The sequence below is a fragment of the Cyprinus carpio genome, unplaced genomic scaffold, assembly GCF_018340385.1.
Source record: "Cyprinus carpio isolate SPL01 unplaced genomic scaffold, ASM1834038v1 S000006476, whole genome shotgun sequence".
Classification (NCBI taxonomy): Eukaryota; Metazoa; Chordata; class Actinopteri; order Cypriniformes; family Cyprinidae; genus Cyprinus; species Cyprinus carpio.
This window is the reverse complement of record NW_024879151.1, coordinates 14,507-86,595: the sequence shown is the minus strand read 5'-3', so window position 1 is coordinate 86,595 and position 72,089 is coordinate 14,507. Positions and strand designations below refer to the sequence as shown.

At 38.9% G+C, this 72,089-nt stretch overlaps 2 long non-coding RNA genes and 2 pseudogenes across 2 annotated transcripts; 2 read left to right on the top strand and 2 right to left on the bottom strand.

Moving 5' to 3' along the window:
- Positions 1-25,608: 25,608 nt before the first annotated feature.
- Positions 25,609-27,206, top strand: LOC122143638. The gene is made up of 3 exons (XR_006159293.1): positions 25,609-25,661; positions 25,862-25,905; positions 27,094-27,206. It is a non-coding gene; the product is annotated as an uncharacterized LOC122143638 (long non-coding RNA).
- Positions 27,207-33,419: 6,213 nt separating this feature from the next.
- Positions 33,420-33,950, bottom strand: LOC122143637. Its single transcript, XR_006159292.1, has 3 exons — positions 33,832-33,950; positions 33,620-33,711; positions 33,420-33,511 (listed from the first exon to the last, which is right to left on the bottom strand). It is a non-coding gene; the product is annotated as an uncharacterized LOC122143637 (long non-coding RNA).
- Positions 33,951-42,397: 8,447 nt separating this feature from the next.
- On the top strand, positions 42,398-53,662 carry LOC109077992 (annotated as a pseudogene).
- A 14,008-nt stretch (positions 53,663-67,670) lies between these two features.
- Positions 67,671-71,678, bottom strand: LOC122143636 (annotated as a pseudogene).
- Between the last annotated feature and the right edge of the window lie 411 nt (positions 71,679-72,089).

Here is a 72,089-nt window from a genome sequence, read left to right as displayed (position 1 = left end):
GCTATATGAAGTTTGCACAAAACTAAATAATGATCTGAGATATCATCGCTTGGCTGCATAATTTCAACACTATCAACATCAATTCCATGTGACAGTATTAAATCTAGAGTATGATTTCGACAATGAGTAGGTCCTGAGACGTGTTGTCTAATCCCAATAGAGTTCAGAATGTCTATAAATGCTGATCCTAATGCATCTTTTTCATTATCAACGTGGATATTAAAATGACAACAATTAAAACTTTATCTGCAGCCAGCACTAACTTGGATGTAAAATCAGCAAACTCTTTAGTAAAGTCTGTATGGTGCCCTGGTGGCCTGTATACAGTAGCCAGCACAAACATCACAGGGGATTTATCATTAACATTTGTTTCTCTGGATAATGTTATATTAAGCACCAATACTTTCAAACGAGTTATACTTGAAGCCTGCCCTCTGAGAAATCCTGAAAACATTTTTATAAATTGAAGCAACACCTCCCCCTTTACCTTTTGGATGTGGCTCATGTTTATAACCGTAATCTTGGGGTGTAGACTCATTTAAAATTATGTAATCATCAGGTTTTAGCCAGGTTTCGGTCAAACAGAATGCATCTAGATTATGATCAGTGATCATATTATTTACAAAAAGTGCTTTCGTAGAAAGGGACCTGATATTCAATAAGCCAAGCTTTATCATTTGTTTATCCGTATTACATCTGTTTTTGCTCTTAAATTGTTGCTCTTAAATTGGTTTGGACATTTTTAGTATTTTCTAGCCCGGGGAACAGACACAGTCTCTATAGTGTGATATCTAGGTGAAAGAGTCTCTATGTGCTGAGAATTAACTGACTTCTGTGACATTGTCGTTTTTTGTATTTTCTACCTTGTTTCAGTTTCTAGTAACATACTGCTAGTTTTCAATTGGCGATGCAGATGCCGGGACACACTGTCCGTAATCGTTGGGCTGTTGAGCAGCTGACATGAATTGACAGCACCATTGACTTTCGTCACTACTATTTCTTTGAAATTGGCTTGGTGTGTCCCATCCTTAACCAGTCTGAGCGGGATTTGAACCGGCGTTTCCATCATGCTAATAAGGACTGCTAACGACTGCAGCCTTTGGTGTCAATCAATAGTGAGCCTCTTGAGATCAGGGCAGTGATGTGTACCTACAAAAAAATCACTAGTTGGCCTCTGTTACAAAGACAGTGGTGAGTGTGATTAGTATGCACAACTAGAGCTTATTTGTTGACCTTGCAACATTTCAAAGGGGAAATAAGGCTGTTCTACAATTGGAATTATTATTATTATTACCAAACTGATAGCTTTCAAAACAACACCCAGGTTCTTAATTGTAGAAAACAATGTAATAGTACATTCATCCACCAAGATCAAGGTTATTCTGTTTGTGAAAATATAAAACAGAGTATCAGTAGCTGCGTTTACATGAACCCTACTAAGTTTATCATAATAGGACTGGAATCACAAGCGGAATAAAAAATGCATGTCAATCAGATTGAATTTGCCAGATCCGATTAAGATTTTGATCGGTTTGTTAGGTGTTGGTTTTGTTTTTTTCCTTTTGTTATCCAAATGTAGGACATGTAAACACTCGATCAGATTGAAAACACAAACTGTAAAGTACTGCCCATGTGCAGTGACGTAAATAGCGTAATGACGTAAGACGTGCGCAATGAGCTGTCCTTCCTGGTGAATAAAATGTCATAAATGAGTGTCCAGTCATTATAAAAGTCCTCTTTCGCGCTTGTTACTTGGACGACACGAGCCACTTGTTTCAATGACGGCGTGTACGTTTTACCAAAATCCTCGTAAGGCCCGGTAATGGGCCACAGTCCCCATACGGACACCTCTGGGGGTGCCCACGCACCACGAGGGAGGCCTTAGGACCCCCGGACCCCCCTGTTCGTCTTTGTAGTCATCCTCAATCCCACAGACAGCCTATTTGTACCCCTAACCGACTAAACTCCACTGTAGCCTTCCTCTTGCCTGCAGAGCACCTACTGTGACCACTAAACACCTAAACTCCACCGTAGTCTTCCTCATCATCCACGGAGTGGCTGTTCCTACCCCTAACCACCTAAACTTCACCGTAGTCTTCCTCAAGCCCACCGAGAGCCTATTTCGACCCCAACCACCTAAACTCCACCATAGTCTTCCTCGAGCCCGCGGAGTGCCTGTTTGCCCCCTAAACACCTAAAAAAAATTTAAGACACCGTACTCGCCCCAGACTTCACCGCACTGTTCCCCATCACTGGGGGAAACTGCAACTGCACCTTCTGCGAAGGCTCGTTTTCCAGGAGTGCTACGGATGGGAGAGAAGCAACCTCAAGGCTAGAGTCAATGGCAGGTAAGTGCGAAGTTAAGACTGCTCACTCAATAGTTCGGGGATGGCCTGCGCCACCAGGGTCCGGCACTTAAGGAGAGTGGCCTTAGAGATGACCCGGCCCTCCTTCTGGGCCTTCACCGACGTCTGGTGGATGGCCATTGCGCCTCTTCACTGACTTGCGCAGGTTCACCACCTTGAGCCGAAACCTGACCAGCCCGGTTTTTGACAGGCGGCATGACGGTGGGGGGGTTCTGATGGCTATCTGCTATGTATTTAATGAATCCGCCGATGTTACTCATTTGTAGTCTTTGTAGTCGCTTCGCGATGACCTCTTTCCTCTTGCAGAGATGAAGCGCTTCGTCCTGCACCACCAGAGAGAGCTCAGAGTGCGTCCAAACGTGCTGGTCAAGTCTGTTGGAAAACTTGTCGCACCCCGCAATTGGGCATTTGCCCATCCGGGGGTTGATTCGGCCCAACTCGATGGCCAACAGCAGCTTCTTTTCCTCCATGTTTTCCACCTTGTGATAGAGCACTAGGTGCTGGCTGAGGCGGGCGTACATCCGCAGACACAGCAGACATGTCTCCACAGGCATCTTGCTGTTGCTTTCGTCACAAAAGATGAGCAGCGTTAAACGAGATGGTACCTGGATGGGGGACTGGTGGGGAATGAGCAGGTTGCTGACACTCCATAGGGTTTTATATAAGCCTTGGTTCGGTATACACTTACCTGGAAATGGAGTGCATTTCAAAGCAATTTGCTGCTGACTTAACCTGAAAATCCAGTGCATTTTAGAGTCATTTGCTGTCGACTTACCTGAAAATGCGGTGCGTGTTAGAATCATTTGCTGTCGACTTACCTGAAGATGCAGTGCATTTTAAAGTCATTTGCTCTACACTTACCTGTAAATGGACTGCAATCTAAATTAAGTCACATGCACTGTATGCACTGTGACAAAGGTAACTTGTACGATGAGGCCTACACAGTTTTCCGTGGCCAGGCCTTTATTTCAGCTAACAGTAAATGCCAATTAGTTTTAATATACATTGGCCTGTTGTTACACGCTTACCATACACTGTCCCGTAAGTCTTATTCGGTAAAACCATTTTAATCGATAAAATATGACTGGTTCCTGAATTGTCCATGGGAAAAACTGTGGAGGTCCCGTCAAATGTGTTACAGGTGGGCAAGGGACCTACACAGTCTTTCCGTGGCCAGACCTTCTTTAAGCTAAGGAATGTGGATGAGTTGATATGTACATTAACTTAAAGGTGGTTTAGTATCAAATAGAATATATTTTCAAGTTTTAAAAATGTTAATTATTTTGAAAGTTGTGTATGTTTGTAGAAGTTCAAAGCTAACTAAGTTTATTTGCATTTCTATTCTATTTTAAAGATGGAGGTTCAGTGCCCAATGTGTGCTGCAAAGGTGTTGCACCTCAGGCACCAGGCAGATCACGCTGCGGCTGGCCAGAGGAAGGGTCTCACTGCGGGACTTGAGGTGTTCTGCATGCGGGATCAATTACAGCTGCATCGACTGCCACCTCCAGTCGAGCCATCCGGAACTCACGGTACGTCTTATCTCAACCCGGCCTGCTTGTTTTTATGGATTTATTTTTTTGATTGATCCATTAAAAAAAAATCTGTATCTGTTTCTTTAGACAAAAAGATGAAAGCTGTGGTACAGGGGCTACAGCTTGAGGTCAGTGTGGACCAGCTGAAAAAATTAAGGGCCAAAAACCCTACAGTAAGGCTGGTCTCACACATGGATGACCTTGAAGCAGGGGTGGGCGAGTCAGCTGGCACTCCCCCAGCCGCAGCCTCCGGAGAAACAGGCGATGCTCCCCCAGCCTGCAGAGGAATGTCTGCAGTTTCTGGGTAGGCCTTGAATATTTCATGTAATAAGACAATAGTATTTTTTCTACAAGTTGGCGAAAAATTGATTGCTTTTTTTTGGTTTGTTTTCATTGTAGGAGAATTCGAAAGCACACTGGACCACCAGATGACCGTGAGCCTGCAAGGTATGTATATTGGTTTTCTTGAATCACTGAGCGTATACGCGTTTTGGGGTATTTTCTCCTGATAACCCCGAAAAGAACTTAAATTAAACTTTCAGTTTTGATCGTACAGATAAGAGCAATACATCAATCGAATCTGTAAAGGGTCTACTTTTTTTGTATACAGACATAATAACAACAAAACTTTGTGCACTTAGAAAATAAAGATAACAAACAAGGAGTGCTGTCTGCAGCCTTTGTCTGCGCTGAGCTTTATTTACAAACGCGTCATTAAAATGAACTGTAACTCAGTGAATACTCAACACAGAGACATGAGAGAGATGTCTATAGAAAGCCTGACATGTCTACTTTTAAATAAAAAAAGTGCTACCGAAAACAAATATTCTGTGATAAAGTAATCCATATGAAAACAACGCGATGTCCGTTTTTCACGTCTCCCTTCATTATCTTCTAATGTGACCACGCCCCCGCGCTGAACGCGCTTTTGAGATTCTAATGTTTCACTGAAGCGCGTGGCTTGAATACGCCCACACAACAGAAGACAACGCAGCGATACTGTTCTTCAAGTTTTTTTATTTTACTGTTTGCTTCGCGATGAGAGGAATAAGACATAATTCACCCCAAAAAGATTTGATGTGGTTGAGGATTTAAGATTTGGATTTCCTCAGAAAAAAAAAGAATGAAGCACTTTATTCAGCAGAGATCATAAACATGAGTAAGTTTCTTTTTATTTATTTATATACTTGTACTAGTTTTCACATAACGTGTAAACATTTTACTAGTTAGACTTTTTCCAAAGACTTTTTCCAAACTATAATTCCTGACTAAATGTATAATCAAGTGAAATATTATGAAGTTTCAATAACAATATACACTACTATACCATTCAAAAGCTTGATGTAAATAATATAAATGTACCAATAAATGTAACTGTAACAAATGTATAAAACAATGCTGTTCTTTCAATTTATCCCCCCTAAAAAACCTGAAAAAAATATTCTCAGCTCTTTTCAACATTAATAATAATAATAATAATGATAAGATAATAATAATGATAATAATGATTGTAGAAAATCAGATTGTTAAAAGGATTTCTGAAGGATTGTGTGACTGGAGTAATGATGCAAAAAATTCAGTTTTGAAAGTCAGCTTTGATTGTTCCTAATAAACTTTTTAACTGCACTCGCAAGTGAATATTAAAATTATGTTGTGGGATAATTAAATATATTCTAAATAAACTACAAACATAAAATTATATACATTTATTTAAATTATATCTTGATCATTTTCTGAGATTTTATCGATATATTAAATATATATCGATAATTAAATAATATTTTGCTAAAGAGTGTGTTATTGTGCTGATATCTTATCTCTAATTGTGCTAACAGCTGGCTCCTGAATTTTTTGATATTCTTCATCTTCTGTGTGGTACGTTCACAGCAATAATAGAAATGAATCATTTCCAACTAGTTTTATGGCCATTTTTACCTTTAAGCCCATTTTTTCTAAAAGTGTGTACCATCTTTTGAGTCAAATTCTTGCATTTTGGGCTGTTACCAAGCAAATTAAATCATCATCATCTTTGCAATGCAGAGGAAACACTGAAGTGGCATTTAGATGCATTTACACACTGTTTAATGCAGCTCTGAGTTACATGGAATACTTTAACTTTTAATACATAAATAATGCTTTGATATTTTAAACATAAAACATTGAAAACTGACATTTGAAATTAATTAAAAAATGAAAAGGTACCTTAAATGTGGAAATTAATCAATTAGTCAATTAGTCACTGAGTCATTGCGTTTGAACTGAATCATTTACATGGGCAATTTATTCATAAACGAAACACGTTGTGTTGTTCAGACACGCAAAACAGCACTATGGCTGTGTTTGGAATTATTTTTGTTGAAGAAATAGAGCAAAAACAGGAAATAAGGTGTCTAAAAACTTAAGTATTTTAACATTAACTCCTTGTTTACTGAACTGTTGTATAATCAATATTACATTTGTAATCATGCTGACTTTTGGAGAAAAAAAACGTCACTCTTCATGTGATATTAACTATATGAAATATATACATTTTCTGAAAAAAAAAATTCCTCTTGAAATCATAATTAAGGCTTTCATGTACAATTTAAGACCTTTCTAAGGCCTTAAATTTGATACAACTAAATTTAAGACTTTTTAAGACCCGTGGATACCTTGTTATATTCAAGTTTACAATATGGCTAGCATAAGCATCATCAAGCGCGAGCGGCAGGCAGTCAAACAAACTAATTAACATTACTACGGTTAAAATTTAAAGAATTAGAAAGTGAATGCTGTATAGTTTATCGTGTTAAATTTTAAATAATTTAATAAAGTATTAGATTTTAACAGTTAACGTTACCTTTGACTGCCTCTGTGACTGCTAGTGAGCTAATTAACCAAACAGAGCATTTATTTATTAAATTAAATAAAAATAAAAAAACGACAAAAATACAAAAACACTACTCCTCTTTGATGACATCTAACATTATATCAGTAAAAAACTATGAATAAAGGCAGATTTTTAGCGCTCCGTCCGCTGGAAGTTGATCGTTACAGAACAAAATGATGGGCACGCGCAGTCGCACACTTAACTCTTAAAGTGACGAGTGCTGCTAGTTTAAATGTTAACTTGTCCTGTGCCCTCTTTCAATAAATCTGTCACTGACAAACATTATCACTATTTGCTTAGCAAACTATTTGTTATTTGTTTGACAAATTTGATGACAAATATTTTCTATATATATTGAAAATAATTCATGCCATCTTTTAAAATGCTTTATGAATTTAGTATATTTCTCAATAAAAGGCTATCCAAATGGTATCTTAACAATAATAATAATGTAGTGCAATAATATGCAAAGTTATCTGGAGACTAGCTGACCACATCGCTACAACATTCTCCATGGGGCTAACTAGTGACGTCTTTTGAGGACGTGCCCACGACGTTTCTGGGACATTAGCCGATATTCGAAAAAAAAATGGAACTTTACTACGACATCCTCAGAACGTCGCCATAAAGTAATGTCGCGCTGACCAAATGACGACGAACTGGTGACGTCCTCACAACCTTCTGTGTTTGCTGGGTTACAATGTATAAAAGCAAGTAAAGGCGGCTCCCTTTAAAATCACTTAAGTTGTCAATTAATGAAGCTCTTTTTACATCGTGTGCACTTTGTTATTTATAATGACAGAAATTGAGTTTAAATGTGAGGACATTATATTAATCTGTCCATTCTTTTCAGTTTCAGTGATTAAGTTAAATCATGACCAGGTTTAATTCATTCTTTCTTGTTTTAGTTAGTTCTAAATAATGGGAGCGAAAATTATACAGTGCCTCACTTTACTAAAATAAAAAAAAAAAATATTTAAAAAACATGCAACAATTTCTTAATCAGTGTACAAACAGATATCTTTTTCCCAAGTAGTTATCTGTCAAAATAAAGGAAAGGTAACGAATAACAAAGTATGTGCGTGTCAAAAATGCATGCTATTTTATTAAAGATTAAAAATATAATTTACGTGTGACAAATATAGGCCTAATAGATGCATATTGATCCATGTATGTAGCCTAGCTCACTAAAATAGGCTACCCACTTTTAATGCTCCGATGAAAAGTAAACCACCATTTCTTTAGGGTAATATAACAATGTTAAAAGTTGAATGTTTTATATCTAAAATGTGGTGGGCTCTCACTAAACAGATCAGTGTGGCCTTTGTAAACATGTTCTCTGCGCAGAGCATTGTTTGCCAAATCTTCCAGCAAAGCGAGATCAGCCATGACACTATAGCTACATTTCAAATGACTTCCCAGTGGTCTTTTATAGCTTTTCACACAAATTACGCAAATATCTAGCTTGAACTATGTTGTGAAAAATAATCAAAAAAATACATAATTTCCCTTCCCCGATCAATTCTCAGTTGGAAACTGTGATAATGAACCAGGTAAACTAGGAATTAATTTTGATGATCGGAAAGTCAAAAAGCAACAGGATGGAGCCTTAATGAATGGAGCAGCAGGAAATTATTTTTAGAAAGAGGAGAATAATTCGATTTCTGTGGAAACAGGAAAGATTTGAATAAGAAAATTATGAGAATGCTGAAGGAAATGATTGATTTGGTGAATTTTAATTTGGAGTTGCAATCTCTAGCAAATGTTATTAAAGCTTTGAGATTGCAGTCGTCTGCCATAAAATCTGAAAAGCCTTAAAAGTCTGTAATGGGATATACATTCTGTTAGAGTGTTTGCTCAACAATTAAGACTGCCACTTATGTATACTTTTTGATAACTGTGCAACGATTCTGCAAGGGAGTGCATTTTGCAATAACGTTGCAGAATATACCTTCTTTCTTAAAGTGTTGTGTTTTGATATGTTTTGTCTTATCTTAAAATAAATGTTGCGATATAGTTTAGAAACGACTACTTGCCTAGCCTACGCCTTTAAGATGTTGTAATTGTTTAGAGTAAAATAGAGATAGATTAGCTTGCTTAACTGGGAAAGATGCCGCAATTACTTTATCTGAACTTCTGCTAATGTGAGGTTGCTAACTGAGTGAAAGGTCATACTTCCTGTATCCATGGCAACTTGTGTATGTTTGTGTGCGTTTGTGTTCACTGAAAATGGAAATGCAGAAAGAGAAGACGTATTGTTTTCATGACTATAAAATGCTATGTTTGGGAACACACCCAGGCCGCAATTCGGGGGGAAAACTTCTCACTGTTTACTTTTTATTGTTATTTGCTTAAGAGTTATTGTTTTAATAATGTGAAACCATTTCCTATGGTGATGTGTTAAACTTATTTTAAACAAGTCTCTGAGTAATGAAATTTATTAAAAGTAACCTATTATCTTAATTTATACCTAAATCTCCATTACAAGTCCCATAGCGGCAAAGACCTCAGCTGAGCAGGTCAGGACACCGGTCAGAAGAGTATTGAAGCTTCTATTACATCTCCTAATACAAGAGGTAAGGGTGGTATTTATTTATTGCAACTGCTTGTGGGAAACAAAGATGTGAATAGAGAATTTATATATATTCTTTAATCAGTATAACAAACACAACAGCTATGAAAATAGTAATTGAATATTTGCAATTAAAGGACACAGGACACACACGGCATGTCTTTTTGTAGTATCACCATTCTACCACTACAGTCTCTGTATAAGCATGCTCAGAGGTGTGCTTATATTTACACACATTCCTACATATAAGTACAAGTTGGTAGATCCCATACTTTTTGTGAAACTGTTCTTATGTACTCATTACGCACAAATCTGTGCGTGAGCACTGTTTATAAATGAGGCCCCTGGAGATTTGGTGTGGTGCTCACACAGAACATAGTGTGACTCATTAAATATAACTATAAAAATAGTGATAATAGTATTATTGCACTTAATTTATTTTGTATTTTTAAAGAAAACAATAAACAACATTAGAGTGTGATGATATTATTATATATTAAATAAAAATACAATAATTTTATATTACCCTTAAAAATCCAATGACAATATATATATTTTTTTCTTTTTTATATGAATTTTCATATTTTCCAAAGCTTTTATTTTGGCGGGTTACCAGCAAGTAAATGTGTATTGTTGCTGAAGAAGAGTTATCAGATCAGTGGGCGAGGAAAAAACGGGGCTTTTTCGTTACCTGATTGGCTGATGTCGTAGTGACAGTGGGTCTAGGGGTGGGGTTAGGTAAGGGGGATTATTTTCATTGCATCATCTAGAAACACCTATCAGGGGCGGGTTGCATAAACATAGCCATTGTCTTAAGACTGCGTCTAAGAATTACCCTGACCAACTAAATCCAGTGGGGAAAGATTGTTGCATGAAATAAGTCCATGGTTGTCTTTAGTAAGACGGTCTAATTTGCACTGCATTGTGCGAAAAGTAAGACGTTGAACTGCTTAAACAAAATGTCCGACATTGGGTGCTCGTTGCAGTTTTCTTTGCTGAAAACATTTGCATATTGGAGGAATACAATGCTGCCAAATTGATTTTAATCAACAAATTTAACAATTACAATACAAACAATAGAAATCAAAAAGTTTGGGCCACAATAATGATAAAGTTAATAGTGTAAACCCCTTGGTCCCGCAAACCGCCAAAGATGTACAGAAACGGTTTATAAACATGGTACAGGAAGCAAAGAAGGAAATATTCAAACGAAAAAACCCAGCAACCAGAGTTGGACCAAGTCCTAAATTAAAAATTACAATGGAAATGATAATTGAAATATATGGAGATGATTTGCCGATGTTTTGGGGAATCCCCGGAGGGATGGAGAGCGGAGTTTCCTGCACGACGTTACACACTGCAGGGGAAAATACATTACCTCATACAACCGTTACATCAGCTCCACTTGTCTCACAAGTAGTAGTTTTTCTGGTGATGTTTCTGTTGTTAACCCTCTAAGTGGCAAAGTCACAAAATTGTGACAAGACATCATACTTAATAAAATAGACTTTAGTTCCTAATATGGTGTAATATCTCATTTGTATTCCATAAGGCTAGATGGCAGACATGTAATACTTCGATTCTAGACCAACATTACGTCATGTTCCTATTCAAAGTGTTCGAGGAAATAGCAGAGAAAGTGAGCTCTCCTTTCATTGACTACGTTTACCATGCAACCAAATAATTTGTTTGTAATCGATTTGATGGCTCAATCGGACTGAAAAACCTTCATCTAAACACCTTAATCGATCCGATTGAGCTCGATCGGAATGAAATTTCTATCAGATTGAAGGGGGTGGTTTATTCCTTTACTAATATGATTGAGAGTGCATGTAAACACTCGATCGGATTGAATGCCGAAAATTAAAGGACTGCGCATGTGCAATGATACAGAAATAGCATAATGACGTATGACGCTCGGAACAAGTGATCTTCCTTTTTAATAGATTGTTGCATAAAATGCGTGTCCTGTCATTTATAAAACTCTCCTTTCACTCTGCAACTGTGAAGTGGAGCAGGACAACCTCCCACCAGTCCTTGTTTTGGATACAAATCCACAGGCAACCCGTTTTGGTCATTGGAGGGGGCATTTTACTGTGTGATAAATATGAGCAGCACGGCACAGCGGTTTATATGTATATTTATCCATAAATTGATACTTATGTAAGGGAAACAGGTCAATTTAGCTCAAAGGGAATCATTTAAGGATTTTAAAGGGAATTTGAACAGAATCACTGTTTCATGGCTGATCACTGAGACGGCCAGCGATTCATTGAACGAGCCGTTTAACATCAAATCTGCGCTGGATATTAATATCCAAAGTATAGTGAAAAACACTATTAATTAGCACAGTAATAAGATCGGCAGTTTAAGGACATTAACTTGTAAGCACAAAACACAAGATACTTATCTTTTAAATATGAATATTATTAGATAAATCATATAAAGACATAAACTAATCTAACACATAAGCACACGCACTCACACATTCACACAAGTTGCAGCAGGATAGAAAGTTAGGAAAGAATGGGTTTAAGAGAATGAAAATGTGAAATTCCAAGTTTACAGCAATACATGAAATTACATAGACATGAACAACCATCAATCACTTAATTAACCCTCGCACTGAGTTCCTCAATGAGGTTAAAATTATATTAGATAGCTACACCAGTTTAGATCAGAGTCTGGAAGTAAGTTTCTTGCGTTGCCTGTGTAAAGGGGGTTCCCTTTGTTGTCGCTGAAAATGGGGTTTCCCGAGGTTGCTGATTGGCTGGAAGTTCAGTAGTCGTTGAAGTGACGTCTTGGGAAGCCCGTGGTTGGGCGTTGGCTGAAGATGCGGAGTTGTGGGCTGGTTGAAGTTGAACGGGAACTCGAGGTCAGACTCGGAGAACACGGTGTGTTACAAAACTTAACTCAGAACACGAAATTCTCAAACGGAAAAGAAAAGAAACTAAAGTAAAAAATAGAAGTAAAGTTTGACAAGACTAGGTGGTGTTTCTTCTCATCGTGGCTAAGTAGCAACAGGCGTGCAGGTCGAAGCACGCTGGAACGGCGCTCAAAGAACTCTAAATGTGATGACTAAAAGCATGGCTAGAAGCTAAAACTAAAAGCAAAAGCTAAAAGCTAAAAGCCAAATTTGACACCTCAAATGTTGTCTTGACCAATTAGATATTGTCTTTTGCTCGGGGTGTTGCGATGTTTGTCCTACCCATTCATAAATCATTTGTTATCTTATCAATCACGTGGTCTGAATTTGTAAAGTGCATTAGTATCTTTTTGTCTGCTGAGTGGTGTTTTAACCCCAAGTTATCAAAACAAGCACATCAAAGCACATTTTTGCAAATAGCGTCAGGTTTGCCTCGACCGATGTGTTCCATTTGACAGCTGCAGTCCGGGGTAAATAAAGGTAAAAACCCTGTAGTTAAAATATTAATAATTCACAGATGAAAGTTTATTATTTATGAAGTTATGTGCATTTCTTAGAACAAATTCCAGCAGGATACATATCAAGCCTATGAGACTGTGCTTATATTTTCTAGAGGTACGATAAACAAAAACAGAAAAAAATCTTACAGTATTAACCATATTTTAGATTTGAAACATTTAATAGGTTGTGCAGTAATTATTTATATATACTATAGGATATTTATAAATATGAATAAAAAGAAAACAATTAACGTATGCTCGCTCAACACTCATCCGGGAGTGGTGAGTTTTCACGCATTGCCATTTTCTGATCCTTCTCTCTTGAAGTTACTGGTTGACTTGCCTCTTCGGCTGGATATTATCAACACACCCATAAATTACCAAAGTGTAAAGATGGGAGGGTTCTGCAGCGAATCATTTTTTCCCTGATGATGTTTTACAAACCAAGGTTAGGGATCGCATAGTACTGACATTATCAGCTGTGCCTATGGTGTTTCCTTCCCATCCAGCGGGGGTATGTGAACAACGTCTTTGTAATGTGTCTTTTTCTATTTGTAAAGCTGGCATTACATGAAATGAGCAATAAAATGTAGTTTTGATTTAAGTTAGTAAAACCAATTTTTGGGGAGGGTACTTGCATTCTATAACTACTACTTTTTTATATGGGCACCATATATTTGGTATGAATGGTTTTACATGAAGAGATATCTAGTCAAACCAATGTGAAAACTATGTGTACTACTCATAAGGGTGCAGTCAATGATAATCTACTACTACTACTACTACAACACTAATAGTAATAATAATAATACACAGTGTGTATATAATGTTCGTGGTAGCTCTACTTAGTGTTTGACTTTTGTGAAAGGTAACACTTCCGAAATCTCTGCGTAAACAATGAGTGATGTACAAGCACGAGAGATCACTTCCGACGCTTGCGCAGACTAAGCCAGAACGTGTGCACACGTCACACACCAGGAAGCGCCCGCGCCCTCAGATCACTTGGATGTGGTTGTGTACAAGAGTAAAACCTATAAAACGGTTCTTTTCTCACAAAACTGCTTCGGTAGTTTTTCTTAAAAGGGGCTTTTTTTTCCCCATTTTTTTTTGGGGGGTAATTTAAAATGGGGAACGTTTAAAAAATTTAAAATTTCCCCCCTCTTTGGGTCCCCTGGGGTCCCTTTAATTTTAAAACCCCAATCGACCCTTCCCCCCCATAAATTTTGCCCTTGGCCCGGGGACAAGGGGGAACCGTTTAAAACCTTTTTTAAAAATTTTTAAATTTCAAAAAAATTTGAAAATTTTACTGGGGAAACCCCCCAAAGGGGACCCCCCCCCCTCCCCATTTTGGACCCTGAGGGAAACCAAAAATTTTAGTGACCCCCCCCCCCCAGGGCCGGTCGAAAATAAAACCCCCAGTGAATTCCCTTTTCTGTGATCCAAAAGGGAGCCTCGGTTTCTGAAAGCCGGGGGTGCGGCCCCCCAGTTTGGGAAGGGTTTTACACAAAGCAAGGCAAGGGGTTCCCCCCAAAGGGGGGTTTTTCCCAGGCCCCAAACCCGGTCGGAAGAGAGGGTGGGAACCTTGGGCCCCCTCCTGGGGGCCTACAAGGGGACTGGCCCTGAAACCAGGCATCCACTACCGGAATCTTGGATCCCGACCCTCTGATGGAATTTTGCCCAGGAGCGCTTTCGGGACGGGAATCGGATGGCGGGGCCCCAAAAGGGGCCCTCAAAAATCCACCAGGCAAGAGGGTAGGGTTTGGGTTTGTCCTAGGGGGGTTAACCCGGAATGGGAAATCTAACCAAATCTCCCCAGGAACCCCCGCTCAGATATGAGGGGTTGAAAAAGGAGCCCAACATTTTAAAGGGGGGAGCAACCCCAACCTTCTTCGCAAAAAAGGGGCAAATCTGACCGGACTCCGGGCCCTTCAGGGAAAGAACACCCCCCAGCCAGCTCCACCAAAGATGGCCCCAAAGGGGCCTACTGGTGGAGTGCCAAAACCCCGGGGGCAGGAAAAAAGGGTCTGCCGGTACCGCCAGAAGCAAACTTGGGGGTTCCAAAGAAGCTGCGGGGGGTTCCCAATATGTCCCGCCCCGGGAAGAGGAGGTCCCTTGGGGGGGGAGGGTCCGGGGAGGGGCTTCCGGGGGACCTAGTTTCCAAAAAACAGGTGGGGGGGCCAGAAAGGGGCAACCAACAGGACTGTTCCTGCCCCCCCTGCCCTTTGCCAGTTCGTGCTAGCAGACCACGGGGGAAACGATACTTGCGTAACCCCGAGCCACTGTGGGTGCACCGGGGCCCGGGGGGCCGGGACAGGGAATAGTAAGTTTCGGGAGGGTCGTGGGAAGAAACGGGCCCGCTTTGAATCAATCCAGATCGTGGACGTCTGGGGAGGGTGGCCATCCCGCATTTTTTATTATAAATAAAGAAAAAAAAAGAATCTAAATTAGCCCTTATTTTCCATTTCTGAAGTTTCCATTTCTCTGACAGTGGAATCATGATAAAATAAAATTTTATAGACCTAATTTTGCAAAAAAACCCCTTTTTATACAGATTCAACTTGAATTTCAATATATTAAACAAAATTTTTAAAATTAAAGGGGTTAAGTTTAAACGGTAAAATTCAAAGTGCGTTAAATAGCCTAAATGAACTTGTTTCATAACCAAAACCCTTATTGCATGTTAGAAAAAAACTAACAATATAATTAATTTTTTTAAAAGAACAATTCTGTAAAAATGGGCAGCAAACCCTTTTCAAACATTTTCAAATCATCAAGCTGAGCAAGGGAAAAATAAAAAAAGAAAAAAAAAAAGGAAAAACAATAACGAAACTTTTAAATAGTTAAAAACATAGCCTAGATTAGGCCCCGACTTGTTCCAAGTTACATTTTAATTTTTTTTACCCACATAACAAATTTTAAAAAACCCTTAATCACCATTTTTTTATGAACCGAAATGAAAAAATTTGCTTTTTAAACCCTGATTTTTAATGGCTATAGGTCTATTAGTTTTGAGGTTTAAAAACAATAGCACAGAGGCCTTTGTGTAAAGGTCTTCTTTAATTTTTGATGCGTAAGCCTGTAGCCTACGCTACCCCGTTTTTGAATGAACTCCCTGAATCTTTTCTAATTGGTTTTAAGGATTTTACAATGTTATATATACTGTTGTTGTTGTTTTACTTTGTCCCTTTCATCTCCCCTTTTACAACCACATTTTACATTACTTCAGTTCGCAAGCGCGTTCCGCTTTTGCGCCCCTGGCGGCAGTTTTGCGAATTGATTTTTTACCAACGACTGACTTGCCCGGTTAACGCCACGGCCCTGCGGCGGTATTACCACTTATGGTGTCCACCTAATGTAGATACCTGAATGGACAGATAGATGGCCAACTGATCTAAATATCGGCACCTGCATTTGACTATGGCACAGATATAGTAACAATTTACTACTTTGCTCCTGTTTTTTTTTCTTTTTTTTCCTGATCAGTTGGAATGAGAATCAAAAGAAAAAAAAAACATGCAAATAATTTCAACCATCCATTAATATCTATTAAATTCCTGAATATTACTGATGAACTGAATCAAAAGTTACTGTTCAAAATCGCATTTTTAACTACTATATAGTATAGTAATTCTAGTAACAATTTTTGCACTTTCTCCTGTTTTATTGTTGGCTTCCTCTTCGTCCTCCCCCCTTCCCCCCTTCTTATCATTTGGAATGAGGATAAAACACACACAGGACCACACACACCACACAAAAAAAAAAAAAACATGCAAATAATTTCAAACCTCCCATTCAGTATCTACTGTTTCCTGCATTTATGAAATTTTAGATGGCTGCCCCTGATGACGTCATATATGCAAATTAGATGAATACATCTACACCCCACATAATATTTCGGTCATGCCTAAGAGTTTTTTAATTTACAGTAGAATCTCTATCTTTCATGCCCTTTCAAACTCACAAGCTTTTTTGAAATCCCCTGATGTCAAAAACACAAAAACAGCATTTCCCCCACAAACCCTGGCCCTTGAAGGTCCTAAAAACAAAACATCAATTTTTCGCTCTAAAATTTACGTGAAGACTACCAGGAGGCTATTGGCAACAACCTTCAGATGCAAAGAAATGTTGTTACAACAAAGAGATGTTCCTGTCCAACACAGTCTCAACTCGTACTAAGTCAAAATGTCCTGACGCATGGTCAAGGGATCTGGCGTCACTTTTTTTGGCGCACTGGGTATACCTTTGGGACGTCTTTTTTTCAACGTGGGGGGTCGTCGATAGACTTATGGAACTAAACAAGCGTTGAAATTTGACGTCGTGTTTCAGCAACACCACAACCCATTGCTGCCCTCGTATGGATCTAGACTAACAATAAATAAAAATAAAAAGGAACAGGTTACAAAAAATGATCTATTGCCAAGGGTGAGTCACAATGGCGGCCCCCAAATGGCGGTTTTTGATGTTTAAAAAGCTCTCAATCCTTATTATCAAAGCGCCCGCAAAGGTTTGGCGCGTTCAATCAGCGGTGAGTTTTAACAACGCTAACCTCAAGGTGAAACGGCATTCAGAGATGAGGGTTAACAACGCTTCACCTGCAGGGAAAACGGCATTCAGAGGTGAGTTTTGCCAAAGCAACGCTCGATCTGCAGGTAAAACAGCATTAAAAGGTGAGGTTTAACAACGCTCAAGGCGCGTGCACGTAAGCAGTTTACGCGTTTTCTTATCATTGGATAGGAACACCGCGTTAACTATAGCATGCGGATCACGTTTTTTATCAGAGAGTTTGTGATTTTAATAAATGCATCAAATGCCTACGATTTTGTGTTCAATTAATCTTTTTATTATTATTATTATATTATTATTAAATCATCTAAATTAATCAACGCTGACGTCACCGCTCATTCCCAAGGTCCATTGCGATTTTCCACTCGGTAAGAAAAGTACTGTTAGAAGGCTTTAATTAATAAAGCGATTATTCTACTTTACACCTCAAAACTGTGAATAGGACAAGAAGTGTGTTTAGGAACTGTACATTTTAAGGTGGCCATGTCTTATGACGACAAATATGGACACATTCTAAAAAAAAAAAAAAGCTTTCAGTACCAAATGTGCAGGTACAACAGTTAGCTATGACAATTCAAGGTATTTTTTTGTGCATATAATATGTAAGGTACAATCATAATGGAATGAGATTTTCAGATACATTATGACAGGATTACAACTATCCCACATTCTAAATGTTTAAACATGAAGGACGTTCGTTGCCAGATTTGTTTGTGTTTATACTAGCCAAATTGATTAAAAATTCCACAACAAAAATCTACATACTCCCCACCACAACTAAATCCATAATTAACAATACAATTAATTCATAACTACTCCATTGGGGCTCCATCACACATTTTCCAAATATGGAACTAAAGAACTATTAATAGTGTATCAATAATGTCACATAAGTAATGCGCTCCATTACAACTAATTGACTGATTCATATATTCATATCTATATCTATATATATATATACTAATATATATAGTACCTATAGATATCACCATTAGTGAGTTCGAGCTATTCCCCATAATAGGTTAAATTTTAGAAAAATATTAACAAAGGGACACGTATGAAAAATTATCGACATACGCAACTATTAAGTTGTTTCCTGTTTTGACGACAATGCTCCTAAAGTGTACTCTACAACATGGGTGTTTGTGTTCGGTATGTTGCAGTAGTTTGCAACAATGTCTCCGATCGAATGTCGAAGTTTCAAGCCTTGGCCCCTCCTGTGCCAATGCCCCGTACCACGTGAAGGAAAATAGATATCATTATGTGTAATACTTCAACATATGTGGGTTTTTAATATCTAACATTCTCATGTTAGGTCCTGGGACACTAAAAGTATGCTCCTACTAAATGACCCGTATGATACTGTACTGTGTTTACAAAACGGAGAATGTAAGTGGCGTCTGGTTGATATAATTTTAGAAATTGACTTGTGTTTTGTGCACCAAACACCATGGTCACACCCGGGCTGGCGTGCTGAGTAGAGTGCTCGGAAGAGGAAGGTATAACAGGGTAATTTTTATAATCCAGGGACAGCAACACTCAATAAATCACATCACATGAACACAATACCAGTCGCGGCCAAGTCCCGGTGATGAGGAGGAACTAAACATAACACATTCGGGGCTTTTAGAACACCAGCCCAGGAAAGTAAGCCACAGGAGGAAGTGGAACAGCATGTGTGTGGGACGTAATTCAACTTAACAAATACGATGGAACTGTGGGAACGCGAGACATGGGACCAAAGTAGGGATAACAGAAAAGGAACAGAAATGCCATGACTGTGAAAAGTTTCTGCTAGGCCCACCCCCTCGCCGGACTGCGTGCTGCGTCGCACCGAAAGAGATCGTCCAGCGCAGGGAGCTGGGGGTTCGGAAGTGGGCGTGGGGCAGGCTTGGCAGGCCATGGAGGGAGCATGGAGCAGGTACCAGGTGGAGTGGATGGCTGGAGGAGCCATGAAGGAGCCCGGAGCAGTAGGAGCCCGATGAGAATCCAGAGGCCATCCAGGAAAGCGGCCCATGGTGGAGTCCCGACGGTGGGAAGAGCCATGGTGGAGGAGAGGCCCGACAATCACCAGGCGCGCTGAATCTGACCGGAGACTGAGCCGATGGTCAGAGCTGTAGTCCAAGCCGGAGCCGAGCACCGCACAGGCCAGGGTGACCCCGAGGAATCCGCAGGTTCCAAGGCGGTAGCATAAGTCTCCGGCGACCAAGCGGCAGGCGGGCTCACCGGAAGACCGATGTGGAGAGCCGTAGTGACTGAGGATTTGATGTGGATCCGATGTAATGCTGATCATGACAGAGCCGGAGGGATGGAGCGATCGAGGCGAAGCCAAGGGAATTGAGTCCCGAGTGCGGCGGATGGTCGCCGACTGACCAAGGTTGAGCCGGAGTGGACGAGGGAGCCCTGTGGAGCATGTTGGAATGCCGGGCCACTGTGGTAGACGAGTAGCTAGGAGCCAAGGCGGAGCGCGCGTTGGTTCGAAGGACCGCGGAGTGTGCAGTCCAGGACTCGTAGCCTGGAGGCCCGGAGGCATGGAGATCCCACTTCCCCCAGGTGGAGGTGGTGACTTGAACGTCCTGCGGCGAAACTCCGCGCCCAGATGGCGCGGACTGAGGGTGATCTGCGGAGCTGACTTGGCACCATCCGGGGTGAGGACGAGGAACTGACGGGTCGAGGACGTATATTAGAGAGGGAGGAGGGGAGGAAAGCAGAAGGAATCTGGACTGGTCGGACTCAGTGGAGAAACAGAAGGTTCGAGGCTGTGGCGTGAAACCAGCGGAAGATGAGCAGAGGTACCTGACATGTCGAATATGATTCGGGAGAGGGAGGATGGGAGGGAACACAGAAGGATCAGGGCTGGACGGAAAACCGCGGAAAAACAGGAGAATTCAGGGCTTGGCAGGAACCAGCGGAGAAACAGGAGGGTCAGATGCTTGGACGGAACCAGCGGAGAAACAGAAGGGTCGAGGCTGGGCGGACCAGCGGTAAGAGGAGCAGAGGAACTGACAGGTCGAAGATGGAGGTGGGAGAGGGAGGTTGGGAGGGAACACAGGAGGGATCAGGGCTGGACAGAACCAGCGAAGGATAGAAGTGATCAGGAATAACCTCCCCAAAACCAGTCTATTAGATCCTAAGTTCTTCTGTATACTTCCCGAAAACCGCATGCAGCTCCCCCTCAGTCGCAGGAGTGTGGGCGGGGCGCTCCTCCACCACGCCCTCGATCTCCACCATATCGTCCCACGACGCACGGGGTTGGCCGGCTCACACACCTGGTCAGTCGCACTCTCGAGTTCCTCCTCCCTGTCGGCGATAGGCTCGGCTCTGCGGCTGCGGCGGTCTCTAGCTCCGTGCAGCGGGGTGATGGCTGGCTGTCTCTGGGTCGGGAGTGGGCTGGGGATCTCCTCCTCAGTCGGGGCATGACGGTGAAAGGAGATCGTTTTGCTCCAGCACCCACTCCACGAACGCGGGCGAAATCCTACTCTGGGACCGTTCGCTGGGAGGCGTGCCTTACACCGCTCGCTCATGGCCCCAGCATAGTAAAACGCACAGAGCGAGCGGTCCGGGAAGATTTGTAAGGCACGCCAGAGATCGAAAAAGTCCCTGGATGGTCCTCCAGCGAACGGTCCAGTTGCTCCAGGCATAGGATTCGGACGCCTGGGATCTCCATTCCGAGAGGGGGCACAACAAAAAAAAAAAAAACACGAAAAGAAAAAACACACGACGCCGCTAATGGTCCGCTATTCTGTCACAACAACCGGGCTGGCGTGCTGAGTAAAGTGCTCGAAGAGGAAGGTATAAAACAGGTATTTTTAATAATCCAGGTAAATCAAACACTCCCTAATCAACAATCAACATGAACAATAGCGGACGAGGAGGAACTAAACAAACAGGGGCTTTTAAACACCAGGAAAGTAATCAGAGGAGTGAAACAGGGGGGAGTAATCAATTAACAAAACGATGAATGGAACGGGAACATGACCAAATAGGGATAACAGAAAAGGAACAGAAAGTCCATGACTGTGAACAACCATAGACAATATTAATTAGAGTAGCCTGGGTGTCTCCTACATCTGCCACTTTCACTGTATGATTATAATAAGAAAAGAAAGAATCATGTGTCAATCTAGAGACGCAATATTCTGAATTGCATTGTGCTTTGTGTGTTTCCTCTCTTTCCTGTATACAGCGCCAATTAAACTCTATCTTGATTTTTGTACTTTTCTCTCTGTGCTCTTCCCTACTGTGGATCTGATGTCTCGCTTTGGTATACTTTTTACCAACACAGGTGAGTCCCTCAAAACCTGCAGCTCTTGTTTTGCAGCCATCACCCAAAAAAAAAAAGTAGCAGCCAAAAAAGTGACCCTGGACAGGAAGTGGGGGGAAAGGGTCCTAAAAAATAGAAAATGCTGGAAGAGTGGTGGACTCTGCCCATATTGCAGTAAGTAGAAATGCTCATATTTCATTAGCAATATAATTTGTTTCACTTTCATTAATATTGTATGGTAGGGCAAGGGCCTCGTTTTTACAAAAATAAGTTTAATCTGTCAGTGATGAATTTGAGGTTGTCATAGATTGCATTCGTGTAACATATTATTTTAATTAATTGGTAATTTTGCTTGACACGCATGGAATAGACTTTCTTTTTTGACCAGGCGCTCATGTACATTTGTTTACATATACACCGCCTACATTGTAAAATATAACTTTGCTTTAGTAATACACAGGTACTTCAGTATGCGTGTTATGAAGTCTCTGTCTCTGCTAAAGGCATTCAAAGATTCAAAGACCCAGAGTCACTATTAAAGACAGTCTTGCATGATTATGTAAGTAGATAACATGCTCCTACCTTGCACTACCACCCCTACCGTGTGAATATTTCATCTCACCCTTATAGTGTCTTCACTGCGTTAATTTTAGAGAAAGTGCGTGATGATGTGGCAAAATACATGCGTGTAAGCCATACTGTGTGCAACATATGTTGTTGTTAAAAGCAAGGCCATATTCCAGGTGTCCTATTTCAAAGCCACAACTTAAAAACATTTTAATTACTACAGGGGAGATAGTAATGTCACATTAAAAGTGGAGAGGATTCAACCATACCTACTGGAGTAGGACCGCTGTCTATTTTATGTCCGTTGGTGGCTTCCCAAATGAGTGTTTCTGTTTGTCCCCCAATCTACATTTGCAGTGGGCAGAGACAGGTAGACCGACTGGGGGGTTTGGGGGGAGAGTGTTTGGATCTGGTGGATAGGTGGCCATAAAGAAGGAGTCCAGTCAAAATGTATTTTTGTTATCATATTTTCATTTTGTGTGTGTCCAATCAATACAATTATTATTGAAGGGTGTCAGGACTTTTAGTGTTCCCTTTAGAAACCCAGATTGCTAAGTACTAAACCATCAGCATCCAGCACAACATTACATGAATATGGGTTGTATAAATCAGGGTTTCACAAACGGTTTTGTTCCAAGGACCCTTTGTGTGGGAGAAACATTTCCAAGGACCCCCACATAATCAAAACGATTAAGCCATATGTTTGCTACCGTTTATATATTTTGATGACATTTCTATTCTCTGAAGTTGTGTCCGAGTTCACTATTCCGTGTTTTCTAGCTGGTGTGTACTAACTTGGTCTTCAAACTTACATCAATTAAACAGAGTATAAAGATTATGAGTATTTGGTGTGCTGTCCGGGGAGGGCATCCAAGTTCGGATTTTTGCTAGAACCCAGAGTACTTCCCCCCGTTGTTTAAAAGTATTTAGGACTAGAAGTGAGGAGATGGGGGTGGTGGAGGGATGCTGTCAAACTGTCAACGGACAGAGGTATGCTTGTTGTTATATATACACCTCTTAACTCGTTCATTGGATTGATTAGCAGAGGTTTGCTCCATTCATGTCTAATAAGGTTTGATTATTTGGAAATGCTCTTCCAAAACTTTGTTAATAAAACATCATGTAATGTTGTTTCTAAGGGGAAAAGCTGGTAAGGTTGATAATGTTAATTGTGTTCCTGTATATTAGAAACAGTAGCACTAATGTATTTAATGCAGTTGTTTTCAATAGGGTGGAAAATAATGCAGTGGGAATAACTAATGTTTGCTGTCTGCATTTATTTATTACAGGTGAAAAAACCCCTAAGTGCATTGGGGTATGTCCCAATTTCTATTTTTCGCCAAGAAAGATAAGGCCTCTGGGAAAGTGGGTGGCTGATGTTGTGACCCATCTGAACAACCACTGAGGATAACCTAAAAATTGTGGCCACCATGAGAAAGGCCTACAATTTTTTTTATTGATCAAAGAAGGTAGGTCATGATAGTTTTTTAAACTTTTTTTTTTTTTTTATGATGGGGAATATCAAAAATTAACATACACATACAATATTGTAGGGAACTCCACAACGACATTGCCAGAGCCCCAGCATCAGACTCACCCCGAGCCCCAGGATCAGGCTCGAGCCCCCGAGCCCCAGCATCAGGCTCAGCCCAAGCCCCAGCATCAGGCCCAGCTCAAGCACCAGCATCAGGCCCAGCATCAGGCCCAGCCCAAGCCCCAGCATCAGGCTCAGCCCAAGCCCCAGCATCAGGCCCAGCCCAAGCCCCAGCATCAGGCTCAGCCCAAGCCCCAGCATCAGGTCCAGCCCAAGCCCCAGCATCAGGTCCAGCCCCCAAGCCCCAGCCAAAAAAAAAAACCATCAGGTCCAGCCCAAGCACCAGCATCAGGCACAGAGCCAGCCCAAGCCCCAAGCATCAACCATCACTGCTCAGAGCCCGAGCCAGCATCACCAGCATCCATCAGGTTCCACTGCCAAGCACCGCATCAGCCAGCCCGAGCCCAGCATCAGGTCCAGCCCAAGCACCAGCATCAGGCTCAGCCCGCCCAGCCCCAGCATCAGGCTCCAGCCCAGCCCGAGCCCCCAGCAATCATCATCCAGGTCCAGCCCAAGCACCAGCATCAGGCTCAGCCCGAGCCCCAAGGCAGCCATCAGGTCCAGCCCCAAGCACCAGCATCAGGCTCAGCCCGAGCCCCAGCATCAGGCCCAGCAAGCACGCCCAGCCAGCCCGAGCCCCAGCATCAGGCTCAGCCCGAGCCACAGCCTCAGTTCTTGGCCCTGGCAGGGTCCCAGTCTCAGGCCCAGGACAAATGAGACCTTTTATCTTTTAGATTTATACCCTGTCTCTGCCCCCCACCCCCAACAAAAAAAAGAAAGTGTAATTGAACTGTGGTCTTCAGTAGCTCCTCACTGCAGAACACAAGATCCAGGGGCGTGGTTGGATCCACATCTAGGGGGTGGATCTTTTGATAGGTTTAGGGTGGAGCTCTGGCAGATGGGTAGGTTTAGGGGTGGAACTGGGCGGGTTTAGGACCTCAGGGGGTGGAGACGGGTAGGTTTCGGTAGATGTAAGGAGGGAGGAGTTGGATCTGGATCCAAACACTCCCCCTGGATCTTGTGTCCTGTAGTGAGGACCATCTCATGGTCTTAGCACACTATGTATGAATTTCCCTTTTTTGTAATCATTATTCATTAAAATACAGAATTCTTCAAGTGAATTTAAGTGCAGTCAATTAGTTAATAGTGAGTATTTTTCAGTGGCCAGTCTGATACGCAAAGAAGTTTGTCCTTGCATACAACACCTTTCAGTACTGAACACGCACTCTAGGAGTCAAGCAATTGGCAATACACACTTGAGTAGAGATGAATACACACACACAAATCAGTGGGCAGCCCAGGTAGCTTATCCCCTCCCCCCCCCCCCCCCACCACTGTTCTCAAGTCTGCTTCAATAACCTTTAGGCTAGGCTATATGATAATAAGTCTACATTTCGGCTATGAAATCACTGATTTTGATGACTAAAGAGCAGTTCATTCCAGGAACGATAACTATTACCATAAAACCATAACGTTAAAAGCATCCAGACTGACCAACGATAAGCAAAGTCTCACCTTGTGTTAATAAATGTGATGGCTAAAATGTGATGGGTTCTTACTGGCTGTTAGCTTTTTTATTGTTCTCAAAATCGATTTAAAAGCGATCCCCAACGATATTGTTCTCCATGTAGTTATCGTTATAGTTTATCTTATTAACAAGAACAATATCTTTTTTTATAGTTATCGTTCTTGGTGTGAGTGGCCCTTAATATAATATTCAAAGTTCAAGGACAATGGTTAATGTTGTTCCCCAGGTTTTATGAATCTTAGTTAGAAAGTTTTTTTTTTAAATGTTTTTGACACTCATGGTTAATTAATATATTTATTTTTTGTCATTTAAGGTTGCCAGAAATGCGTAGGCAAAAAGTTTTCAAATACGACTCCATAACAGGAAGAAGGATAAATGAGGTAAGAAATATAGTTTTCATTGGGCTGTCTCAACATCTCTCCATTGTCTGTTGCTCATCTGGCATTTCACAGATCACAAAATACTAAACATTTAAGCAAGTGGTAATTTGAGTCCATTTAAGTTCAAATGAAAGCCAAGTGGCCTTGCCCCAAAAATTATGAAATTCAAAACCTGATTATATGTTTGTGTCTTTCTGCAGGGGCAAGCAGAAGTAAGGGTGAAATGGTTACCTTGCTCTGCATGGTATGTACTGCTTTATATTGGTTTATATTGCCTTCATACATATCCTTTCTGTTTCCACTTTTAACCATCTCATAGGTGGTGGATAAAGGTTGGAACATAAGGTCGGAATGTATATTATAGCACAACCTGTGTAAATGTACAGGTGGGTCTCAAAGTTTTGCAACCAACAAGCAGGGTTGAGAGAAATGTCAAGTCCACTATATTTTAAGTCCAGAGTCAATGCAGCCTTCTACCTGGAGATTTTAGAGCATGGTTCCATCTACTGACGAGCTTTATGTATATGCTGATTTCCTTTTCCAGTAGGACTCTGCCCCTGCCACAGTGCCAAAACTTCTAGTAACTGATTTGCTTAGTATGGTATTGCTGTGCTTAACTCGTCTCACCTGAACCCCATAGGGAGGACAATGATATAAAACCAAACCCAACATTAAAGACAACCTCAAAGTCACTATCAAAGCAACATGGGCTTCCATAACACCTCAGCAATGCCATACACTGATGGCGTCCACACCACATTGATGCAGTCATTTGTGCAAAAGCAGCCAGAACAAGTAGAATGTAGCATTAAAATTTTTGATAAGTCAGATTTGTAAATTTATTTTCAAAAGGTCGACATTTCTGTATTCCTCTTTATTATAATATAGTGATTTGATGATTTTTGGTTTTCATGAGCTGTCAGCTGTCATCAAGATTAAAACAACAAAAATTGCTTGAAATATTGCACAATATTGTAATTTTTGGAGACCCACATGTTTATTAATTACACTGTTTGTTACACTGTTGGTATAGGATGGATTAAATGCAGTGTCAAATATTGTCTACAGGATTTAGCCACTTGCTCTTTTCAGTACCATGCATAATAGCCCCTGTGTGATTATATGTAGGAAGTAGACATTCACCAATATACTGGCAAAAATCTGTATCAGCCAAGATCATCCTTGCTGACTGATATAGGCTATTGGCTAGTTAACTTTCTATGACTTCATAGATCGGAGTGGCTGATGTTTATCTGTTACATTGCATCAAGCATTACAGTATATATGTATAGGTTTGTATAAAAACAAATACAAGGCCGTACAATAATTTTTTACAACTATTTATGCTGTGAAACTATTATGTTAAAATGGCCCCTCTGTTTTTCACTGTTCTAATGTTGTTATTATTATTTTTTTTTACTGATACTTACAGTGGAAAAATCTGGGAGGAGACATGGGAGCCGGCCTGCCAGTTCTCACCAGGTGTCAAGCATGTGTGACGTCACCCATTCATCTACAATTCAGTATGAGTTGAATACCTGCGATGAGTTGTCGAGTTCGCTGTTACGGCACAGCCATCCTGTTTGCGCATGTGATGATTTTAGATAAGAAGGAGGAGCCACGTTACACACTTTCAGTGGTTTCCACCCTAACATGCTGTCATGCTGTTTTTTTTTCTTTATTACTGATTCTTGCTAAAAGCTGTGTTCAAATAAATCAAAGTGTTACTATATTTCTGTTTATGTCTTTCCATTCACCTTGTGGGGTTAGCCAATTAACTGAAATATTCTTCAACAACATCAAATTATATATTGCAATATGATGCACCAAAATATGTAGGAAGGTGGGGACATGTTTTCAATCATATTAACTGACACCATGAAGAGACAGTTGATTCCACCAGCTAAATCATACATTTTCTGTATAAAGGGTAGCTGAGGTAGGCAGGGGTGGATAAATGCACAGGCTTACCAAGACCAGATGTCAAGAGGGTCCAGAAGCCTCTAAAAATGTGAAAGCATGGTTTTTTTTTATTCAGGAAAGTTTCTAAAGGCTTTTTAAAAAAATGCTTCTAAAGGCAAGGCACTTGAAACCCTGGCTTCTGCACTAGTGGCCTTTTCCATTTACTTTGACACACTGAATGTGTGTGTGCAAGTCTACCCCCCGATGGGTAGTAAAAAGCAGAAGACAATAAATTTTTTTTACACTTTTAATGTTATTATTTCAATCTATATGGGCCAGGGAAGCTGGGTTTTTTTGTTGTTTATTTATATATTTTTAAACTATAACTATCAATATTTATTTAGATGTTATCATGGTATTAATTTTCTTTATTTGCATATTATTTTGGTCTAATTACCGGAGAAATATTACAGTATGCTGTAATACAGAATATTATTATATGATCCGAGCTAGACGTATTCAAAGCCTATATTTCCACAATGCAATGCGGGCATTCATTCACAGAATCGGACAGCGATCAGCTGGTCTTTAACGCCAGTATCGCTTCAAATGTACACACACACACACTACACACACACACACACACCACACACACACACACACACACACCACAAAACACCACACACACACATATATATAGATATATATATATATATAATCATTGGTTTTGTCACCAGCCACACAACACTCCAGAAGTGACGTAAATATATATATATATATATATATATTAGCAAATTGACTTCATTTGTTTTAATATATGCTTTTTGGGAAATGTTCTAGCTTTCTAAGAAATGTGTGTTTGCACTATTGTAAAACATTTCTTGAATTAAAAAAACAACAACAATAACCATACAACACAAACAACATAATATTCGTTATATTAATGTTTTTGTCTAACGTAGTATTTGAAGATTTAAAACAATACAGATAACAATAATAATAAAATACAGTTCATGTATTTGTCTCATGTATTGTGTGCTCGTCGGCCGGCGGCAATTTGAAATGGAATGAAGACCATTCACGGCCATAGTGATTCACGGCAGAATCCAAATATAGGTCTCTGCAGGAAAGTAATGGGAGTTACTAGATCAAGGGTGTTTTTACACCATGATACATGATTGGTTTATGTAATAGTGACGTTAGGTTTAGGGGTGGGGTTGGGTAAGGGGGATCACTTAGATTGCATGATTCAGAAACACCCAGCAGTTTGAAAATACCCACATGGTGATAAACGCCCACTTTTGCTCTGCAGAGACCTAAGTTTCGCAGAATCACAGGATTCGAACATGTCCCCCACCCCCCCACCCTCCCCCCGCTATAAGCACTGTTGACAGTTTATGTGGCGCTACTACAACATGGGAGTTTTAGTTTCATGTGTTGGCAGATTGATCAGTAATTTGGGCGATAGTGTCCTTTTTTTGTACACCCTGGGATCTGCCTTGATTTCAATGCGTCAACATAACACTTGACATATTGTTTTATCATACAGCTGTCTATCGTTACAATAAAAAAAAACATAAACTTACTACCAATTTGACATGTAGTCAGACTAACAGCCAGGGTTAAACTTGGTGACACACTTATCTACAATGACAGTTCTGAGTGGCACCCAGAGCTTTCTATACGCTTGCTGGTCTTATGTGTGTGTCACTTCAGTGTGCTGAATGACAACCCTATCTGAGATGGAACTCACTTCAAGGTTCAGAGGTCATATTTTCAAAGCAGGGCTAGTAATGTATCCTCGTTCAGAATGCAAAATATTGTTAATCCCCATGTGAGACCTATTCCAATGATGTGTTTGCTAGAGGCACAAATTGACCAATTTTGTCCTACTACAACTTGTAGATTTGATACATTTCATGGATTGCAGATGATGGGCGATTTGATAGGATCAGACCCTCCTTTATTGTTGCCTGGAGAGGGATATATTCCCTTGAATCTTCCAATTCTACATCACACATAACACTTGACATATTGTTTTATCATACAGCTGATCTTTACTCTAGGATTAAACCCAACTTTAAACAAAGCCCTTCCAGCCAAAGGTAGTAGTATACACACCAATAGGCCAGAGCTGTGGATTGGTTCAACTCTCATGCATCTGGCTTCTGACCACTTACGGACCCTTTTCAGCTCAATGAAACGGTTAAGAGAAGTGTGAGAGTTGCCAAGTCAAGTCGCCCGATGCGATATAGACTTTAAACAAAAAAGAATTGCGTCAAAGCAACTGAACCAACTCTTGTGATGCTATATTTTGCGTCACTGTTTGAATAAATCCTGGGGTTTTGTTTCTTCTTCTTTCTGGACAATCCCAGAGTTTGCGTCCCGTTATCATGGTATCCTCCAGGCAGCACCCACCAGCCTCGGAATCCAGCGCTGGAAGTATAGGATTGGCCGTCATTATTTAAAGTTTTAATTGAGCTACCATAGGTCCAAATAGTGCTATGGTTTTAGATATGTGACGATTTAGATGGCGCAACTCCTATATTTAAGTTCAGAGCCACCTTCTCTTAGACACTCCATCCAAGGTATGGAGAATGCTGACCATGGATTTGACCCCATTGGGGGGGTGGTTATGCTTGCCAGGGCGGATCCACACAGCCGGTGGTTCCTGCACGTCTAGTCCTCTGGGGTGCACACTGCTGCTCCATCCCTGCAGATTAGCCTGTAATCTCACGGCACCTTGTATCCGTATGTGGCCACTCTGAGGCACTGCATGAGTCTTGGTTTGCTCTAAATGAGGGCTTACACCCACTTCCTCCTTATTCACCTTCCAGCTAGGGGGGCTATTGTCCAGTATGACACAGAGAGTAGGCAGGAGCAACAGCAGATGGACAACATGCAACATTTACTGACATCTGATACTTCTGACCACTATGTCACGACCCATCACATCACGCCCTGTGCAAGCACAACAACTAAGCCAAATGAGGGGGGTGGACTCATTTAAAATCATGTACTCATCAGGTTTTAGCCAGGCACTTTAAACAAGCACATCTAATCTAGATTGCATGATCAAAGCAACTGAAGAAAGTCTTGTTCGTATGCTAGGGATCTGATATTCGTCAGCTGTATGAATAAATACCTCGTATTGTTTTTGTTTTTTTCTTTGTGAACCCTAAATTAAATTGTTTACTCTTAAGGTCGTTTGGACGTCCATGGTATCCTCCAGGAGGATGGCCCGCCGGCACCACCGGTCCGACACGATGTTCCTGCGGACTCCCGCCGCTGAAAGTATAGGAGGTGAAAGTCTCTATGTGCTGAGAAATTAACTGACCTCTGTGATGTGAGGCAGCTGAGCAGACAGTCGTTTTAGTCAGTCTGTCTGCTTCCCTTGTGTCTGCGCTGTGCAGAAGGCTGAGCAAGAAGTGTGCCAAAAATTGATAATTTAATGTGATTTTAAATCAAAGGCTCACAACATAATATGCTCATGCCCGTTTTTTTTGACCCCTGTAGTCTCTGCTATTAATATTTTCAACCACAATATGTGAAAATTAAATAACATGTATGAAAAAAAAATGCTTCTGCTGTTTGTATGGTTTATTTTTTTGTTTTTCAAACAGTACAAGTTAAAACAAATGCAAATTAGTCAAACGAGCTATTAGGCTGTATTTTTTTTAAAACACTCAACTGTAGGTTTTTCATATAGTCAGGAAATGTAGTTATTAAAGCAAATCTTGAAGTAATTCAGTGAGGCTTCCCTATTAAACATCCAAATTCTGAAAAATTTAATTGTGTGTATATAATAACCACTATTGTGTATATAATTAAGTCACATTTTCAAGTTTTGGGCCAGTTTTTTTGCATTTGTTGAACCTCTATGTACTTTCACTGCACATGAGAAGCAGCTGATAAAAGTCCTTTCAAGGATGGCTTTCAGAGACCATTTGTAGCATGAGATGATGCAAGAGTCCAAACTTCAGAAAAAAATGGGTTTGTTGTGTCAATGTAAAAACTGTCAGAAAACTCAGATTTGCCACAGCAGATGAACATTAGTGGAATTATGTTCATTATTATTATTACAATGCACATATTTACACCTTCCTGCAAACTTTTCCGCACAGTTTTGTTCTACCATATAAACAGAAGATTACTATTGGAAAAACAGTTACTTAAATTAATTACATTCATTTATTGTTGTAATGTCACATGTAGATATGATGAATACTATTATTCAAGCATATCTGACACACAAACAGTGTTTCCTCAATGTTGATTTGACCGTGGTGGCCTCCCCACAGCAACATTTCTGACAACCCCCTACGTTATCAGAAATAGGGCTGCATTGTTAGAGTGGGAGAAAAAATAAACAAAATAAAACAGAATAAAAAGGAAACTCTGCAACAAAAATGACTTAATGCTCATTTCTCACTTGAGAGCTCATAAAACTCATCTGACAATTCAGAGTCACTGTCGTATCCATCCCAATCATTCTGGAAGTCCATACTTGTTCCAGTCAAAACTTTAGCATAACAGTCTCTTGGCCTCTTGCATGCTTCATCATTCTGGTGACTTCTTGCTTCTTTCTCAAAGTTAAGCTGAGGAAACCCTTGATCCCTTCTTCATTTAGATCCCACAGCTCACCTTGTAAAACCAAACATTATCAGAAAAAAAAAATTCCAATGCACAGTATAGTATTTCAACGCATTACTTAATGTGTACTTTTCAATGCCTCACTGGAAAGCTGGCATGACATCTCCTTGAGTGTGTCTGCACGAGTGGAGAGAGATTTCCAATGCTTTGCCATCTCAGAAAGAAACAATCTTCTTCTCCTCCTCAAGTCTCCTCATAGCCATCACAACATCAAACGCATTCCTCTTGTTTTCAGATCTACAGCGTCTGGGATACAGTCGTGGAAAAATAAGTCAATTATAAGTATGATTATTTTTCAAAGAAATTCTGAGATAAAATCTGGGGATAAGGCATACTTAGTGGGTTTTTTGCTACTGTGAATTAAACAAACTTGTCAACAGATTTGTGTACATACCACCATGTGAAAGTTGCCATGGCCAAACTGTCTCGTCAGAGAGACATGATGTCAAAGGCGAGGCGATTCTTTCTTGTATCTGGAACCATACTGTTGTATTTTTCAACAACAGAGCTAAGAATGGCCTTCTCCTCTCTGATTTTGCGCCGGATCGGGCCCGACCTTTGCTGCCATCGGTGTCTTTGTAAAGGCGCTGACGGACCTTCTTTTAATGCTGGCCACCAGCACCTCTATTCTATTGATCACTGCGTCAAGATCGGCATTCTTTTGGGATGTTGTTGCTGAAAAGAAAAAAAAAAAAGTGTAAACATTTCACATTTTTCATGGCAGTAACTGAAACGCTATAATGAAGTCATAAGGATGATCCCTCTTTGCTTTTTTTTTCCCCCTTTATAAAAAAAAAAACACAGCTCCTAGAGGAAGGACATGCGAGTCTCAATCATTTCATATTTTATTAGCGTGTTATAGGAACGTATGTAACAGGGTACCAAAGAAAATTACAACGTAGCCAAGATGGGGATCCACTAACTGCAAGAAATGTCCAAACTTCTGGACTGTGCACCATTCAGGTACTTTCAGGGGTACTTTGTTTTGAACATAATTTCCAGTGTGTATAGTGTATAGTACATACTAAAATTTGGCATTTTTTATTGCATAAGTACATGACCAAAAAAAAAAAAAAACAGTGTATGTATGATTTCATTTTAAAACAATAATTACTTGCAGAAGCATGTCTCCCATTATTCTGCAGAACTGAGACATTGAAGTAATAGTATAACTCTCACCTTCTGCCCACTCCTTAATATCATGTGACCCAGCCCTCAACTTCAACCTGTGTCACTGCCAGCTGGATTCTCATGCTTTCCAGGTCCTGAAGTTGGCTTTCCAGACGTTTTGTGGCCTTCAAATAACAAAAAAAAGGAAACGAAAGTAGAGAAAATGTTATACCTACAAAAATATACAATAGAAGGTATTTACAATATAAGAAAATAACAATACTCATCTCTACCTTCTGATATCGGCAGGCAAGTGAAGTAGCCAAGTTATTAAACTTTTGCTGATTCCAGCGCATGGCCATCAATGTAAGCATGTCAGTATGTCCTACAAAAAAATAAAATAAAAAAAAAAATAAAATAAAAAAAACACAACACCACATGTCCCTCACTGGCTACAATTTTCTTGTAAACACTTTCAGTCTAGTGCAGTGTGTGGTTACCTTACCTGCTTTGGACATGTGCTTCGTGGTCACAGCAATCCTAGAGAGGAAGGCGTTACACTGCTCAACCTCCTCGCCAAGTGTCAATCCGGCCCCTTGCTGGTAAGCTCCACTCCATTTAACCCTATTGAAGAAAATACTTAAAAGCTGCCAACATTCCTTTGCAGGGTGTTTAGGGACAGTCAATGACATTGTAAGTTTTCTTACCTCGCATTTTTAAAATCATGGGCTTTGGCATGAAACACATGAGAGGAATGGTTTCATGCTCAGAAGGTGCTGGAGCTCCGGGCAGCTTTTTGTGACTTTGTTGAGGTAAGGCCAGTACTTGCAGGTTACATCCATGGCAAAAAAGCTTATTGGCGTATTTGCCAGCTTGTTCTGCAGGTAGAGGGGATAAGCAATATTTCTCCCCTGAACATGTTGAGAGCGGTGAGAAAAACTCCATGCCGACAGACTGCAAGCTCTAGTCCCTCCTCATCAATTTTACTTGAGGATTTCTGAGACGTTTCCCTTGCAGCTGACCACTCCCCTCCACAGACACCTCTTCCAGAGACCTACAAAATGAAAAAAAAAAAAAAAAAGTTGTTAAAAAAAGTAAGGAATCACCCAAACAATGTCAAGATGTTATTGGTGTTTTTTTTTTTTTAGAAATATTATAAAACAAGTTTACATGGTTGGTGGATTGGTAGAATGAATGTAATCCACAAATCTCTCTACTTCATCATCTTTTGCAATGAAGATGCCATCAAATAAGGCTTTTTCTTCAGATCTAAATGAAAGAAAGATACACATTGACCTTCAATATGACACAGCCAAGGTTACCTTTAACAACACTGCAAATTACACACATTTTGAAAGTACCTTGCTGCATTCTTAAAGCGGTAGTGCTTGCGATTTCCATCCACAGAAACAGCAAGCATGTCTGGGGTGCATGCAGGGCAACAAAATGCTCCCTCCCTGCAGATCTTATCCACCTCAAATCTAACAGCCTCCCACTCCCAAAAAAACTTTTTCTGAAGCTGTCTGCTGTGATCTTCCCAATCTGTTTCAGAACAATAAAACATGCCAACATAATTCACAGTAAACTAAAGTCAGTAAGGTCAAAGGTGACGCCAAATCCTCCACCATCGAGCCTCCAAAGGCAGCTGCTCAGCCCAGTGCATCATTGGAAATCTTTTGGCTCTTTGTATGTCACGGACAGAAAACATCACACCAAAAAATTTTTACATTTTAGTGTACGAATTTAGATTTTTTTTACAGAGCGGTAGTTTTTTTACACAAAAATTTGGAATATTAGATGACGTTCTGTCAATGTATCGGTGTATAGCTAAATCACTGTGTTTTGATATCATCAACATGCTCCAATTATAATAATCAATGTGTTGATAATGTCACCATAGTCATTCTACAATACACGTTAATACTAGTACTAGTTGTTAGTGATTCCCACCACTAATACTCACACGGCCAAAGCGGAGAGTTCGTTGATCAAGCATTCTTAAAAATGCTTGGCATGACAGTCCTGGTGCTGCCATCTTCAACTCTTCATATGAATAAAACACATCTGTAGAGTACACTGTGGAAAAGTGAAGGGTAGCAGGCCAGTAGTCATTACGGACTAAGTCATCCACTCCAGGGCTCCATGTGTTTTGCATGCCTCGCATTTCATCTCAGGCATACTGAGATCATATCGTCCTGGAAAAATCAAGTAACACATTGTATTATGCACAACTCTGACAAATTAATTGGGAACTAGAGGTCCCTCCCGCATGTCCTGACACAAAAGACTGCAGCGCGGGACAGGTTTTGAAAGCTCTATGCGGGACTGGCCGGGATGAGACAGGTGTGTTTGCTGGTGCGGGAGAAACAGATGATTCTCACTGCATTTCCGCAAATTAAATATTTGTGTAAAAACAACATACACCAATGAGAAAGTAGTGCATGTAATTATAGTTCAGCTGGATGATATGTTAGGCAGCAATAAAAAAAAGAAGGTGTTTAAGCAGTCTAACTGACAATGTTGTTACGTGGTTTCAATTCTTTCCCGCTGCTCTATCTGAAACTTGAAATTGAAAGCATGACAGAAGAAGTGGACACCACTGGGCTACTTCAGATGTTCTTGAATTTCTAAAGAAAAGTAGCCTACATTATAATCACCCATATAGTACAGTCATAACCAAGAAACTTAAAATCAGACATCTGGCAGTCTTTCTCAGTTGTCAAATGCATCTTTTCGTGAAATAATGCAAAACTGAACATCCCTCCTGCCTATCCTGTGGTCTTTCACAGGCGGGAGATGCACATACGGTTATCGATGCGGATGGGAGTGGGACTAAAACAACACATTGCAGAACGGGACCGAATATTGCAGGAAAGGGGGGGGGGGGGGGGGGGGGGGGGGGGGGGGGGGGGGGGGGGTGGTGGGGGGGGGGGGGGGTGCAGGACTGAAAATCCTGCCCAGCGCAGACCACTATAGGGAACGTTTGAATAGAAATAGATAAGCAGTTTTTTTTTTTATTCAAATAGGACAATGGAAAGTGGTCAGGAAGCAAGTGGGAGAGCCCTATGGGGTGGAATCAGGTTAAAGTCCAACCCAGGTCCCTATGGGCACTTTGCCCAGAATGTGATATGGACACTAGAGCCACTTGATCTGGAATGTTCCCTTAAGTTCATCTTATTCTTACCATTCATTGTAACCCACAGCAACAACTTTCCTGTGTTGACACTCAACGATCCTGGAGAACAACTACATATTTTTTTTGGGCATCTCCAACGGCACAATACACACTGCCTGAAAGACACAGCATATGCAGGGATTAAAGACATGCATCGTACTATGTACTAACTCGAAGTATTCTGTAATGATTTTTTTTTAATAAATGATTTGAAAAGCTTTAAAGATAAAGTGTGTTTTTTCAGAGAAAGTACTCAAAAGATTCCTGAGAGGCCTATTATATACTGTAAAGTTATTTAAATAATACTGAGAATGGGACTAGGGCTGCACAATATATAATTGCGCTTTTTTCTGACAGATAAAGTGATTTACCATTTCCAATATGATTTTTGAATGTGAATGATTTGATTGATTTAGTTCAATATTCCAAATGTCTCTTTAATTTGTGCCACCTCTGATAGGTAAGCACAGCCAGTGTACAAGACTAACACCCACTGACTGACTGAAGTTCGCCAATCAGAATTTTTGTAACCCTTGATAACTTACGCAACTACGTTAGACCCACCAACCAGAAGTTGCACAGTCAAGGAGGATGACGTGAATATAAAAGTCAAATGTCACAAAATGTACCTAAGCATGATTATTTGCAGATTTTACCATTAGGCAGTTGCGTTGGATCATATTGCAATTGTGATTGCATTTTAATTGTGCAGCCCCAAATGGGACACTCAAAAAAAGAAAGAAAAAAAAAGAAATACAGCTTACCACACTGGGAAAGAGCCCTCTCCACGACACAGGTTGTTGGAGGCAATGGCTGAAAGAATCCAGCTATTGGTTGCATCCCTGTTGTGGAATACGTGGTTTCGGTGTATACTGACATCACAATCAGCACAGAAAAATGGTTGTGGGTCTGCAGTCACGACAACGGACAGCAGCTGGACTGATGCCACATTGTTGGCAGATCTGAGTTGTCACATTTTGTTGTGCTACCATGGTATTCACCAGACCGGCCTCTTTCTTTCTCTCACCTCTCTGAGAGGAGACTTTTTCGAGTAGACCAGTCTGAAGCGGGCCCGTGGTGGTGCTGGTGCCGTTTCTCCCTGATCATCCAAGTCATCACCCTGTGAGTGGTTTAGCTCTTCAAGGAAAGTCTCTGTTAAAATAGTACATCATATTTAAAAAAATAATTTCTACACTATCAAAGTATGTAACATGGATGTTGTCGGTTATCCTGTTGCCAAAAAAACCATGTAATTTACATTCTAATTATTAGAATCTGTAAACAAAATGAACTGCTAGCGACAAAAAAAGAACATACCCAACAGTGTCAGGAGGACAGTAGTTGGTTAGCTCAACGCTGCTGTCCAACATTCTAGGATGAGCACCAGCCTTACGACTGTAGCTGTGACTAGCTGTTAGCAGAAAATAAAACCTAAATCAAACTTTACAGCATTACAATTCCAAAAGATTTTGACAAGCTCATTTTATTCCACACAATGATACAAACTTTTATTAGCCCAATTACGTTGTCTATACCCCTTTGGTGAGTATGTCATAAAAACTGCATATCTCATACCAGACACATGACTGATTTCATGTATTCAATCCCAAGAGGTAAAACAATCTACATCTCCATTTTAGATATATGTGAACAATCCAGGAGTTCTCCCTTTAAGTAATATAACTGAAAAATAAAACTGACCCATTTGGTTTCGGGATGACCTTGGTCTGTCATAGACAAACATTTCCATCACTGTCTCTCTTCAACCACCTGACAGGTTGATGGCTGTGGATGGTGCTGCCTCCTGTTCTCAGCCCGACCATCTTATTAATGAAATCATCCAAGCTCTGGAGTTCATAATTTAATTCAGAATGTTCAACAAGCTCATCAAGCTCATCCAGGACCTGTTCGAAATTGGAATGGTCCCTCATGACGAACAGGACAAACAACAACACTAAAGGGATAGGGGGAAGAGCAAAATGAGCAAGAACCACGGAGAACTAGCCGGACTCCAACAACAATTAAATAGACAAACGTGGCTCTCTTAAAAGTGCCTTTGTGCTTTTTGCTTTTTAATTGAAACAGAGTTTTAAAATAAATGATGAAGGAACCAGGGGACCTGTTGAGAAGAAGGGAAAGATAATACATTCAGATTTGAAGATCTGCTACATACAAATACATATATACTGAAAAACTGAAAAGTTTTAAGAACTTGAGAAAATGTTTGGTCAAGTTTGCCCATGGTTTTGGGATGTGGCGGGGAGGTCTGTGGGTGCTTATTAGTATTAGGCCAGAATACTGTAGGGCTTGGGTGTTGCCTGAAAACTCACAATACAATAGCTCCAAAAGGGATGGACTGATCTTTACAATCATGGCTGATATTGATACCAACCATTCAAAATGCCAGTTTGGCTGATAATCAGTGCCATTTTTTAATATGTTTTATAAGTTTATACTTCTACTTTTGTACTAACAAGGAAAAATATTTCTTTAACTGGTTTATTTCCTTTTCCCTGTGATAGAATTTTACTGTATATAAATGGGCACAAAACACTTGGCAAGAAAGAGCAACGACATACAACCACAAGACGAATCCCAACGCAGAAATACATTATAGCTGCTGTAACCGTAGTCTCATTATGAAATCTTACATTCTCTTATGATTGTACCTTACATGATTATATGCGACAAAAAATTAACCTTGAATTCAATTAGCTAACTTTGCTAGCCTGCACATTTGGTACAGAAAGCCATTTTTTTAGAATGTTTTCCATTATTATCGTCATAGATATGGCCACCTTAAAAAATGTAAAGTTTCCTAAACACAACTTCTTGTCGCCTGAGTCAACAGTTTTTTTGATGTGTAAATGTAAGAATAGTATCGATCTTTATTAATTCAAGCCTTCTAAACATTACTTTACTTACCGATGGAAAAAATCGCAATGGAACCTTGGGATCGCCCATACGGTGACGTCAGCGTTATTAATTTTGAGGATTTAATAATAATAATAACTAATAATAATAATAAAAAAGATTAATTGAACACAATCGTATGCATTTATATGCATTTATTAAAATCAACAAAACCTCCATCTGATAAAAATACGTTATCCAGCATGCTCATAGTTAAAAAGCGGTGTGTCCTACCAATGATAAGAAAACGCTTAAACTGCTTACTTGCACGTGCCTTGGAGCGTTGTTAAACTCACCTTTTAATGCTGTTTTTACCTGCAGCGAGCGGTTGCTTTGGTCAAACTCACCTCTGAATGCCGTTTTCCCCCCCCCCCTGCAGGTGAGCGTTGTTAAACTCATCTCTGAATGCCGTTTTCCCTGCAGGTGAGGTCGTTGTTAAACTCACCGCTGATGAACGCGCTAAACCTTTGCGGGCGCTTTGATATCAGATTGCGAGGCTTTTTTAAACATCAAAAACCCGCCATTTGGGGGCCGCCATTTGACTCACCTTGGCATAGATCATTTTTTGTAACCTGTTCCTTTTTATTTTTATTTAGTTGTAGTCTAGATCCATACGAGGCAGACAATGGGTTGTGGTGTGCTGAAACAAGACGTCAAATTTCAACGCTGTTTAGTTCCATAGAAAGTCTATCGGAACTACCCCCCAACGTTTGACAAAAAATGGACGTCAAAGGTATATCCCATGTTGGGTCAAAAAACAAGTGCGCCGATCCCTTGAACCATTGCGTCGACATTTTGACGAGTAGCTATTGCGACTGTGTTTTGGCGCGGCAGGAAGATGAAGCGCAGCGGATGCTGGAGGATGAGGCGAGGGGTCTCGACACAAGTTCGCTTTCCTCTTTTCATGTTTGTAATTATGTAATTAATAGGCCCAGCAGTGCTCAGGACGCGAGCCGCTCTGTAATTGTTGTTATGTAGTTTATTAAAATAATGGGCTGAGGTCAGGCGTGACGTCACCGGCTTCCTGCGTTTATCCATCAATGCGTTCTTGCTTACATATTATGAGTCTGTATTTGGCGTCTTGTAAATGCCCCCCCCCCCCCCCCCCCAGTCGTCTTTGGGAGGCCGTTGTCTATGGTGCTCCCGGTTTCTGTACTTGTTTAATAAGGTCTATCTATATATATATATAGATTTGTTGTTTGGTGTTTGATAAGGTTTAAGTTTGTAGCTTCATTTTTTTGTACTGTTTCGAAAAAGGAAAATGTTGCGCCATTCGGCATAAAATGTATGTTTTATTTATTAGTTTTTTTTTTACGGTATGTATATTAATAATCCTTATCAATTATTCATTCATTCTCTATCTTTACTATACTGCCACAGGAATAATTTTTACATGTTACATCTGTTGTGAACGTGTTGTTGTTGTACACACTTCTATAGGTTCATCCCTGGGGAAAAAAAAGTTACTTATATGAGCGGATCATATAAGAATTAACAATCTGTTTTGATCTTTGTATTCTTTCACATTGTTTTATTATTTTTTCACATTGTGTAAAAAAAACATGTTTGGTTTTGTTATGTTGGTCAGTGGGGTGTACAGTGATGTAGTACTTGTCCTCATGCTTGTGTATCAAGACATCAGGAATTAATAGTCGAATGTAATACATCATTTCTGCATTATTTTTTTTTATTTTCTCCACGCTGCGTGTGAGTGTGTAAAGTGCTGTAAAATATAATTGACTTGCCATAATGTTTTTTTTGTTAGAAGAAGATTAACATTACAGGATCGAATACCTTTTGCCTGGGCTTTGCCTTCATGAGAAAGCAGTGAGTATTTCACACGGTCTCTTTTCTTCAATATATGGTGAATATTTTTATTCAGGTTAAGTGGCTGAAGGCCCGGGAAGACTATTGTTCAGAATGGAAACACTGAGTCCCCACACGGCCTGTTTTTATGTGAAGATCTCAGGTGCAAAGGGTGAGCCATAGTGCATTGTGGTTCATTTTTTACTAATTTGATAAAACAGGGAGTTCAGACTCTACAATTTCTGATTGGATGCCCAGGATGCGACATCAGGTCTGATTTCTTGAGGAAGCTTATAGTTCCTGTCTTTGTGTAAAAATATTATAAAAGTTTTTTGTAAAGGTTTTTTTTTATTTTTCTGTAAAGGAGGTTTTTTTTTTCTTTCCTTCTTCCTTTTCTTTTTTTTTTTTTTCCTCACAGAATTGCAAGTTCATAGCTCACAATTCTGACTTATTTTTTCTTGGAATTTTCCAGTTTTTTATATCTTCAAAGAGAGATTATATCACAATTCAAAGACTTTTTATTATAGTCGTGAGAATTTTAAGTGTTAATAACAGCTTTTTTATTCTGAGAATTTTAAGTTTATATCTGGAAATTCGGAATTGTGACTTTTTTTTCTCAGACCTTTGATTTTATATCTTGGGATTGTGAGTTTTAGAGTCAGGAATTAGAATTTGTTACCTTTTTTATTATTATATTGCATGGTGGAAATAAGCTTCCAGAGATTCTAAATCAATGTAACAAATTGTGGCAATTTTATTTATATAGCACATTAATGGTAATTTATGGTAATTCATGTATATGTAGTTCATGTATAATGCTTTATATAAAAATTATTCAAAAGGTGTTTAAGAACAGATGAAATAAAATGAACAATAAAAAAGTAAAAAATACTGTAAAGATTCTAATAAAAAAATAAATAAATTATAATTAAAACAAATAGAAGAGAACCAAGTTAAGCTGTGTTTTAGTCTGAATTTAAATGACATATTTCCGTACCACAGCACTGCCTGAACTAATATGTCCTTAAAAAACTGAATGTTTTGTGAGGTGGTACTGGTGTTGAGTGTTGTGTTTTTGATTTTTTATTTTGGATGTGTGTTGTGAACTGGATTCTGGTGTTTGTTTCACGTGTGTGTGAAGGGGCCTTCTGGAGGTCTGTCTTTAATGACCGCGAGTATGTTCCACTTCAAAGTGTTTTTTCAACAACTACCGATCCAACACCTGGCTCTGGTTCCTGTGGATGCCTGCCCCCTCCAGCTGACTGACAAATATGGCAAAGAAAGACTATCTGCTAGATGTTTTTGGGCAGACCCACGGATTCGCATGGCAACTGGGGACCGAGATGTTCAATGGAAGACTATGATGCGGCATTACAGCTACATACAGACTGGAGTCGATCTGCGTGCTCAATGGAGCGTCGAAGGTAAAGGAAACAACCTTACTTGTTATGTCCTCTGGGCATAATGGCTTGCAGTGTTACAGTTGCCATATATAATTTTCATCACAATATATATAGCACACATGAAAAGATAGACTAAGTAGTGAAACAACCAGATCTTTAAAACAAAACAAAAAATTTTGCACACACAAATAAAAGGAGTGCAGACCAAAAGTATGGCCAAAGACTGTTAAAAATAATTTGTTTGATTTAAAGAGGCAACTCGGTTGCCTTGATTCACACTTCTAATTTAATGTAATAAAAACAAACAAAATCCAAAAAAAGGCAAATAGAATTCTTTAGCTACAAACCAAACAAATAAATAAATATTCAATTCATAGAAAAACAAAACATCCAAATTATAAAATCAACAATACTTTGAAAAATAAAAATAATAATATAATAATACATATGATCTAAAAACTCAACCAAATAATATAAGTATATGTCTATCACAATAATAGACCATGTATGTTTTTATTTTTATTTTTTTTGTTATGTTTATAATTTTAATTATTATGTATTGTATTGAAATATTGAAATGATGAATGAAAATAAGGTATTTAAATGAACACACAAGGGCTGTAAATACACAGAGTAGACTGAAAGCAAGGCAACCATGAAAACAGAAACTAAACCAAAGGAAGATCAAAGACGGAACAAAATACTTAAAAATCATACTAGGAAACATTAAAACATCATTCAGTCTTCAAATATTTTTCAAAGAAGTAAACAATGCTGTGAAAGTCATTAGGCAGTAATAAAATGAGATCAAAGAAATGCATAACGTGTAATTAGAAGAAGTGGCAAGGTCTATTCCAGTCTACTACTACTAGACTTCATGCATAGATCTATTTTGACTAATCCACAACCACCCACCCCACCCCTCCGTTTTGTTGCTATTGGTATACGACGGTCAATTAGTCACAATTTTGGGTAATCAATGCCCACGTTTAAATATGGACGTTCATTCTCCCAAAACTTTATAGTGTGTGGTTAGCAGCATGAAAAATAAAACTTTTATTCAGATTGGGAGTGGGTTATAAAGAGTAAGTAAAAAGTCTTTAAAATCACTGAAGCTGTCAATCACTTCAGTTCAGTGCAAGCTCACCGTCTGAGCTCCTGCAAAAACTCCAGTCACAATCATTAACGCTGACTACACTGCACAGTAAATCTTTCATTTATGTTGTGTTTATCATTTGAGAAAACAAGGGTGTGCAAAATAAACATTTTATTTGTAATGTGCACTATAGATCAGTTTTTGATCCAAATATGCTAAATGACTAAATGACTAAATGTAAATGGCAAGAATCATGAGAGTTGCTGGGGACCATGACAGAAAGTCAGCTGCTGTGGTTAAACCAGGGGAAACATATACATAAAAGCAATACCAAGATACATAGAGGTACAGTAATTAGACAGAGTGTTTTAAAAACTCCACAACCCTTGGCAACAGGTGCAGTCCACCCAAATTTGCTAAATATTTTGACTTTTAAATGAATCTTATGACTCCAATTCCATCTACACAGACATTTTCAATTGTGAACGTGACAAAATGTAATTTACTCCACAGCATGAGCTATTATGGTTGAGAAAAGGAAAACAAAAACACTTGTACCCTGGGAACTTCCTGGGTACTGTATTTTTATTTATATATTTTTTGATGATTTCCATGAAACACAGATCTTCCGTAGACCTACATTAGATAAAAAACCAATAACATGGCAGATATTCCGGTAGGCATTAAGATTAAGGCCAGGATTTAGCTGAGAGTCAATCACAGATCTCCACACTAATGCAGAGGTTTCCGTGTCTTACAGTGGATCCAAATAAAGAGAGAGGTGAAGCCGTGAAATGAAAGACCACTCAATATCTGAAGAGAGCCGAGGAGATCTTCATCTCTTACTTACAAGACAACATGTCTGAAGGATCCACTCATTTAGGGGTAGGTGATGAGTGTGCATGACAGCATATCTGTTTGGGCTTCCACTGAACTTTTTGGTTTGAGTTTTTTACTTTTATAGCCACACTTTTATGTAGATGAGATGAGAAGTGAGCATTCTCTTATCCTTTCCTCAGCCTCACGTTACTGAAGTTTTCTTTTATTTTTATGTAAAACAAAACATCACTTGGAATACTCAAGCTTTTTAAAGCTGGATAGATTCATAGAATCATTGATAAGGTATGTGTGAAATATCTGCTCCGCTCAGGCTTCTTGTGGTTGACAACTAGCCGGTCATTTCTCTATCTTCCAGAAACTTAAAGGCGGTTGAAAGTTTGAGAAGCAAGGAGACTTTTATTGTTAAGGTAGGCATTTGAGACAGACGTGTTGTAGTGTATGGATTCCTTTCAGGAATGGTCTGACTACAGCTGTGTGAGTGCCTGCTGAAATCAGGCCAGCCAACTGGATCCAGCTCTGGGAATACACTCACATATTCTGTTATAACTGCGAGTCTGCTTGGATTGATCCTGTTAAAAGCTGCTGTGCCTGAATCCAAGTACAAACTCATCTGGGGCTTTACAAACCAGACATTTTGAGATATTAAACTACAGCTTAAATAGATATCACAGAGAGGGGTGGACAAAACAAAAAATGCTAAATTTTAAGTCAGCAGAACTAAAGGAGATAAAGGAGTTATAAAATGGTATTCAGATACTTTACAATTTCGAATAATAAATATTTTTTTTTTTTTTTTAATTATTATAGTAAATATGTTAATATAGGTATTACTGTTATTTTCTGTAAAGAGAAATTCTGAAACCATCATCTTGCAGTAACATTACCTTTTGGAACGGGCATTACACTGCAAAAAAAGAGAAAAGGCTTATCTTCCTTAGTGTTTTTGTCTTGTTTCCACTCAAATTATATTTATAAAAAAAAAAAAAAAAAAAAAAAAATTTTAAATTAAGATTTACTTGGTAAGCAAAATGACATAATATATTTAGTCTTGTTTACAGGGAAAAAACAAAACAAAGATGAAATGAGGTGCATTTTGCTTAAAACAGGGTTAAAAATATCTGCCAGTGGGGTAAGTAAAATATTCTTAAAACAAGATAATTTTTATATTTATTCATCTGGCAGACGCTTTTATCCAGGCAAATTTTACTTACCCCACTGGCAGATAATTTTACTTGTTTTAAGCAAAATGTACTTAATTACTTATTTATTTTTTCCTCCCCAAGAAACAAGACTAAATTTTTCTTACCAGGTAAATGCATCTTAATTTAAGAATTTTTAGATATTTCTACTAGAAACAAAACAAAAATACTAAGCGATATGAGCCTTTTTTTTCAGTGTATGTCTCAAGCACATTTATGTTGCCTTAAAAGGTTGTTTGAAGAGGCAGCTCACTAGGTTTAGGATCAGAGCCCAATTCTAGTGTGTTACCTGTTAAACTGTGAAAAATTCTGCTTGGTGGACAGAGTTTACCGAAGTCGAGCTGGGAGAGTCGTGAGAGGTCGACCATCATTCCTCAGGGAGTGCCCTTCATGGTGAAGCTGCTAAAATACTATGTGAGTGAAGACACTGTGTTCCTTCATCTAGAACATGTTCAAGGTGAGTTGATCCAGGCTATTTCTGTAGCACTTTCACATTGTATATTTTTCTAATGCAGTTTCACAGAATTAAAGACAAAAACTGATAATAGCAAGGAAAAATGTCCTACATGGTAAATGAGGAACAAACCTTAAAAGGAACCAACATTCTGCTGGGGAACCCAATCTTATGATATGATATTTTTCTAATGGAGTTTTAGTATTTTTTTTGTAGTTAAAAGATGGGTGTTTTAATTGTGTGATTGTGTATGTTTGTGTATTTGTGTCTTAAACATGAAGGATAATTCTATTGTTTTGTTTTATTATATGATAAGACCCTACATCCTCTATAGACACTTCATCCAGAAGCCATTGGTCCAGTGTTTTCCAATCCCTGTTTCTGGAGGCACTCCAACAGTATTTTTTTTTTAAACTCTTAAACTCAAAAACGCCTGATTCAACTTTTCAGCCCATTAGTAGGAAGTACAAGACCTGAAATGGATGGGTCAGATAAGAGAGATATCCAAAATGTGTACTGCTGTTGTGCCTTCAGAAAAAGGGTTGTGAAACACTGCTTTGGTCCAATGACAGAGCCTTGCAGCACTCCGTTTTTAACCTGTTTGAGATGGACAGCTTCTCATCACAGAGATAGTGATCTGATAAGAAGGATCTAAACCACACTAAAGCCTGTTCACAAATACCAACATGATTCTCAACACAAATCCAAAATAATATTATGCTCTACACCAGAGGTGTTCAATCCTGGTCGATGGAAGGCTACTATCCTGCAGAGTTTAGCTCCAGCCCTAATCAAACAGACCTGAACAAGCTAATCAAGGTCTTCAGGATTACTATAAAGCTACAGGCAGGTGAATTTGTCAAGATTGGAGTAAAACCCTGCTGGATAGTGGACCTCAAAGGCTAGAGTCATTAGGTCTCCAGAAGCAGAATCGGACACCGCTGTTCTGTAATATCCAAATCAGTGCTGAAGTCTAATAATGAAAGAGATGGTCTAGAGTCAAGAGGTAATACTCAGGGAAAATGTTAAGCATTTCTGATGCAGAGTTCATACATGGGAATATTGTTTGTTGCACACACTAAAAAAAGTATATCAGGAATCTTCAAATCTTGTTCTGGAGGTCTACAATCCTGTAGTGTTTAGCTCCAACCCCAGTAAAACTCATCTGCCTTTTCATTTTCTAGTAATGCTGAAGGCCTTGATTAACTGGTTCAGGTGTATGATTATGGTTGGAGCCAACTCTGGAAGACAGTGGACATCAAGGTACAGATTGGAAGAACCCTGATGTTCCCTGAAATTGCCTTTTGCTTTTCTACAGGTGGAAGACTCTTTTCCAGACTTCACACGGTTAGAAGTAAAGCAATCAGGAAAGACAGGAAGCATCCAGAATGCTTCAGCCCCAACCAGCACAAGATCTATCTGAAGAACAGCTACACCCTGCCTGCTCTCTGCCAAGAGATTTACCTCAATGAGAATTATGAAAGAACTAAACCTCTTGAGAATCCAGGCAGCCCAACAAAACATTGTCTTGAGAACTGCATAACCCACTCCTACTATGAAGATTCAGGATGCCAGCAGGGGGGTTCTCTAGGTTTGTATGCAACCAGGACAGATAATGAGCTTCCTTCTATTGGTCTACCCAGTGGTCTCAAGTCTTTACCTCAGGATAATTTTCCTTTTCCCATTCATCCCTGTGTGATTGTGGATACCCGGGATCGTCTTGATGTCACTTTCAACCTTCTAAGAAATGATGTCCACATTGAGCGCATTGACTCTTGCATAGATCTGAACAAAGCTCGGAATGCTTTGGAACCTGCTCAGGGCTGTCTGAGTTTCACAGTACCAGGATCAAACTCAGATATTCTAGGATTGATGTAGAAATCTAGAAGTGATGTAGTCCATAGATGGGGATCGACTCAGAAAATGCTGCAGAGGTTTATTGAAGAACAAGTTGAGTTGCTCAAAAGTTTCTCTGCATTCCTACTACAAGTGTTCCTTCTGAGAGGTATTTAGGGCCAGGAGACACATCCTTTCACCTCAAAAGCTCAAGCCAGAAAAAATGAACATGCTCATATTTTTTTGCACTTTAATCTGGAGGACAAAAACATGGCAGACTTTGTTGTTGATCTTTATAGTTGTTTTCTTTTGCTCTTAAATATATTAAAAACAAATACCAAAAGTTATTTTGTTCAGTTTGCACTTTATTCAGTTTGATATAAATGCTCACTTTATACATTATTATTGTGTGGTTTTATTTATTTGTATTTATTTGTATTTACATGTTTGAGGTACTTTTTTGTAATAATTAAAGTTGTTTCTAAGAGGAAAACACTGAAGTTGATTATTTTTTTTAACCCGTTTTTCCCCATGGAACTGAACACCGTGATAATACCGTATACCGTGATAAAACTCAAAACTAATTAATTAATCGAATATATATATATATATATATATATATATATATATATATATATATATATATATATACAAACACGATTCCGAAAAAAAGTTTGGGACAATGTACAAATTGTGAGTAAAAAAAGGAATGGAATAATTTACAAATCTCATAAACTTATATTTTATTCACAATAGAATATAGATAACATATCAAATGTTGAAAGTGAGACATTTTGAAATGTCATGCCAATTATTGACTCATTTTGGATTTCATGAGAGCTACACATTCCAAATAAGACACATTCCTACACATAGCAATAAGAGGCTGGAAAAGTTAAATGTACATATAAGGAACAGCTGGAGGACCACTTTGCAACTTATTAGGTCAACTGGCAACATGATTGGGTATAAAAAGAGCATCTCAGAGTGACATTGTCTCTCAGAAGTCAAGATGGGCAGAGGATCACCAATTCCCCCAATGCTGCGGCGAAAAATAGTGGAGCAATATCAGGAACGAGTTTCTCAGAGAAAAATTGCAAAGAGTGTGAAGTTATCATCATCTACAGTGCATAATATCATCCAAAGATTCAGAGAATCTGGAAACAATCTCTGTGCGTAAGGGTCAAGGCCGGAAAACCATACTGGATTGCCCGTGATCTTCGGGCCCTTAGACGGCACTGCATCACATACAGGAATGCTACTGTAATGGAAATCACAACATGGGCTCAGGAATACTTCCAGAAAAACATTGTTGGTGAACACAATCCACCGTGCCATTCGCCGTTGCCGGCTAAAAACTCTATAGGTCAAAAAAAGAAGCCATATCTAAACATGATCCAGAAGCGCAGGCATTTCTCTGGGCCAAGGCTCATTTAAAATGGACTGTGGCAAAGGGGAAAACTGTTCTGCGGTCAGAGGAATCAAAATTTGAAGTTCTTTTTGGAAAAACTGGGGGACACCATGTCTCCGGACTAAAGAGAGGACAAGGACAAACCCAAGTTGTTATCAGCGCTCAGTTCAGAAGCCTGCGTCTCTGATGGTATGGGGTTGCATGAGTGCGTGTGGCATGGGCAGCATTACACATCTGGAAAGGCACCATCAATGCTGAAAGGTATATCCAAGTTCTAGACACAACATATGCTCCCATCCAGACGTCGTCTCTTTCAGGGAAGACCTTGCATTTTCCAACATGACAATGCCAGACCACATACTGCATCAATTACAACATCATGGCTGCGTAGAAGAAGGATCCGGTACTGAAATGGCCAGCCTGGAGTCAGATCTTTCACCATAGAAAAACATTTGGCGCATCATAAAGAGGAAGATGTGACAAAGAAGACCTAAGACAGCTGAACAACTAGAAGCCTGACAAGAATGGGACAACATTCCTATTCCTAAACTTGAGCAACTTGTCTCCTCAGCCCCCAGACGTTTTAAACATTTGATGTGTCATCTATGTTGTACTCTGAATAAAATATTGAAAATTGAAACTTCCACATCATTGCATTCTGTTTTTATTCACAATTTGTACAGTGTCCCAACTTTTTTGGAATTGGGTTTGTATATATATATTTGTTTATCTGTTATAGTAAATGAATCGTTCACCCAAAAATCATCATTAATTCACCCATGTAAATAAAAAGACCTGAAAAAGTGTATGTGTCATGATGCAGGTAAAAAAAAGTCAGCTGGACCATTAACAATGTTAGCCTTACCATCAGCTCATTGTTGCTAAACTGTATTGGTTCTTTACCGTTGGATTTAGCTTTAGATCTTTTTGACTGCAAATGAGACTTGGTGATGTTGGTATGTTCCCATCACAGAGCATCATATGACTTTAGAAGACTTGGAATATTGGACTTCATGACTGTTTATTTACTTGAATGAAATGTTTTTGTCCTTTTCTGTTCTTGACAGTGTAAATCACCTTTCAGTTTCATTGTATGGAAAAAGTAGCTTGGACATTCGGTCCAATATCTCTCTTTTGTGTGTGTGTGTGTGTGTGTGTGTGTGTTTCACGAAATAAAGATTTAGTTGCTCAAACATATTGCACACAGGTGTGGCGTGTCTTACATACTTTGGACAGTGAACAGAGGTTCAGCCTGAAATTAACCTGAACGCAATGGAAGAGATGTACTGTGCACCAGGTGAAGTATTTAAAACGGGTTTTCACTATTACTAACACATTCTGTTCTCTTGAGATGTAATAAGAAGTTGTATTTGTTATTGGAGCAGAGATTGGAGGCGTGTCAAAAATCACCGAGTCGTGTGATTGGTGGAGCTTTATTATATGAGCTTCTTACTGGCACGGTAAGCAGTTCTTTTTATCTTAAAACTAAACCATGAATGACTGAAAATGGCCCAGATTGCTGGATGAGAGTCCTTGCTGTGTTTTATGTTTGAATTTGCCAGTGTTTTGTCATATACAGAGGTAGTTATTCAGGCTGTTGAAGTATTATAGAAGTTCCCAAAATTGCACAACTTCAATTAAAAATACACAAAATCTTCTTGACCATCTTGAGAGGAGACTGTGTTTTTATCTGTTTCTCCGCAGCCCCTGTGGCAGTGTCACCCTACAGGCGTTCACCCTCACACTCCGCTCCGTATCCCAGAGTTCCTCAGCACCGCAGCCGCCTCGCTTCTCACTGAGGTACCTGCTCTCTCAATGCAGACTCATAGACCGTATGCTCAGTGTTTGCAAGGCAGGACTGTGCTGCTGGGTTTGCTGGGTTTTGTAAACTTTATAGGAACCACTGAAATTCTTTTTGCAGGGAATGCTTTATTTCTACTTTAAAGGCGTCATATGATGTTGCTAAAAAGAACATTATTTTGTGTATTTGGTGTAATGAAATGTGTTTATGTGGTTTAAGGTTCAAAAAACACATTATTTTCCACATAATGTACATTATTGTTTCTCCTCTATGCCCTGCCTTCTGAAACGCGTCTTAACCAATGATTTCTAGTTGTGTCCTCTTTTGGAAGACCAAACAAAGTAGTTTTGCTTTCACAGTGAATCACACAGTGTCTCCACAACATGGCGCCAGCGGCAACAGAGAGAATCAAAGTTATGCCTTCTTTCTTTGCATGAACATTTGGGTGATGTTATGCAAATCTTCCCACACAGTGACGTAGAGATGTGGGGGTGTGTTAGAACGAGCCGTTTCAGGGGGGTGTGGACAAGTCTTAACTTTGATAAAGAATATCTCTTTGGGTTTGAGACTTTAGTCTTCGCATCTTTACAGATCTCCTTTATGCACCAAGAGCTTGTAACACTCCAAAGAGAAAGGAAAAATTGAAATCACATCATATGACCCCTTTAACACACCTCTATATGTTCTTCAAAAACAAAGAAAGTACACAGAGCATGATTATGAAATAACTTCAAACGCTAATATGTAGCAGTATCTCATTGATGTCCTTTAAGTGTTGAGGCCGATGCCATTTCTGTGTTTACATGATGTCACAATGGTCATTATTTTTAATTATGAGTTTAATGATATGTATAAATATGGTAGCTGTGAACGGACTTGAATGCAGCATAACTCTTTGGGTTGGACCAGGCAAGGTCAGAGGAGCTTCAGTGGACCTCTTCATTAACTATGTGTCATCTGATTCTCAAACCTCTCCATGAAGTACTCTCAGCACTGCACGTTTTGTATGTCTCCCTCTATCTGACACACCCTTCAGGTCTTGCAGTCTCCACTACTGAGCTGATGAGTTGAATCAGGTGTGATAGAAGAGGGAGACATACAAAATGTGTAGAGCAGGGGGTACTCCAGGACAGGTTTGAGAATCACTGTAATAGAGGATAAACAGACTTCTTTCTTGAGTTCAACTAGACAATAAACACTTTAAACAGTTTCTTTAGCTCGACATGAGACCTCAGTCTGTGTGTTGTTACATTTTATGCAGTTTACATTGCGTTAAAATCAGACGAGAACCCCAAATCCAGACTCACATCTGCAGTTTGTCTTACATGAATACTGTATGGAAAAACATAAATATGATACATAAATACATCTTGAAGGGGAGCGTTTGCATATAAATGTAAATAAAAATAAATGTAATAAAATAAAAATCCATTCACTCCCCAAAACAGTCTAAATTATTAAACCATTTAGATTTCCTGCGCAGTATGATGTCATACTGCTCAGGCCCCGCCCACTGCCATTGACAGACTGTCCCATATTAGCATATCTCCACCCTTAGCCAGTTGTACACTGTCTGCAATGTTCTCCTCTGTAGCAACAACAGTGTCTCGTAAGCACTGCAGGTGTTTCGGAGTTGGATGTAAAAGTGAATGTAAGAGTCTTGTCATTTTCACGCAGTGGATTAGTTTTCTTTCTGAGGGTAGCTGCCACAGAATACCCAAAAAACAGAAGAGAGGGGAGGGGTGAGCATTAGCTCATTATCATTTAAAGAGACATGCACCGAAACGGCTCACTGTGACCAGAACTGTTTCTGACCAGGTAAAAGGGTGAAGTTTTACATGACCACTGAGGAATTTTATCCAAAGTTTGATACAGACATATCATGAAGACCCTAAAGAATAATACCAAACTGTGGAAAATGGGCATTCAGTGTCCTCTTTTTCATGATATTACAGTACATGAAATACTAAGAACATGGATGAATGAAGCTTGAAAGCATTGTAAATTATACTTATCAGTTACACCTATGCATAATCTGTACCCTGTATGCCTGTCTCGTTCTAATGCTTTTCATGCTTGTTTTCTGTTCTATTTGTGCATTTCCTAACTAATAATGTCAGAGGTTGAGCCGCTGCTGCTGTTTTCTTCTTCCCGTGTCCCGCAGCTGCTCCAGTTTGATGTGTGTTATCGTCTGGGGTCAGGAGGCGGCGGCGTGAGCGACATCAAGTGTCACCCCTTCTTCAGCTCCGTCCCGTGGCTCACACTCAGCAGTTCCCTGACGCCGTAGTGCCTTCTGAAAGTATTCATCCGCTCCGTTTGTTTCTGCTGTTACACCTCCAGAGATTAAAGATGAGCACAGATTCACATTCAGAGTCTGAATGTCCTCTCTTAAAAAAATTATAAATATAATATTATATAATATATATATATATATATATATATATATATATATATATATATATATATAAAAAAATAATAAAAATAAAATATTATATATAATATGTGAAGGATCACAGCAGTGGAAGTCCCTTTATGCTTCATAGTTATATTTTACCACCATCTGGTGGCAGCAGGAGTAATTTCTCCACATCAGCAGTTTTCTACACAACACTTGCAGTGAAATCAAGGACAATTGACTTCAAATGTCTGAGAAAAATGAATTCCAGTGTCCCATTTTTCACACACTTCCTACAGAAATGGTCCTGCATGAAGCTGCAGAGCTGATGGGTCGACCGGTGTTCTGTCAATTTGTCCTACGCTGTCAGATTTCCCTACCTCTCATTAAAACAGTGGGTAGTACAATTCGACAACGAAAAATGCTGTCAATAAAATTATGGTTTATTAACATCTACACATACCATAACCCTAAACCTACCCTTAGAGTAATGCAAATACAGTAATTATGTGTTATATTCGCGTTTGAAGCAAGAAAGGATACATTTACAGGAAACCATCAATAAATATATTTTTTCTACCTATTAGATTGTGTTTTTTTAAAGTCTATACCTACCCCAACCCTAAACCTACCCTTACAGTGATGCAGATACATTAAATGTTGTTTAGCATGAGAAAAATGATGTAATTGTGTTTTGTGTTTGTGTGATAATGAGTGGTAGGAAATTGTGGGAGGTTGTGTAGGGTGTGATGAAATCTGGGGAACATTGGGGGCATTATAACTTTGCACTCTGTCCTCCAGATGAAATGCAGTATTACTGAACACCAAACATTCAGTCATGTGTTCTGTCCTTTCCATTTCTGATTCATTGTTTCTTATGTGACTGCATTGAATAAAACCACTCATTTCTTACCATTTATTGTGCATTTCTTTCTGAGAAATGCTGCTGAAAGCACATACATGCATATGATCTGTCAGAGCAAATGTATTAACATGCATGTCTGATTAAAAGCACAAAACATTTTTATTTTTATTTTTGTTGACCTTTGAAGATTGCTAATAAATAAACCACATGTTTGTGGAATAGTAAAGCAGGGGAGGTTTATGGTTTCTAATCTAATCTTTCAGGCGTGAGAATAACAAACCAAGTGACCTCAAAGCATCCTAAGCATGTGACCAAACTAGAAGCTCTTGTCACCACATCCGGCCCGAGCACGAAGACGTGGACGAGACTCTTGCACTGTAACTTACTTTCATATTCTCCAGAAGCCTTGCATGCGTGTTTAACACAACCGCGCACACACACACACACACACACACACACACACTCACATACACTCTCTCTCTCTCACACTCACTCACTCACTCACTCACTGACTCTCACAATTACACACACACACTCACTCACTCATACACAGACTCTCTCTCTCTCCCTCTCTCTCACACACAGAGACAAAATTGGATAAAATTAGAGATAAAATTGTAACCATGCAGCCATCAGCTACAGTATCACATCAGACAGTGCACTATAGATCCCCTGAGGAACAGTTCCACTCATTCTCTACTATAGGAGAGGAAGAATTGTATAAACTTTTTAAATAATCTAAACCAACAACATGTATGTTAGACCCTATTCCATCTAAGCTCCTAATAGAGGTGCTTCCAGAAGTCATAGATCCTCTTCTGACTATTATTAATTCATCATTGTTATTTAGGATATGTCCCCAAAACCTTCAAACTGGCTGTTATTAAGCCTCTCATCAAAAAACCACAACTTGACTCCAAAGAACTAGTTAATTATAGACCGATCTCGAATCTCCCTTTTCTGTCCAAGATACTAGAAAAGGTAGTATCCTCACAATTATATTGCTTCTTAGAGAAAAATGGCATCTGTGAGGATTTCCAGTCAGGATTTAGACCGTATCATAGTACTGAGACTGCTCTCCTTAGAGTGACAAATGACCTGCTCTTATCATCTGATCGTGGTTGTATCTCTCTATTAGTGCTATTGGATCTTAGTGCTGCGTTCGACACTATTGACCACACTATTCTTTTGCATAGACTAGAACACTTTGTTGGCAATAATGGAAGTATATTAGCATGGTTTAAATCGTACTTATATGACCGCCATCAATTCGTAGCAGTGAATGAAGAGGTATCATATCGTTCACAAGTGCAGTATGGAGTACCTCAAGGCTCAGTACTAGGGCCGTTACTCTTCACGCTTTACATGTTACCCTTGGGAGATATCATCAGGAAACACGGTGTTAGCTTTCACTGTTATGCTGATGATACTCAGCTCTATATTTCTTCGCAGCCTGGCGAAACATACCAATTTGAAAAACTAACGGAATGCATAGTGGATATAAAAAACTGGATGACAAGTAATTTCTTACTGCTAAATTCTGAAAAAAAAAAAAATAAAAAAAAAAAACAGAGGTGTTAATTATAGGGCCTAAAAGCTCTGCATGTAATGACCTAGAACGCTGTCTAAGACTTGATGGCTGCTCTGTCAATTCTTCATCATCAGTTAGGAACCTAGGTGTGCTTTTTGATAGCAACCTTTCCTTAGAAAGCCACGTTTCTAGCATTTGTAAAACTGCATTTTTCCATCTCAAAAATATATCTAAATTACAGCTTATGCTCTCAATGTCAAATGCAGAAATGTTAATCCATGTGTTTATGACCTCAAGGTTAGATTATTGTAATGCTCTATTGGGTGGTTGTTCTGCACGCTTAGTAAACAAACTCCAGTTAGTCCAAAATGCAGCAGCTAGAGTTCTTACTAGAACCAGGAAGTATGATCATATTAGCCCGGTCCTGTCAACACTGCACTGGCTCCCTATCAAACATCGTATAGATTTTAAAATCTTGCTTATTACTTATAAAGCCCTGAATGGTTTAGCACCTCAGTATTTGAACGAGCTCTACATTATAGTCCTCCACGTCCGCTCTGTTCTCAAAACTCTGGCAATTTGATAATACCTAGAATATCAAAGTCAACTGCGGGCGGTAGATCCTTCTCCTATTTAGCGCCTAAACTCTGGAATAACCTACCTAACATTGTTCGGGAGGCAGACACACTCTTGCAGTTTAAATCTAGATTAAAGACTCATCTCTTTAACCTGGCTTACACATAACATACTAATACACTTCTAATATTCAAATCCCTTAAAGGATATTTAGGCTGCATTTATTAGTTAAACCAGAACCGGGAACACTTCCCATAACACCCGATGTACTTGCTACATCGTTAGAAGAATGGCATCTACGCTAATATTAGTCTGTTTCTCTCTTATTCTGAGGTCACCGTAGCCACCAGATCCAGTCTGTATCCAAGTCAGAGGGTCACTGCAGTCACCCGGATCCAGTACGTATCCAGCCCAGATGGTGGATCAGCACCTAGAAAGGACCTCTACAGTCCTGAAAGACAGCGGAGACCAGGACTAGAGCCCCAGAGACAGATCCCCTGTAAAGACCCTTGTCTCAGACGACCACCAGGACAAGACCACAGGAAACAGATGATTCTTCTGCACAATCTGACTTTGCTACAGCCTGGAATTGAACTGCTGGTTTCGTCTGGTCAGAGGAGAACTGCCCCCCCAACTGAGCCTGGTTTCTCCCAAGGTTTTTTCTCCATTCTGTCACTGATGGAGTTTTGGTTCCTTGCCGCTGTCGCCTCTGGCTTGCTTAGTTGGGGACATTTCATTTACATTATCGTTGACTTGACAGATACTATTTAAACTGAACTGAGCTGCATGATGACATCACTGAATTCAATGATGAACTGCCTTTAACTGTCATTTTGCATTATTGACACTGTTTTCCTAATTAATGTTGTTCAGTTGACACAATCTGTTTTCCATAAAGCGCTATGTAAATAAAGGAGACTTGACTTGACACAGGCTCTGAAGGAGAAATTAACCTAATCTGAGCTGCATTAGTAATGTGTCTTTGTCATGATTTATTTCATTCTTTGTGATGTATTAGCAAACATGTTCTTTCCATACAAACAAAAACACAGAAATAAACTCTAGATTTTTGTATTTATTCAAAATTCTTGGAAATTAGTGTCCAGTCCCTCTATCTGAGCTGAAGATGTTTGTACTCATCTGCAAGGTCCACTTGAGACGTGAAGACTTGAAGTTGTGTCCCCAGCAGGGGTTTTATATTTAACTAAAACAAAACCCAAAACTACAAAGAAACATTTTCCTTTCCTGTAACTGTAAATAAACATTAACTGAAATAATATAACTTATTTTTTTTTAGATAGCTGTCAACGCAATAATTAAAATTTTCCTTTAAAATTACAAAAGTAAAACTATAGATATAAAAATATAAAATAAAAAAAAACCTACAACTTTAGCTAAAAACAAAAACATAAAATATAAAAATAAATTATAATTAAAAATATTGACAAAAAAATATAATAGTACTTCAATGATTTTAAAACAAACTATTATCTTTCTCTTTCTCTCTCTGTATCTAGACAGACAAGTTTTTTTTGTTTTTGTTGATGTTAGTTATTGAAAATTATTGTAGTTTTTTTTATTATTATTATTATTAGGGGTTCAAGCACGAAGTGCTGAAACCCTCTTGTAATTGTTAGGATTTTTAGGGGTTCAAGCACGCAGTGCTGAAACCCTCTTGTAATTGTTAGGATTATTATTATTATTATTAGGGGTTTTGTAATTGTTTGGTTTTTTAGTGTTTTAATTGTTAGGATTATTATTGTAAAAGTTTTATTATTGTTATTATTTTTTTTATTATTTTTATTATTCTTCCGCCCTAAAACTGATTGTGCAGCCCAAACCGTAAGGCCTAGAGACTTGAAACTTGGCCAGATCGTAGAGCTCAATTTGGGGAGAACCTATCAAAGTCTCGCCCCAATCGGCCAAACGGGGGCGCTACAGCGCAAAAAACAAAAATTTTAGACGTTTTTGGCTGTAGCTCGTAAACCGTTTGTCGTAGACTCAAAAACATGGCATCGTTGCATTCCTTGGGTTAGCCCGAACAAAATTGCTCTGCTGCTTTTTTCGCTCTACGGCGCATCGTTTTCTCGCAAAATCAAGTTATATCTGAAACCTACTTTTGCGTACTAGTCCTAGGTTTTTTCACCCGATCAGAACCAAACCACTGCAGAAATATTCTCTGGACACTCAATATCAATAATTATCGACAAAAAGTTGAAATTTTGATTCTTACGCGAAAACAGTACGGCAAAAAGCGTCTATGCTAACGTGAGCCAAATGTTATTTTAGCTATAACTCTTGAACGGAATGAAATATCTTAACCAAACTTGGTACACATGTGTATAAGCTCAATTTTTGGTCAAATTAAAAAAAATTGCGCACATCTGCCACTTGGGGGCGCTATAAGACAGAAAAAACACATAAATGGCTATAACTAGGCAACCGTTGGTCCGATCGACTTGAAAAATTGGTATGCAGTTTCTTTGTCTGAAGGGGCACAAATATCTATGAGGACATTGGCGTATCTCAAAAAACATGGCCGCCATTGGCCAATGAAATTTGAGCTATTATTAGACAAGGTTAACGGAGGTCAATCGGAACGAAACTCGGTGGGCATGTTCGACACATGGACCTTAAGGTCTGTAAGAATTTTGAAAGAAATCGGCAACTAGTTGGCGCTAACGAGTTTTTTGGCTCTGTAATCACGTGGTGTTTCACATATGCATGCAATATGGATATCATTTGATAGATCTCCTCATAATGCACAACTTTGCCTCAAGAACCATTACTGTCAGTCAAATCGTTCATGAATTATTCACAAATATGTTAAAAACATACTTTTGCGAACTAGTCCTAGGTTTTTCGCCCGATCGGAACCAAACCACTGCTGTAATATTCTGTGGACACTCTAGATCAATAATTATCGAAAAAATGATGAATTTTGTTCTTTGGTTAGCTTTAAAGGGGTAATTTAGAAATGGGGATTGGCCAAACATACCCCAAAGCCTATAAAGCCAAAACAAATAGTCAAAACTTTATGAAACTTGGTGAAAACATGTGGCAGATGACTCTGAACAAGCATGCAAAGATTCATGGAGATCGGACCATAGGTGGCGCTATAACAGTACAAAAGGTCTCAAAAACACAAATTTTATATGGTAAATGGCCTCAAATTGGTTTTAAAATGCTCATTTATTCGCACAAACACTAGATCTTCATATCGTATGATAGATATCCTCATTCTGAACAACTTTGCCTCTGGGACCAATGTTGTCAATAAAACTGTTAATTAAATATTATAAAAAATAAATTAAATAAGCTAATTAACAAACTAGTTCAAGGTTTTAAGCTGAAAATCAGTAAAACCACTTCAGTAGAATTCTCTAGCTTATCTAGGTCAATATTTATCAAAAAAAATGTTGAACATTTGCATTTGGACAACTATAAACTGGTCATTTTCTGATATGTTCTTTACGTAGTGTAACCAAGGGCCTACTAATACAAACAGAAAGCCCACAAATTCTCAAGACTGTGTAAAATAATGCATAATTTCATTCTAAACAAGCATGCAAAATTTAAGAGAGATTGGGCAAAAAATATCACTCTAATGGTTAAAAAGGTTAAAAACACAGTGTGTATGTGTGTCTACGTGAATATGCTTATAGAGTATTAATATAAAAGTTTAATCATTTAATTTCAGTGTGTGTATGTGTGTTGTGTGTCTGTGAGCCTATTCTCCATTTTGGATGTGTTTAACTGTCAGCCATACATCAAGGTTGGCCGAGACCACCTCAAAGGCCTTAAAGTGCTTGAACCCCGGTAATTGCTGCTTGCAGCTATATTTAGGGGTTCAAGCACGCAGGGCTGCTTGCATTGTTATATTTTATTATTTATTATTATTATTATTATTATTATTATTCTTATTTATTATTGCCCTAAAACTGATCGTGCAGACCAAACCGTAAGGCCTAGAGGCTTGAAATTTGGCCAGATTGTAGAGCTCAGTTTGGGGAGAACCTATCAAAGTCTCGACCCAATCGGCCTAACGGGGGCGCTACAGCGCAAAAAACAAGAATTTCGGACATTTTTGGCCCGCAGTCGTAAACCGTTTGTCGTAGACTCAAAAACATGGCATCGTTGCAATCCTTGGGTTTGCCCGAACAAAAGTGCACACCGCCTTTTTTTGCTCTACGGCGCATCGTTTTCTCGCAAAATCGAGTTATATCTGAAACCTACTTTTGCGAACTAGTCCTAGGTTTTTCACCCGATCAGAACCAAACCACTGCAGAAATATTCTCTGGACACTCAATATCAATAATTATCGAAAAAAAAGTTGAAATTTTGATTCTTACGCGAAACAGTATGCCAAAAAGCGTCTATGCTAACGTGAGCCAAATGTTATTTTAGCTATAACTCTTGAATGGAATGAAATATCTTAACCAAACTTGGTACACATGTGTATAAGCTCAATTTTTGGTCAAATAAAAAAAATTGCGCACCTCTGCCACTTGGGGGCGCTATAAGACAGAAAAAACACATAAATGGCTATAACTAGGCAACCGTTGGTCCGATCGACTTGAAAATTGGTATGCAGTTTCTTTGTCTGAAGGGGCACAAATGTCTATGAGGACATTGGCGTATCTCAAAAAAAACATGGCCACCATTGGCCAATGAAGTTTGAGCTATTATTAGACAAGGTTAACGGAGGTCAATCAGAACGAAACTTGGTAGGCATGTTCGACTCATGGCCCTAAAGGTCTGTAAGAATTTTGAAAGAAATCGGCCACTAGTTGGCGCTAACGAAATTTTGGCTCTGTAATCACGTGGTGTTTCACATATGCATGCAATATGGATATCATTTGATAGATCTCCTCATAATGCACAACTTTGCCTCAAGAACCATTACTGTCAGTCAAATCGTTCATGAATTATTTACAAATATGTTAAAAACATACTTTTGCGAACTAGTCCTAGGTTTTTCGCCCGATCGGAACCAAACCACTGCAGTAATATTCTGTGGACTCTCTAGATCAATAATTATCGAAAAAATGTTGAATTTTTGTTCTTTGGTTAGCTTTAAAGGGGTAATTTAGAAATGGGGATTGGCCAAACATACCCCAAAGCCTATAAAGCCAAAACAAATAGTCAAAACTTTATGTAACTTGGTGAAAACATGTGGCAGATGACTCTGAACAAGCATGCAAAGATTCATGGAGATCGGACCATAGGTGGCGCTATAACAGTACAAAAGGTCTCAAAAACACAAATTTTATATGGTAAATGGCCTCAAATTGGTTGAAAATGCTCATTTATTCGCACAAACACTAGATCTTCATATCGTATGATAGATATCCTCATTCTGAACAACTTTGCCTCTGGGACCAATGTTGTCAATAAAACTGTTAATTAAATATTTAAAAAAATAAATGAAATAAGCTAATTAACAAACTAGTTCAAGGTTTTAAGCTGAAAATCAATGAAACCACTTCAGTAGAATTCTCTAGCTAATCTAGGTCAATATTTATCAAAAAAAATGTTGAACATTTGCATTTGGACAACTATAAACTGGTCATTTTCTGATATGTTCTTTAGGTAGTGTAACCAAAGGCCTACTAATTCAAACAGAAAGCCCACAAATTCTCAAGACTGTGTAAAATAATGCATAATTTCATTCTAAACAAGCATGCAAAATTTAAGAGAGATTGGGCAAAAAATATCACTCTAATTGTTAAAAAAGGTTAAAAACACAGTGTGTATGTGTGTCTACGTGAATATGCTTATAGAGTATTAATATAAAAGTTTAATCATTTAATTTCAGTGTGTGTATGTGTTTTGTGTGTCTGTGAGCCTATTCTCAATTTTGGATGTGTTTAACTGTCAGCCATACATCAAGGTTGGCCAAGACCACCTCAAAGGCCTTAAAGTGCTTGAACCCCGGTAATTGCTGCTTGCAGCTATATTTATTATTATTATTATTATTATTATTCTGCCCTAAAACTGATCGTGCAGACCAAACCGTAAGGCCTAGAGACTTGAAATTTGGCCAGATTGTAGAGCTCAATTTGGGGAGAACCTATCAAAGTCTCGACCCAATCGGCCTAAAGGGGGCGCTACAGCGCAAAATACAAAAATTTCAGACATTTTTGGCCCGCAGCTCGTAAACCGTTTAACGTAGACACAAAAACTTCACATCGTTGCAATCCTTGGGTGTAAACCGTTTAACTTGCTCCGGGGCGCTCTACGGCGCATCGTTTTTCTCGCAAAATCGTGTTATATGTGAAACCTACTTTTGCGAACTAGTCCTAGGTTTCGGTTACCGATCGGAACCAAACCACTGCAGAAATATTCTCTGGACACTCAATATCAATAATTATCCAAAAAAAGTTGAAATTTCGATTTTTGCGCGAAACAGTATGCCGAAAAGCGTCTATGGTAACGTTAGCCAAATGTTATTTTAGCTATAACTCTTGAACGGAATGAGATATCTTCACCAAACTCGGTACACATGTGTATAAGCTAAATTTTTGGTCAAATAAAAAAAATTGCGCACCTCTGCCACTTGGGGGCGCTATAAGACAGAAAAAACACATAAATGGCTATAACTAGGCAACTGTTGGTCCGATCGACTTGAAAATTGGTATGCAGTGTCTTTGTCAGAAGGGGCACAATATCTATGAGGACATTCGCGTATCTCTCACCAAACCACTGCAAAAATATTCTCTGGACACTGCATATCAATAATTATAAAAAAAAAGTTTTTGGTGCACAACAGCACAGGTAGGCATGTTCGACTCATGGCCCTTAAGGTCTGTAAGAATTTTGAAAGATATCGGCCACTAGTTGGCACTAACGAGTTTTTTGGCTCTGTAATCACGTGGTGTTTCACATATCAACGAAATATGCATATCATTTGATAGATCTCCTCATAATGCACAACTTTGCCTCAAGAACCATTGCTGTCAATCAAATCGTTCAATTGTTATTCACAAATATGTTAAAAACCTACTTTTGCGAACTAGTCCTAGGTTTTTTTACCCGATCGGAACCAAACCACTGCAGTAATATTCTCTGGACTCTCTAGATCAATAATTATCGAAAAAATGTTGAAATTTGTCCTTTGGTTTAGCTATAAAGGGGTCATTTATAAAAGGGGTGTGGCCAAACATACCCCAAAGCCTATAAAACCTAAACGAAAACTCAAAACTTTATGAAACTTGGTGAAAACATGTAACAGGTGACTCTTAACAAGCATGCAAAGTTTCATGGAGATCGGACCATAGGTGGCGCTATAACATTAAAAAAAGTCCTCAAAAAACACAAGATTTCTACGGAAAATGACCTCAAATTGTAGAACATGATCATTATTCACACAAACACTAAATCTTCATATCATATGATAGAACACCTCATTCTGAACAACTTTGCCTCTGGGACTAATGTTGTCAATCAAATCGTTCATTAAATATTCACAAATATGTTAAAAACATATTTTCGCGAACTAGTCCTAGGTTTTTCACTTAATCTCAATCAAACCACTACTGAACAATTCTCTGGACTCTCTAGATCAATAATTATCAAAACAAAATTTAATTTTGTCTTTTGGTTAGCTATAACAGGTTAATTTAGAAAAGGGGTGTGGCCAAAATACCCAAAAGCCTATAAAACCTAAACGAAACCTTAAAACTTTACGAAACTTGGTGAAAACATGTGTCAGATTACTCTGAACAAGCATGCAAAGTTTCATGGAGATCAGACCATAAGTGGCGCTATAACAGTAGAAAAGGTCTCAAAAACACAAGATTTATATGTTAAATGGCCTCAAATTGGTTGAAAATGCTCATATATTCACACAAACACTAGAACTTCATATCATATGATAGTACCTCATTCTGAAAAACTTTTGGACCAATGTTGTCAATAAAACTGTTAATTAAATATTCATAAAGATTTAAAAAAGCTACTTTTGCTAACGAGTCCAATGGTTTAAGGCTGAAAATCAATAAAACCACTGAAGTACAATTCTCAAGACTGTGTAGGTCAATAATTATCAAAAAAAAAAACAGTTGAGCAATTACATTTGGACAATTATAAAAGGGTCATTTTATAATATGTCCTTTACATAGTGTACCCAAAGGCCTATTAATACAAACAGACAGCCCACAAATTATCAAAACTGTGTAAAATAATGCATATTTTCATTCTAGAGAAGCATGCAAAATTTAAGAGGGATTGGGCAAAAAATAACACTCTAATAGTTATAAATTTAAAAAAAACAGTGTTGTATGAGAAATTGCCATTTTTAACCACGAGATGGCAGCAGAAGATGTCTAATGGGCTAATTTTTCTTATAAATTAGTGTTGTTAGGTTTTATGGATTCATGTCAAAACATTTTAAAACCAATGTTATAACATTTAAAATCTCATTGAGTCAAAGGTTTGTCAGCCATACATCCAGGTTGGCCGAGACACCCCCAAAGGTCTTAAAGTGCTTGACCCCCGGTAATTGCTGCTTGCAGCTATATTTATTATTATTATTATTATTATTCTGCCCTAAAACTGATCGTGCAGACCAAACCGTAAGGCCTAGAGACTTGAAACTTGGCCAAATGATAGAGCTCAATTTGGGGAGAACCTATCAAAGTCTCAGCCCAATTGGCCAATAGGGGGCGCTACAGTGATCGAAAACGACATTTTTGGCTCATAGCTCCTAAACCGTTTTGTCATAGACTCAAAAACATTTCATTTTTGGAATCCTTGGGTCATCCGAAACAAAAACGGTCACTCTGCTTTTTGGGTCTAGCGCCTCGTTTTTTTTCCGCAAATTTGAGTTATGTCCGAAACCTACTTTTGTGAACTAGTCCTAGGTTTTTCGCCTGATCGGAACAAAACCACTGCAGAAATATTCTCTGGAAAGTGAATATCAATAATTATCCAAAAAAAGTTTAAATTTCGACTCACTGTCCCAATGGGATGCCAAAACGTTCGAAAGTCGAGGACCAATTTTACGCAATAGACTATAACTCGTGAACGAAAGGAGATATCTTAACCAAACTTGGTACACACTTGTATAAGCTCAATTACTGGTCAAATAAAAAAAATTGCCCAGCTCTGCCACTTGGTGGCGCTATAAGAGGTAAAAACATAAAAATGGATATAACTACGCAACCATTGGTCCGATCGACTTGAAAATTGGTATGTAGTGTCTTTGTCCAATGTGACACAAGTGTCTATGAGGATATTAGCGTATCTAAAAAAAAATGGCCGCCATTGGCCAATGAAGTTTGAGCAACTATTAGACAAGGTTAATGGAGGTCAATCAGAACGAAACTCAGTGGGTATGTTCGAGTCATGACCCTAAAGGTCTGTAAGAATTTTGAAAGAAATCGGCCTCTAGTTGGCGCTAACGAGTTTTATGGCTCAGTTATCACGTGGTATTTCAAATATCCACACAGTATGCATATCATTTGATAGATCTCCTCATAATGCACAACTTTGCCTCAAGAACCATTACTGTCAGTCAAATCGTTCATTAATTATTCACAAATATGTTAAAAACATACTTTTGCGAACTAGTCCTAGGTTTTTTGCCCGATCGGAACCAAACCACTGCTGTAATATTCTGTGGACTCTCTAGATCAATAATTATCGAAAAAATGTTGAATTTTGTTCTTTGGTTAGCTTTAAAGGGGTAATTTAGAAATGGAGATTGGCCAAACATACCCCTAAGCCTATAAAGCCAAAACAAATAGTCAAAACTTTATGAAACTTGGTGAAACCATGTGGCAGATGACTCTGAACAAGCATGCAAAGGTTCATGGAGATCGGACCATAGGTGGCGCTATAACAGTACAAAAGGTCTCAAAAACACAAATTTTATATGGTAAATGGCCTCAAATTGGTTGAAAATGCTCATTTATTCGCACAAACACTAGATCTTCATATCGTATGATAGATATCCTCATTCTGAACAACTTTGCCTCTGGGACCAATGTTGTCAATAAAACTGTTAATTAAATATTATATAAAATAAATGAAATAAGCTAATTAACAAACTAGTTCAAGGTTTTAAGCTGAAAATCAGTAAAACCACTTCAGTAGAATTCTCTAGCTTATCTAGGTCAATATTTATCAAAAAAAAAAAAATGCTGAACATTTGCATTTGGACAACTATAAACTGGTCATTTTCTGATATGTTCTTTACGTAGTGTAACCAAAGGCCTACTAATATAAACAGAAAGCCCACAAATTCTCAAGACTGTGTAAAATAATGCATAATTTCATTCTAAACAAGCATGCAAAATTTAAGGGAGATTGGGCAAAAAATATCACTCTAATGGTTAAAAACACAGTGTGTATGTGTGTCTACGTGAATATGCTTATAGAGTATTAATATAAAAGTTTCATCATTTAATTTCAGTGTGGTGTATGTGTGTTGTGTGTCTGTGAGCCTATTCTCCATTTTGGAGTGTGTTTAACTGTCAGCCATACATCAAGGTTGGCCAAGACCACCTCAAACGCCTTAAAGTGCTTGAACCCCGGGTAATTGCCTGCTTGCAGCTATATTTAATATTGTTTTGTTTGTCAGCTGTGATTTTGCAAGGCAAACGATTGAGAACTGTTATTTGTACCAACTGTTCAGCATTAAATTCCCTATTAGCCTTGTGCTCAACGTTAAACTTTAAAACTCTGAAGGAATCATCTTATCCAAACTATTTAAAGAGTTTAATGAAGTATTGTGTTCTGAGAGCATGATTTACACTCTGATTATCACTGCAGACTCTCACACATGACTGCATTTCAGCATTTCATTGATTTTATTGTTTAAAATCTCACATAGTTTTGGTTTTTTCCACAGGCAGACAGGATCTGATGGTCTGGAGTTGTGCGGGAAGCGTCGAGGTCTGGTGTACAAACACAAGCGACCTGCGACTCACTGGAACATAGTGTTTCTGCTCGGCTGCGCCGATCGCTTTACACCCAAGAGATTAAATATATATCATATACTGTACTTTTACTATCATGTCTTCTCCATTTAGAACAAATAACTGCTCAGGGATGTTTTGTGCGCTGATTTGTACATACAATGACAGGACCGCTTTCCTCCATAACAGTGTGAAAACCCAGCAGACGTACGACATGATAAAACAACTCAACATGAAGCTAATCAATGCGAATCCTGACGCGGCCGTCCCTAGTGTACAGATGGGGCTTGTGGGTGGAGATGAGAGCCGGTCACATGTCCAGCAGCAACAGCTCGCGATGGGGCCTCCACCACTGATTTGATCTTTCTGAGGAAGGTCACGGCCTCTCTGCCGTCGAGTCAAGCGGTGGTCGTACGTCGAGCCACGTACATCATGGGGCCGGATCTCCACCTGAACACGTCAGAGAACAGAAGAGCACCAGAGCATCACTCACACACGCTTTCACAGCAGCGCTGGACTTCTCCATTCATTTCCCCCGCAGAGATTTAACACAGACACCAAGCAGAGACTAGAAGAATCACAACATGCCGAACTCTGACCTCAAACATCAGACAAAAGACTGTAAACTTCGGCTGGAATGAACTACAATCCCATGAATCACTGCAAACACCAAATTAAAAACAATGCAGAAATATAAAACTAATTTAGAGCTGTTGATTAGATTTGTAGTCCTGCAAAATATGCATATATAGTGCTGTTCAATAGTTTGGGATAAGTACGATTTTAGTAAGTTTCTTTTGCTCATCAAGATTGCATTTATCTGATCAAAAACACAGGGAAAAAAAACTAATTCTGTGAAATATTACTGCAATTTAAAATAACAGCTTTCTCTTTTAATATGTGTTAAAGTGTAATTTATTTCTGTGATGTGCAGCTGTATTTTCAGCATCATTACTCCAGTCTTCAGTGTCACATGATCTTCAGAAATCATTCTAATATGATGATTTATTATCAGTGCTGGAAACAAATGTGTTGCTTAATATTTTTCATGACTTTGTTACATAAAAAGCATAATAAGAACAGTGTTTATTCAAAATTGAATTTTTGCGTTACAGCATATACTAATATTCAAAAGTCTGTGGTCAGTACATTTTTTTTCTTTCTTTTTTAAAAGAAATACTTTTATTCAGCAAGGACGTGCTCGATTCATAAAAAAAAAAAAAAAGATTTCTGTTTTTAATAAATGCTGTTCTTTTTAGAAAAAGGTTTATGTTTTTAATGGTTGCAATGTTATTTTTAGAAGAGAAAATGTTTTCAAAGTTTAGAATAGATTATTATGTTGGAATGATTTCTGAAGATCATGTGACACTGAAGACTGGAGTAATGATGCTGAAAATACAGCTGCACATCACAGAAATACATTACACTTTAACACATATTCACACAGAAAACAATATTAGAAATAGCAATATTTCACAATATTATCGTGAAAAGCGCTATACAAATAAACGTGAATTGATCAAATAAATACAGCCTTATAAGCAGAAGAGGACTGTGAGAAGATATAAACTTCCAAAAAAATAAGTCAGATACACACTGCAAAATATCTTTATATATATATATATATATATATATATATATATATAGATATAATATATATATAATATATAAATAATTATTATTATTATTTTTGTTTCATAGAAAAAAACAACGTTCCAGAGTGGGTGGAGCTTAAGTGCTGTTTTGGCCCAATTTTCTCTCCCCATCTCTGATTGGTGGAGGCTGCTTTGAGAATGATTGAGCTGTTTAAACATGAGTTATTTTCAAAATAAGGGTTAGGGTAAACACTGGTTAACAAAAATATCCTCTATGGAGGAACTGAATGGAGTTTTTACTGTTGACTCGACTGCATAAGGCACAGAAAACACAAAAGCGTTTGGAGGTTTCCTCTACCCATCTGACCTTCCCAGCGATGGCCACGGGCCGGTCAAAGATGCCGTGCATTGCCAGGATGGCCGACTGCGGCGGGTTGATGATGGGAGTGCCGAACATGGAGCCGAACACCTCCTCCGTTGCTGATGGTGAAGGTGCCGCCGTCCATGTCCTCCACAGCCAGCTCGTTCTTACGAGCCTACGCAGAAAACACAGGAAAACCAGTCAGAAACTGGCACCCGATCACACAAACTAGCAGATTTATTTAATATTTAAATATTCTCTTCTCTAGTCTGCTCAATAATCCAGTGGCCTAATAAATCAGCTTCTGAACATTATGATCATCGTTGTGCTCTGATTAACGCTCTTAAAAATGTCATTAGAGTCGTCAGAGGAATAAAACCGCAGCAGTTTTTTCAGAAATTACACGGTTTGATTTCCCCCTTCTCTGACATCATTTTACCAGTGATACCGCTGTTTTTTTAGGTCATGTTTTGTCACATATTTAGCTAAATAAAGATTTCTGGGTCAGTCGCTCCATTTGCAGCTGAATAAGCGTGTCTTCAGACAGCAGCTCGCTCGCCTCACCTTCTCTCCCAGCTCGTTAAATCGTTTTTCTCGATGTCGGCGAAGTTCATTCCCTCCACGCCTCGGATCACGGGAACCACCAGCCCCTGAGAGACGAGGATGAGAACGAGTTCACATTACCACAGCGACAATACATGATGTTATAAGAGAACAAGCTAAATATCTGCTGTTCTGGAAATAAAAGATGATTTTTTAAAAATGTTTTTGAATGAAGTCTCTTCTGTTCACCAAGGCTGCATACATCAAAAATACAATAAAAACACTGAAATATTTTTACTATTTAAAGTATGTTTTCTATGTGAATGTGTTAAACTGTAATTTATTTCTGTGATGTGCAGCTGTATTTTCAGCATCATTACTCCAGTCTTCAGTGTCACATGATCTTCAGAAATCATTCTAATATGATGATGTGCTGCTCAAGATACATTTCTGATTATTATCAGTGTTGAACACAGTTTGTGCTGCACAATATTTTGTGGAAACTGTGATGCATTTTATTTTTCAGGATTCACAGATGAACAGAAAGTACAGAAGAACAGCATTTATCTGAAACAGAAATCTTTTATATGATTATAAATGTGTAGGATCTACCTTCGGTGTTGCGACTGCCACACTGATATCCACATAATCCCGATACACGATCTCTTTGGTTGAGTCATCGATGACTGAGCAGATTAAAACAATAACAGTTTAATAAGCTTTCAACATTTTTGACTTTTTTTTTGAGTTTATATCTTGCAGTTCCACAAAACACTGTGAAATAACTAAAATATTTGTATTTGTGTAATACATACAGTACATATGCATTTAAAAGAACACTGAATATCAACTGAAACGTGAAGACAAGGCAGGACAACAGTTTTTATTAATATTTAGGTTTTTTTTTCTTGGCTTGTTTTTAATTTAAAAGTTTTAGTAATTTTGTCACGCGTTTGTCATTTTTTGTCTTTATTTTTATTAGTTTTAGTTATTTTAGGCGACCAGCTGAAATAAAGTAAGTTGAATCATTTATTTTATTTCAAGTGAAAGTAAAAGCACAAAACCAGCTTTCTGTTTAGTTAACTCTGACTCTGAAGGTACAGCAGCCCCGCGGGTCTATTTTAGCGCTGTACATGCACCCAGTCTCCGATGGAAGAACATGAGATGGTGAACTCTGGGCCAAATATAGACACACACTGGCCGATGAAACCGTGTTAAACGTGCCTGTCTATGTAGGCCAAGCCAATGAGGTTTGGAAGGAAAGAGAGGAGGGGGGCGTCAGAAAGGGTAATCTGTGTAAAACGTGTTCTTTAGACTCGAACAAACGACGACCACATAACCACACACGCTTAATCTGAAGTGGTGAGATGCTGAGGCTGAACTGTGTGTGTGTGTGTGTGTGTGTGTGTGTGTGTGTGTGTGGTGAACGTACCAGCGTTAACGGCAGGCTGGTCTGTCAAAGCGTAGGCAGCTGCTTTCACAAACGCAGACATGAAGCCCAGTTTGATGCCATGTTTCTTCAGGAAAGCATCTTTATACTGTTTCCTCATCTCTGTGATGTTGCTGTCAAACACAGAAGAAACATAAGACAACTGCAACCAAGCATTACAGCAAGGAACAGTCACTCGTTCTCACGTCGCTCCAACTTTCTCTTCTAGAAAATTCAAACCAGATGTTGAGCAGAATGTTCACGCTGCTCTTTACCATCCAATGAAAGCGTATGGTGATAGAGGCAGTACATGTGACTGCTGCACTATTGTCCAGGTCTCTGAAATCATGCTTTTGTGTGAGAAACAGACTGAAACTGAAGCTATTTAAGAACTAGATTATAGTGTATTTATAACAGTTAAGGTATTTTACATTCCATTTGGGAGACTGACAGATATAGTAACTGTGAACTGCTTAAAATACAATTAATATTCAGTAATGCACTGTAGTGAAATATGGTTTAGAAAAGGTGCAATGATGCCTTGAATCAGTTTCATCATGAAAATTCATATATTGTGGGTTTGGTTGAGTTAACCTGTTTTAGTAAAGCGCT